This window comes from Ochotona curzoniae, unplaced genomic scaffold (assembly GCF_017591425.1).
Source record: "Ochotona curzoniae isolate NIBS_2020 unplaced genomic scaffold, NIBS_Ocur_1.0 scaffold_4701, whole genome shotgun sequence".
Lineage (NCBI taxonomy): Eukaryota > Metazoa > Chordata > Mammalia > Lagomorpha > Ochotonidae > Ochotona > Ochotona curzoniae.
In genome coordinates, this window is record NW_024467122.1 from 17,584,276 (window position 1) to 17,656,364 (window position 72,089).

Consider the following 72,089-nt stretch of genomic DNA (forward strand, 5'->3'; position numbering starts at 1 on the left):
TTTTCTCACATGCACATTTAGGGATCTTTTCCTTATGTTTGATTGAAGAGAGCTTGATGATCATGTGTCTTGGTGAAGATCTCTTTTGATCAGGCCTATTGGGAGTTCTTTGCCCCTCCTGGATCTTGTTTCCCAATTCTTTCTCTAGATTAGGGAAATGTTCCTTTATTATTTCATTAAATATATTTGTAAATGCAGTTTCTCTTTCTGCACCTTCAGGGACTCCCATAACTCTTATATTAGGCCTCTTAATAGTGTCTTTCAACTCTTGAATACTTTTTTTGGCCTGCTCCAGCTCTGCTTCCAGCTTTTTGTTTGCTTCCCCCTGATGACAGGAAATATCTTCCAATTCTGAGATTCTTTCTTCTGCTTGCTTCTTTCTATTTTGGAGACTCTCCACTGTACTTGTAATTTGCTCTACTGTGTTCTTCATTTCTGATATATCACACTTGATTTGCTTTATTGCTGCTATTGCTTGTGTAAAATATTCCTTCAATTCTTTGAACTCTTGTATGTGCTTCTCCTTGGTGATCAGAAGCTTTAAAATGAGTTTTCTGAATTCTGTGTCCCCCATTTTCTCGATGTCTTCCTCAGTTAACTCTGAGGTTGGCATAGGGTTTTGGTCCTTTGCAGGGGAGTTTTCAGTAATATTCATTGTGCCTTTGTCTCTTCTTTTGCTCTTGATCATTGTACTTCTGGTTAGCAGAGTCTTCTCCTTGGGGCAGGGGTCTAAGCTGTGTCACCCACAGGTCTACAGTTTGATTTTACTTATTGCAGTGGTACACAACTCTTTGCTTGCAGCCAATTGTGCCACTCCCTGCCTCCCTGCAGCGAGCCCCAGGTCTGGGTTCTTATATTAGATTTCCACAAAGAACTCTGTAGCCCCAGGTCCTGTCTCACCACTCTCCACCTCCTGTGAGACCATGCTGAGGATGCACTGTTGTCTGTGCAACATTTCTTCCACTTTTGGTTGGAGCAGGTCCCAGGATTAGGGAGACACCAGGTGTCCTATATAATTAGGTTGTTGGTGGCTCTGCTCTTGCTAGAACCTCTTGGACATTAGGTCTGGATGACACACGGACCTATTTTGACTGATACGATGCCACAGTCAGTATTATTTCCTGCACTTCCAGTGCAATCCACAGAACTCAGTGAGTTTTCACAAGCTCAGCACATGCACAGTTCACTGTTGTCCCTTGCAGTCCAAAGCTTTTGCCTCAGTGTACAAAATGGAGCCTGACTTACCACTACTAGAGTTCTTGATCTGCTGGCTGTCAGGTTTGAGGGCTACCCAGACCTGTTTTGGGTGGAACCTGTAGAATGCCATGTTGATGCGGTTCACTGAGTCAGAAACGAGTTCACTCCAAGCTCAGGGTATGCTCAGTCTTTCCCTTGCCTTTGCCTCCTTACGCAAATGGCGTCTAATTTGGCTCTAGGGGGCTGACTGGGCTGTGAAATCACCCTGTTCTGGCACTGCCCATCTGGGATCTGCTGCTCTGTCTCTGCTCCTGGTCAAATCAGACCAGCAGGACGGACAGTTTTTTTGTCTGGGTTCACCTCCCAATCTCGCAGTGAAAGTCCCTTCCCATCTGGTTGCTGGTGGAGTTCTGGCTGCTGGTGGAGTTCAGTCTGCTGTTAGCTGAATGCCACTGGAGTATCAATCACTGCAACACCACACCATTGCGTCCACTGCTCTCCTGTGTCTGTCAATCTCCAGGTACGCTCCTGCTGTTGTTCTCTCCTCTCCTATTTCCTGGAATGCATTCTCTCTGCTTCATCCTGATTAAATGTTTCTCTATCCGTTTAAACGTGTCCTTACTCTATTCCACCATCTTGATTCTCCCAAAGTACATTTTGTCTTTTTCTTTTCTTTCTACTAAATTTAGTTTTTTGTTAATCCTTTCTTTGGAAGACATGATACAAAATGAAAGTAATGCTAGAGGAAAGCAGTTCCTTAGGAATAAGTTGATTAGTTGCTGCACATTATCCTTGTGTTAGATGCAATGCTTGCCATTTGATGGTTACTCCAGTTTTGATTGATTGGCTGGTTGATCATCAAATGCTTTAGTTTGAAATTTCAAGCTTTCATTTGAAAGCAACAGCTAATGTTGCCAAGATTGACATTGTATTTTCCTTTGAAGTGTATTTTCTTATATGATCAGGTGCTATGATTTATTGCAGTGAATATAATTAGGGGTAAGCTTACTTTCCCAGGGAAGGTGATTTCAGATCAATTTGAAACACTGTACTATAATTAGAATTGCTTATTTTTATGCTGGAAATTCCTGTGAGGTATGTTATAAGATGACATTTTTTCAAATATGTTCCTTTCCTCTTAAATGTCTCCCTATTTATATCATGTCCTATATTGGTGCTGTTTTTCTAATGAATTAAGATCATAAAATTGTTTTTTTTTCTTTTCTCTGTGTGCCTGAACCAGGTAATGTTAATGAGCTTTGTCATTACATAAATGATGTTCTAGAGGGTCAAAATTGTGTTCCATCTGGACAGGTTTTGCAGTGGTCTGCTTTGTTCTGGTGTCCACACTTGAGAGAGGTGTGTTTATAAGACAGTAGGGATGTCTGCCACCCCTACTTGGGAATCAAGCCTAAAGAGATCAACAGGGAGCGTTTGAAACTTGGCTTCTCACATTATATAAACAAACAAACAAATGTCCAAAGAGAATAAAAGAGTAATATTTTGCTTGTTATTTCAAATGGAATTAGAATATGGCAGTTTTAATTTTTTATTTTCACTGATTTTGATATCTCCAAAGTTTTGTAGATTTTATGCTTTATCCTGGTCTGCAATGAATCATTACTGGCAGTAGGGAAAAACAGAGAGAGAAATCACAATAAAAATGTAATTTGTCAAAAAAAAAAAAAAAGATTGACTGCAAACCAAATCAGATAGTTCGGGTGAGAGAAAAAGTTTTCAAACAAGATTCTGTGCTGAGTGACCAGCAGGGCATCTGAAATTGGTGGCAAGTAAGGTCTCATTTTTTGACATCTCTTATTTGTCCATCAAATGGTCTTTCTAAACCCAGTGGACTCCTGTCTAAAGATGACCTTAAGACTATGGAATTAGATATAGTGCTAGAGAAGGCAGAGTTATATTTTTACAATCTTGCATCTGTGTTTAAAGCATGTTGAAAACAACTAATTCAGTATGGCTACTTGGAATAAAGAAGGAAATTAGGATTTCTAGTGAATTCTGAGAGTTGTCTATCTGGAACATGGGCTTAGGCCATGGAAATTTCCTCCTTTAAGAGCCCTGCTATGGAGATGTGGTATCATAGGTGTGGGACTACATCAACTCCAAATTATTCTGCAATTTGATAAATTTGTGGGGACTTTAAAGCTAAAGTTCAACAAATTCTGACTCTGAAGATGAGCATTCTAGTCTAGAAAATTTTGACTGTGACTCTGCTAATAGGACCTCTGCAGTCATTAACTGTTCGAAGCTTGATCTGGTTGCTGGCTGAAATATACAACATTTTAGTACTGCTAGTGTTACTTTAACAAATGGATTGATTTGAACTCTTAACTCTTGGTATAGTTTTTAGCAGCTCAGAAGGAAGCTATAGAAACACCTTGGATTTAATCATAGCAAATGATGTGTTTACCTCAGAACATTTTAACTTAATGAAAAACCTGGAAAATAATTTGCTCATAATGCAAAGTCCAGAAAGCAGTAAATAATTCTAGCACCTTCTGTGCTTGTGAAACAAAACTAGCTTTGTTTTATTTTTTCCTAGTTTAAGTCTATTTTCTGTTCTAAATCTCAGTGGGATATATTTCAGCTTTGAAAGGCTCATTAAATCACAGGTCCTTAAAAGAGAGTTTGGAAAACATACAAGTACCTGTAAGTTCTAATTCATGCTGTCTTGAGTTGTCTGGGTGGACATATTCAAATTTTAATAGAGTGACTTGGTCAGTCTATTAATCTCATACATGGCAAACCATTTTAACTTATCAGTGTGTATTTGAAAAACATGTATCCATGTACACACTGGTTTCTTAAGCATTTTTGTTTTATAGTCATCAATTTAGATTGCTAAATGCTTCTGTTGAATGCTTTCAATAGCCTATGGAGAATAGTCCATGCTAAAAAAGTTGTCTTTGCTTGGTGCCCATGTACTTCCTTGGATAGAAGGGTATATGGTGGATTATTATTGTGCAAACTTTGCCTCTGAGTTTAGGTGCAGAGTTGAAGTGGAGATAGGGTATGTGTTTATTCGAACAAGTCATACCGGGTACCTGTTCTCTGCCAGACTCTGTGTTGAACGCTGTGGAAACTACTCTCTACTCCAAGGAGCTTAACAGTTGGTGCATAGCTGCCAGCTGTTAGAGGCAGCTCAGTAGAGCTGTGTGAAGAAAAGTATGAAATCAAGTTATGGTACTGATTGGATTGAGCCTGTTCACAGCACAGTTCAAGGGTCTAGCCTAATCTTCTATTATGTGTGAGCTCATGCGGGTCAGATTCCCAGGAGGCGTGCTACAGATTTTGTGCTGAAGAAGCCTTTGGTGTATCTCGAGATTGGAGACCAACTTAAGGACAGCTTTTATGTATTATATCATAAATTCGTTGGCAGAAATGTAGTCATGCTAGTGAAATAACAAGGAAGTGGATTTTTCTTGTGTGTTTCTAGGAGAATGAGCAAAGAAACAGTTTTATCTCATTGCTACAAAGGAAAAGTAAAAAGCACTGTATCTAATAATTAAAACATAGGTGGCGTTACTGAGTGCTCACTATGTTCTCAGAGTTGTATAATCCTACTCATATTCCCTCCTTACATCTTCAGCATCAGCTGTGTGAGCAGCATACTAGTATTTCAGCTTACCATTAGAAAGACAGGCAGAGAGAAGGCAACCACTGTATTTAACATAGCTACCGTATTTAACATAACATAACATAACATAACATAACATAACATAACATAACATAACATAACATAACATAACAGGTGCGTTTGGATCCTAATCTCTGATTCCAAAGCTCAAAACTCATTCTCTGGGTCATTCACTATTGAGGCAGCTCCTGGCATTAGTCAGGACTTTCCATTGCTCTTCCTGAATTCTCTAACCTACTTCATGACCCTATTATCTTCCCCAGCCAGAAACCAGGAAGTGACCTTAACCTGGTTTCTTCCTCTTTGCCCACTTCCTTTCATCTGACAGCCCTAAAAAATGGATGATTTGGATTCCTAGTATTTCTCAACTCCGCCAACATTAATCAGTTGTTTGTGTTTGATTTTTTTTAACCTGCATAACTGCAGTCATTGCCTGCCTGGTGTCTCTTTGTCTCACCATTCAGTCTTTACAGTGTGGCCAGGGGATGATTCTAACAACACAGAAGGCAGTGCCCATCCCTGCGAAAACACTTTGACTTTCAGACCCTCTGCTCGCATCTTTGTCTCATTCTGTCTTCAGAGAACTTCGCATCCATGGCAGTGGTTTCTATGCCTCCACGCATCCTTTTCTCAGTGAGCTGAATGAACCCCTCCTTGGTTTTGGCCTGTTAAACTGCCTTTACCTCCTCATTCTCTGACAGAGGCAGGTCCTGCTCTCTCTGCATTTCTTCCTTGTCTCTGTGAATGGCATGCCTGCCTTCTTCCTGGCTGCTTCCTTCTGCTACACAATGAGCATTTCAAGGCAGAGGCATACAGTCTATGAGACTGTTAGGATATGAGTCTATGATGTGTTAGGAAAAACAGCCCATTCCCCAAAAGGAGCACCAGCCATAAGCCCCTTGTAGTTACCCTGCTTAGGGTCAGCAAGAGCCATGTTAGGGTCATCGGTAGGGAACATTTCCAAACAGGGACACATGAAGGATTGAACACCTTTCCTGTTTAGATCATGTACCAAATGCCTGCCCTGCCAGTACAGGTTCATTTGTTCATTCTCTCTCTCTCTTTCTTTCTTTTCAGCAAGAATATGCTAATCTGGGTTTTCCCATTCCTTATGATGCGGTTATCAAAGTTTATAACAAAGAAGGTGTGTTGTGCCATTTCACTCTGCTGCACTTGAACAGACTTCCCAGGAACTTGATGTGTTATCCTCTCTTTGCAAAACACACCCTTCTCTGCATTGCTTTGCATTTCAATTACTTTTGTATTAAACTTGACAGGAAGGTTTCATTACAGCTGCTTTTCCCCAAGTAGCTTGCTTTCCCAGCAGAAGTTACATGCTGTCACATTGACAGTGTGGTTTTTCTGAGGCCATTGCTTTTTCATGGTGGCAAATATTCACTTGTGTGTAGCCTTGCCACCACTCTCTGATGCCCCAGGAAGACCTCAGCCACTTACTTTCGCATTCTTCACCACTAAGTTTGGACACAGCCGTAGAGTCTTGCTTGACTCTGCATTTTGGGTAACTGATACCAATCCTTTGGGGTTGACACTCAGGAAGAAGATTTACATCTCTTCAGTCTACAAGGGTTAACTTGAATTGCCTTCCTATCTTAGCCATTTGATCACTCAACCTAGTACTTCTTGGAGAAGGTGGAAATGTGTCTCACTGAGGAGACCACACTAACCTTTATTGCTTTTTGCTTTGCTTCCCCAAAACTTTTAGGGCCTTATAGGTGAAAATGCAAAAATTTGCAACAACTCTCTTGGACATAATGTTAAAATTATCCCAAAGCCAGACTGATTGTATGCCCCAGGCAGGGGCTTCTCTTATCTATGTTTGAGTGGAGTATCTTTTGAAATATTCAGTATACCAGCTATTCACATTGAAATACTGGAAAATCAAGTGAGATCATGTGTAAATAATGTGAGAAATAAGGAAAAGAATTTGAAAAGCTATAAAAATAAGATAATTAGACTTACTTTAAAAGCAGAGGAAGAAAGACCATTCCAGAGGTGAATATTGCTGACATATGAAAATACACAGAACAACCGGTCACTAGAGGAAAATAAAAAGCTAGGTTTCAGTGAAAACTTTGTAGGATTATTAATGAGGTTAAATATACTTGTCTTAATTTAGTTTATTATATATTTTTGTTTCTGTCTTAAAGTAATACAGAAGAACCAGAAAGTCCTCACGTTTGTCTGAGGTGATCTTACAAATATTTAAGTTATGGAGGATGAAATGTAGCTTTTTACAAAATAAAGTTGTATTAGAATCTTGTAGAGAAATGGTAAGACTCCACAGGGCAATATTAAATAATCCTAAGGAAGTTTGTGGAGATTGTGTTTCCATGTGGTCTCTGTTGCTAGCTGTGTGAGCATAACTGTCTGCTTATGTAAAATGGAGATAGTCGCAGTACCCACAAGAACACAAAATGAGATAATGTGGTAAAGTGCTCCAAAAGCCCGGCAGTGTAATCAGCATTGCCTCAAAGGGGCCACCGTGTGCCAAGTGCAGTTACAATGAATGAAAATTCATGTAGCCCCACTCCAGCCCCTGCACTCACAAGTGGGAATCCTAACCCAGCTAGGGTGTCGTCCCCTGAGCTCCCCAACTGGGCCTGTTTCCAGCCTTAGATCGTGTGCATGCCAGTTGTTGTTCTGACTCAACTTGGCATAGCCCCTCACCTGTCTTGGCCTTTGCCTTCGATGCTGTGACCTAGTACCCCTGGCTCATGCAGATCAGTAGGAGTAAGAGCCTACCTTGGCATGAGCTGTGCTCCATCCTGATTTCTGTTCTTCCTTGTGAATTAAGGTTTGCTTGGCCCTGCCTTGTCCACCCCCTTTCAGTTGCAGCTTGGCCCATCCCACATCCTATTTTAGGATACACATTTGGGTGCTGCTACCTTGACCTGTCCAGACTGTAGTCAGTTCCTTTACCCGTAAGTGGTGGCAGGTTTTATGGTCACACCTAGTTGAGCCCATCACCAGCCCAACTCACGAGCTAACCCAGCGGGACTTGTATTTCCACAGGGTTGGGCCCACAATTCCCCCAGAGAACTACCTCCGGATCTGTTTCTCTTGCATGTTGGTTAGTGTCCTGACCCTGCCAAGTGTGACCCATCCCCTGTTCTGCCACTCGGTCAGGTATTGGTACCTAGCCCTGCCAGACAGGTCCACATCCATAGCTTTCGTGTGGACTGGTATGTGGCAGTCAGTGATGCTCTACATTAACAGCCTATCTTAGGATTCCCGTGTGGGTTGGTGAATCAGTCTGGCCCAAATAGAACTTATGGAACTTCCCCTCCAAACCCTCAAATATCTGTCCCCAGGCTTGTAAGCAAGTTCCATGACCCCATTGCTAGGAATCACACAGAATTTATCCCTCACCTACACTCACACTAGCCTTATCCCTGGATGTCTGTAGGCAGCAATTACCTACCCTAGAAACCCTAGAGCTTGCCGCTGGGTGGCCAGCAGGCAGAGCCTGGCACTGTAGGGGTGCTCTGACCACCCAAAGCCTAGGACTCTCACCGTGTGGTGACGGTACCCATGGGTCGAGACCCGGGCATCGAGTCCGACCTTGCTTGGGTACTCTTTGCAAGCAGGTTGCCACCACTGCAGGGAGCTGCTGTCACCCAAGCTGCCAAGGTCAAACTCCACAAGTAGAGTTCTGAATTTTATGATTCTCACTGTTAGTGCCAAGGGAAATCAGCATCACCATTCTTATTTTAAAGGCAAAGAATCCAAGGTACCAAGAGATTAAATAATTTGTGTTGGAATGAGATTTTACTAACTTCATAGAAAATTGAGTTAGAAGTTAAAAATGGATAAACCACATCCTTTATTTAAACAGTATTTTACAGTTTATGATGAAAGAATACTTAGAGATGGAATTTCCAGATTGGATCTTTATGAATTCACACGAAAATTATGCAATTTTCCACTCATTCAGCAATCATTATACATACCAAGTACTAGGCACAGTGATAAGCCCTGGAGAGAGAAGCTCCTATAAAATTATTGCTTGTCCTTGAGGAAATCCAAAGGTGACACATATGTAAAGAAATAAAAATGTTTTCCTTATTGTGACAGTGGCGAAAATCTGTGCAGTAGGGCTCAAAAAGGGGAAACAAGTCCTGAAAGATCGCCCTGTGTTTGTTTTGTCCTGGTAGGCTTGGCAACGGAAAGCATACTACCAAACAATGAAAGAGTTGCGGTCTTTGCCAAGTTTAAACCCACAGAGAGGCAAGCACGTCTTGGGGCTAGAAGTCATGAAAGCATGTGCACACAGAGGGTTATCTTCTGTGTTTAGTATCTGTAATGAGAATGCAATTATTTCCCAAATCCTCAAAACCTAGGCCTTGGAGTCTCCTACAATTTGACCTTTAAATAGTAATTCCCTGTTAATAGCTATCTTGGGAGGGTGGAGTGCCATACCTTGCCAAAATTAAATACAGCTTTCCACCCGCTTGCACTCTCTGCCTGAAACATTCTTCTGCATTGACTTTGGCAACTCCCAGGGTTCTTGGTTTCCTCCTAACCTACCAGTGCTCCAGCACAGTCTCCTTTGCTGACTCGTCATCTTTGATTCACAGAGGCATTTTTTTTTTCCAGAAAACTTTTTGTTTTCACTATACTCTTTTCTTAGGTAGTTTTATATTCTACCGTGACTTCCATTACAATGTAAATATCAGTCACTTTCACTTGTCTCTAATTTAGTTTTTTTTCCTATAACACCCATGTAAGTGAAGGCACTTCAAAATATTCACAAAAAAGCTTACTGGTGCAAAATGCTTTTTGAAATTGATGCATGGTCATTTCATAATACTTATTTTTCAAGAACTTTCTGAAGGAAGGCCCATGTATATCCAGCTGTGTACTCGATGTATTGCTTGAGGAGTCACAAGATCTTCTCACAAAACCCATGTAGGATAGAAATCAGGGACTTGCCTCCCAAACCTCTCCTGTCTCAAACTACCTTGGGAACGATTATCTATGTAATTCAGGGATTCTCTAACCTGAACACAACACATTCAAAACATTTGAAATGCTCTGAAAGCATAGCTGTGCCTGGGGTGAAAATTTCCCTGGGAGTTTAATATGAAGAAAAGCTGAACTCCTGACTCAGGGGACAAATCGTTGAGTTATTGTGTCTCTCCTTTGCCATTATTTTTATACACTCAGCTACCTGTTGATGTTTTACCTCCCGAATACCTCTTAACCTACTATTTTCCATCATCAAAGCCACTACCCTATACTAAGATAGCATCTTAGCTGGCCTGAAATAATCTCTAACTGTTCTCATTGTCTATTCCTATTTCACACCCATGACATTATCTGTAATACTGCCAACATAATTTAAAATAAATCTGATTCTATCATTCTTTTTTTTTTAAGATTTATTCATTTCTATTGCAAAGTCAGATACACAGAGAGGAGGAAAGACAGAGAGGAAGATCTTCCGTCCAATGATTCACTCCCCAAGTGAGTACAATGGCCGTTGCTGTGCCAGTCTGAAGCCAGGAGCCAGGAACCAGGAACCAGGAACTTCTTCCAAGTCTCCCACGCGGGTGCAGGGTCCCAAGGCTTTGGGCTATCTTCGAGTGCTTTCCCAGGCCACAAGCAGGGAGCTGGATGGGAAGTGGAGATGCTGGGATTAGAACCGGCACCTATTTGGGATCTTGGCATGTTCAAGGTGAGGACTTTAACCGCTAGGCCACCGTGCCGGGCCCTGATTCAATCATTCTTATGCTTAAAATATTTTCCTTCATATTCTAAGAATCATCCATAGAAATGGCTTGTAAAACTATGGCTATAGGTCTATAACTTATTTGTTTTTAGGTTGATTAGCAAAGTTAGCCATTTCTACTCTCCTGAAAACGTATCTTTTTTTTTAAAAAAAAAGATTTATTTATTTTTATTGAAAGGCGGATGTACAGAGAGGAGGAAAGACAGAGAGGAAGACCTTCCATCTGATGGTTCACTCCCTAAGTGACCGCAATGGCCGATGCTATGCCAATCCGAAGCCAGGAGCCAGGACTTCTTCCAGGTCTCCCATGCGGGTGCAGGGTCCCAAGGCTTTGTGCCATCCTCCACTGCTTTCCCAGGTCACAAGCAGGGAGTTGGTTGGGAAGCAGGGCCACATGGACCGGGATTAGAACAGGCAACTATATGGGATCCCCAGCGTGCAAGACGAGGACTTTAGCCACTATACTATCATGCCGGGCCCAAAACATATCTTCTTGAACCCACCATAGGATCCTGGGTACATGATTGGATTTCCCAGGGGTCGGCATGGTGATCCAAGTCTTCTAGGCCAGTAGGAATCCTCTTCTCTTCCGGTTTGGGAGGCTAGAAGAGAAGCAGTCTTCCTGCATGTTCGTGGTGAAAGAGGATGGATTTGCAGCTGCTAGAAACTGTCTTCTCTCTTCCTAGCTTACAGAGTCAGGTCAAGTACTCCAGGTAATGGAGGAAAGCTTAATATACTTAATAAATTATTCAATTGTTATTTTGTTTACTGTTTATCATTTTCACTAAATTGTTAGTTCCATGAAGGCAACAACGATGTTGATTTTGTTCACTGAGGTGTCTTCATTTCCTAGCACATAACAGGTCATCATTCTTTGATGGATGAAAGAATGAATGTCTTATCTTGGAACATATGCTATAAAAAAATAAGTTAAGGAGGTAGTGTCAGTGGAAGGTTGTATTTTCTGGTTCACCGAATTTCACTGTTCCGAGTCAGCAAAAGGCTGTGTGTTGGATACATGTAGTCCTGAGATGGGTGTATGTAGATCATGTAAATGCCCAACACTCCACCTTGGTACAGAAAGGGATTTCTAAATGGCCCCTTCCCCCAGGAGATCCTGCCTTGGTATTTTTAGGTCCCCTTTCCTAATAAGGTAAAATTTCTGTCCCAAAGCACTGTAGATAGTTACTGTGGGTTGCTTTTATTTTATAAGCTGACATCAGAGTGGAAGGGGTGGGTATGCTTTTTAAGTGGCTTAAAATGAAGTTCTATTGAAAATAGCTGTTGGGACACATTCATAAAATGAGCTGCTAAGGATAAAAGAGATGGTAGAGTTATGGAAATGCTTCTTTATATTCTACCCAGAAGGTATTGTGCAATATGGGGCTAAATCCATTCCTTAAGAATTCAGCCAAAATTAATGTAGCTTTGCATGATTTTTGCTCTGTAATGTAATTACCTCATTAGATTCCTCAGTGTTTGGATATAACCATTGATTCAGTAGTTTTGCAGAGGAATATTTTGATACAGTCTACAAAGCAAACTCTCATTGTACATCTATTTGAATTATGACTAATATATAGGTTGGGTTTATCCCACTTTTAAACTTTATCACCAACTTGTTACTCCCTAGGATAAAGATTAGAGATGAGATGAAAATATGGATGGGTTAACGTTAAGGTTGTGGAATGAATGGCATGGTAATGAGATACCAAAATGATTGGAAAACTGCATGTGAAAAAGAAGTCCTGTTCTTACTGTGCTTGCTAATATTGGAGGGAGCACTCATAGGTCTAAGATAGGAGGTTGTTCATATTCTGAGTTCATTTGCATCATTGTACCTCAATGTGTTGGCTTAGTCTCTGAAATAATTGATAACTGCATTTGTAATTTGCTTTTTTTGTTTAAAGATTTGTTTAATTTACAAGAATGAGTTACACAGAGAGAGTGAGAGAAGAGAAAGAGAGAAAGAGAGGAAGGAAAGAGAGAGAGCTTCCTTTTGCTGGTTCACTTCCCAAATGGTCTCAGTGGCTAAAGCTGGGTTGGTCAGAGCTGGGAGCCACGAGCTTCTTCTGGCCTCCCATGTGGCTGCTGGTTTCCCAGATCATTAACAGTGGATTGGATTGGAAGTGGAGCAGCCGGGACTTGAACTGGTGCCCACATGGGATGTCAGCACTACAGTCAGAGGATTAGCTTGCATGCCACTGTGGCAGCCCCTATAACTTGAACTGACACATATGTTTGTTTAAATAATTTTTTACTTATATAAGGGGAACAAATTTTATGTATTTTATAGACACAGTTTTAAGATCATAATGATATTTCCCATCTTTCTTGCCCTCCCTCCCTTCCTTTCTTTTAATTTTTACAATAATATAGTTTTAGTTTGCTTTATTATCACAAAATTAGTCCTCCAATCCCCACTAAATAAAGAACTCAACATTTAACTGTGATTTTCATTCTGTTTTTTCACTTGAAACATTTTTAGGATGAAAACTTCTGTTTTATATTATTTCCTTGATTCTGTAATCTTGTGATTTGATGGCAGATACGCATTAATTTTAATTTCATTTGTCCATGGACATTTGAAGTCCCCTCATATTATATGCTATGGAAGGTGGAGCTGGAACTAGGAAGAGATTTTCTGTAGTACAGGAGAATATGCTCCATTTTTCATTGAAAGCAGTTAAATTTCTACTGGTTATCTCAGTAGTTCATTTAACACAGTTAATTTGTTGTTATGGTCCTTTGAAGTTAAGGTTGGGGGAACGGCTGATTAGTCTTTCAGTCCAACCTCACTGATCCTGACTTTAAAGTATTCAAGTATTCTGTATTCAAGTTAAGAGAGGTGAAATCTTGAAAGAGGAAAATACTCCGTGATTAAGGTTGAGGTTAGAGATGGAATAACAGTAACCAACGGAGATTAATTGTAAATGGTTTGAAGCATAAATTTCAAGGCCTCTTCATTTGCATGGATCCCTTTAAAAGTGATGGGAGACTCCTAGCCATGTGTTCACATAGTTGGTTGTTCTTTATAAAATGTGTAAAACTATTTCTGAAATATTTTCAAATTTGAATTAATGGCTTCTCTTTTGACTCTCACCTCCCCTTGCTTCGTTTTCCTTTGTGATGAGTGGCACTGGGGTTGCCACAGGAATTTTGGAATTCTGTCTACTGGGAAATCGAATTGGGGACCCATTACCCATTTATTTAGGTTTAGGTCAGAGGTCATGTTTACACCGTTGGCAATCATATCTGTATAGAGCCACTTAGCTAGCTGTTTTTGTTATAGAAATTACTTCCAGGCCCACTGCTCTCATCTAATGCTTTATGCCACTAACATTATACCACAGAAGTGCAGAGCCAGAACTTGCATGGGAACATATGCATGAACTGTAACTTCTACAACTTCTAGCATTGAAAGTCCGTGGGTGGCGAAGGGGAAACACCGTCTGTGGGAAACTTTTCCAGTCATCAGGCATGTAATATTGTAAGAGAATTGTATTGGTCAGCTTTTCATTACTGTAGTGAAACAGTTGAGGCCAACTAGTTATGAAGAAAAAGAAGTTTACTGGTCTGAAAGTTTAGGAGTTTCAAGGACATGGTGCTGGCATCAGCTCGGTTCTGGGGAAGGTCCTCTTGGCTCTGTGATGGCAAGAGGGGTGGCGATGGTGAGAGCACATGTGGAAATAAATGGTCACGTTCCGGAAGCCAGGGAGAGGCTGGGTGGGGCCAGACGCTGGCGTTTATAACTGTGCACTCTCACAGCAACTCATCAAGGTTCCACGAGCAACATACCAGTTCCTTTTGAGGTGATGTCCCACTTGACCCAAGGACCTCTCACTAAGCTGGTCTGTAAATATGCCACACCATCTCTTAATTCTCTGTGGGAACCCCCTCCCAAACCACCAGGACCCTTGAGGGACAAACCACATCCAAACTGTAGCAAGAGTCATTCAATTCTCATTGATGTCTTGTCAAAACAGATTCCTCCTGCCAGGAGTCCACTTGAGAATGTATTGGAAATGTGTATGAAACTTTCAAGAGGGAATTTATCAGAATTCCTCTTTTTGTAGGATATAGACATATATTGATACTACATTGTATCAGAATTTTTGCGAAGTCACATTTTTTTTTTTTTTTTTTTACAGTTTTACTGGAAAGGGATAGCTACAGTGGTAGAAGGAGAGACAGAGAGAGGGATTGAAAAGTCTCCTGTTCTTGGGTACACTCCTCAAAATGACCACAATGGTTGGCACTTAGTCTGAAAACAGAGGCCAGGAACTTCCTCTGGGTCTATCATGTGGGTATTGGTGCCCAAGGACTTGGGCCTGTTTCTGGTATTTTCCTAGGCTGTAAATAGGGAGCTGGATTGGAAGTGGAGCAGCAGTTGAACCAGAGGTCATGCGGGATGCTGGCACTGCAGGTGCCACTGAAAGTGTGTCCCCTAAAGTCACACTTTATGTTTTTGTTTGTTTCTTTTTCTTTCTTTCTTTTTTTTTGGGGGGGGGGGTGTCTGACACAGTATAGGTACCTTCTTTTGTGCCTGACACAAATATTAAGTTGTTGTTGTTATTATTATTTTGCCTCTCTCTTTCTTTTACTGTATTTCTTGGTCCTTATATAAACTTTCTTTTTCTTGTCAGGTAGGAGGAAATTAAAAAAGAAAAAATCTTACCTAACACATTCCAATTGTATTACCAAATGAGTGTCTTTGTTAAGCTGGCTAGTCCAGGCAGTGATCTGTGTACCCTAGCACCCAGGAACTGTCTTTAGGCTGGGGCTAAATTTTCATTGTTTCAAGTGGCACTATTGCTAACCCAAAGAGCAACAAACTAGACTGAAGTCAATCTGCTCAAGATGAAGACTTAGCTTAAGTGAAAGAAATGCGCTTAAATTCTAGCCTTGATTCTGTGGTCAGAGTAACAGTAAATAATAATGCTACATCGTAAACTCTGGAGGGAGTGCATTTACCACTTGGTGGAATTTCTTTGAACCACTTGAAGTCTGTATAAACTTCATCCCAATTTTAAAGAGAATAGTGCTGTGCAGGGATCCAGTGACAGACTGAGGGGAGTGAAGATAGAGCTAGGTCCTAGAACTGCATGACTGCTGTTTCCCTGAACTCTTACAACATTGGTGGTATAGCTCTTCAAGGCTGGCAACAGCTTTGTTTGGAAACCCTTAAATTCTGTGTAGATGGATGCCATTGTAGAAAAAAGGAAAACTTGACTGTATGATAATAAGAGGTCATTTATGTTCTAGAAGACTTTATATACCAGAATATACCTGACCATGTAAACAACTGGTCATCATAAACTTGTGTAGGACTGTGAGAGGCACAAGCAAAATAACGTGGAATCAATGTTGAAAAGGTGTGACAGAAGGATCCCAGTTATTAAATTACAAACTGTGTAGTTAGTTAGGTGGTTTAAATTTGTTTTATGTTAACTTCTGTCTCTTTGAGTCACGCCTCAATTTATAAAGCAAATATATCTGAAGATTAAGGATTTGAAAGGGATATATTGAAATTATAGTAACATTCCACTACAGTGAAGATTTTCATCCTGGTGAACTGATTTCTTTAATTAATTAATTAAAAGCAGTAGCCATGTTACTATAGTTTCATGTCAGTAAATAAATAGTATTGAGTCATATGGAATTATGACATCTGCTTCCATGGACAGAGAACTTTTTTTGTCTGAGATGATATTTAGGAGAAATTATATAACTAACATTATTTTTACCTCAGTCTGTTAGGATGGTGCCTTGATTATGAATGCTTCTAACATGTGGATGTTGTGCTGGCTGCTTTCCCAACCCTCCTTTTATACAGAAAAAAATAGGATGTTTGCTAGTAATAATAATTTCAGTTAGGTTTTCTGTGTTCACTCATGAGCAGGTTAAATGATCTGTTTAAATGGTGAAGCAACATGCATGGACTTTAATGCATGTTCTCTGACAAATATTGTCCCAAATACCTCCTCCAACTCTAGTCTCTCTGCTTTATTAAAAAGTTACTTCCTTCGGGGGGGTCAACACAATAGCTCAATTGGCTAATTCTCTGCCTGCAGGTGCTGGCATCCCATATGGGCACCAGTTCATGTCCTGGCTGCTCCACTTCCCATCCAGCTCTCTGCTAATGGCCTAGGAAAGTAGCAGAGGATAACCCAAATCTTTGGGACCCTACGCTCATGTGGGAGACCTGGAAGAAGCTCTTAGTTCCTAGCTTCTGGTTCCTGACTTCAGATCAGCTCACCTCTGGCTATTGTGGACTTTTAGGAAGTGAACCAGCAGATAGAAGATCTTCGTCTATGTAAATCTGCCTTTGCAATAATTAAAAAAAAAAAGCATAATTTTTTTCTCCCTTTCTCTCCTTAGCACATTAGATGTTTTTCATTTATTTGCAAAGATTCCAAGCTCATATTTATTGTTTTCTATTTTTAGAGAGTGGAAAAGAGTTTTATTTTCTCTGATGAATCCTACACATATTGCTTCTAGCTTCATTTAGGACAGTAGTATGTGTGTATGTGTGTTAGCTGTGGTCTCTCTAATATTCTTGGACAAAAACTAGCCTTCTTTTGCCCCACTCATGCTTCTGTTGATGGTTTTGGAGGTATACGTGTGTATGTGACGCTCACTTAAATGACAAGAACCCTAATTTAAAGATGTTTAAGCAAAAACAAATTGGGTCATGTAGCTGAAATTTCTTGGTGTGGAACTTTTGACATGAAAATACCCAGAGAAGCAAGCAACGCAGCCAGCTTTTCTCCATGAGGTGGGCCTTGACAACTTCCATCTTAGCAAAAAGATGTCTGGCATTCCCCTGTCCCCCTGCCCTAATATTTCAGGACCGTCTTTCAGATGAGACCATCCTAATCTAAGGAGCTTTGGAATTCATGTGAAGATGGCTTGGCACATCAACCGTGTGGTAGGCAAATGGTAGAATTTTCTCCTTTCATTTCCTCCTTATGTTGTTTTACGTGTTCACATTTGATGAGTTTTTCATGAGGGTATTAAACCTCTATTGTATTTATTGTGTATATACAGCATCTTAAATTGTTAATCATTTGATTCTCACAGCCATGTACAGGCAGATGGTATTTGTTGGACAGGGCAGTCCTGAGGCTTAAAAAGTGAGTGCAGAAGGAGTGGAGCAACTTATCACAAAGTCATGAAATAGGCCTGGCACTCATGTTAGAATCAGTCCAACGCCCTTGTGCTTAGGGAATCCGAGAGCTTTGAACACTTCAGACTCACCTGCTGTGTATTCCGAGGGCAGATTTATGGAGTACACCTTCAAGGGTGCTTGAGGAATTTGGAGATATCCTGACTTGGAGCAAGAGATGTTAGTGATTGTTCCAGGTTGTTCACAAGTGGCCTTTAGGTACCTGAAGTTCCTCCTCCTTGTTTCCTTGCTGTCTCAGTTTGTCTAGTGCAAGAATAGAATGCAACTGAACATCCAGGAATCCATCTGCCCTGCTGCCAGGTGCATGGTCACCACCTCCTGGCTTTCTGATCTTTCAAGCCACTCCTTAAGCCTTTGAGTACCATGTGGGGATCTAATATGATTCCCCCTTTGAGCCATTAGCCTTTAAACATGTATTGAAAGTGCTTGTTCTCAGTGTAGTTCATACTAGTATTTTTTGTGTACCTAGCAATAAGAATGATTCAATAAATGTGCATTGATTTCCTTTTTACTGTATAATATCCATTTAGTCCTCTTCAGTTTGTTTGGTTTTCCTCAATGAAGTTCTAATAGGCTTGGGAAGAGGGACTAGTCTTCTATTTTTTTCTGAATTACCTAAGAGTTTTCCACACTTTGTAGATAGCTGCTCAACAAAGATTCAGTCATAATAGAAGGCATGTACTACATGTTTGTTGAATGAATTAGCCACTGAAAGGTTACTACTTTTCCCTTATAAAGAATGGGATTTTTGTGACTGCAGATCTTTTGAATGTTTGCATTGGTTTTCTACCTCAAGCAATTATCAGGAAGGAAACAAGAAAATAAATAATAAATTTTAGCCTAAGAGGTAAAATATTTAACTACCCAACATTCTTTGTTTTGTATTGAGAAATGTTTAACCAAGATTCCTCAGGTTGCAGTTAGATGGTCAAACTTTTAAAAACAAATGCGTGCACATAAATAGGCATGTTTGCCTCCAAATGCAACTGCGTTGTAGATTATATCTTTACTACTCTTAATAGGGTCCCTCTTTCTTCCAACGGTTGTATCAGCTTGAACAAATGCGTTGTCCTTTGCCACAGACGTGATTTTCAAAGACCATGTTGAGATCCCAGAAGTTGAGTCAAAGCACAAATAGTTAAAGGTGGAATCATAACATACATAAACACCTGCCTTCCAAGAATTTGCCAACTAATTAGAGTCAATATACATTAAAGATAATTCGGAATAAAAAATCTTTGTCTTAGGGATTTCCAGCATCTTAAAGATGATCTTGTTTAGATTTTTTTTTGTTAAGATAAAGTGGTTGAAAGAAGAGGTCCTGAGAGACCAAGTCTAAAGGCTAAGAGCAGAGCATATTGAAGATTAAAAGCATCAGGTAAATTAGAATCTTGATCCCTTGTCCCCTATTGATGGATCCTTTGCAAACCACAATAAAATCTGCACTCAGGTTTACATTTCATCAGACTGTTAGCAACCTGCTGCAGATGGCCAGGACTACAATACTCTTCAAAGAGGGTTATTAGTGGTGTCAAGGAGTGAACGTGATGGGTTGCAACCAAGGGACTCTGTAGCTTGGGAATGGATGTGTGAGTCCTACAGTTTTAGAAGGGAGGGGCAGAGATCAAGAAGAGAACTGACCAAGAAAAGCATATTTCAAGCTACATATGTAATCTTAAAATTGCTAGTAACCATGTTGAAAAGAAAAATGACATTACATTTAGTAATGTATTTTATTTAATCCAATTATTTTATTATTTAATTCAAGCTCTAGAGTATTATTTCCACATGTGGCTAATATGAAAAATAAGATATTTAACAGTGGCTTTTGTGTGTTGAGACACTTAGAGTCCCATATGTGTTTTACACTGACAGCCCATCTCACAGGTCTAATAGTCACAAGTCCCTAGTGGCTTCCATAGTGGACGGCAGAAATCTAGAAGAGTCTGACTAATGAGACACAGTGGGAGACTGATGTGATTGCCAGTGGATTAACTTGGTCTGAGAATCTCTTAGAGAATGCCCGTCAATCCTGCCTGCACATCCGGCTCACCTGGGAATCTGAGCAGAATGCAGCTCTGCCTCACTAGACCCGTGGTCATCTAGGTGTCTGCTTTTCTTATCAGCTTTTAGGCAACACTGCTGCTGCTGCTCTGACGTCCACATCTTGAATAGCCAGGTTAATGTCGGCCATCAGTCACAGAGGAGAGAAAGAAGGAAGTTTTAAGTGGGTCAGTCAGAATTTTCTTAGCAGAGGGAAGTGTTTCTCGCTGAATTCCTTGGCCCATGAGATAGGACCTTTAGCCAATTTCCCTGCCTTCTCAAAAAAAAAACACCCCCAAACCTTAAAGGTTCTTTCTTTTTCTCCATCCCTCACCTGTCGCTTTCCAGAGGACAAAATGGCACATGATCTGTTTCAAGAGCTTCAACAATGGACTATATCCTGGGATGGCCTCCCCTCCCCTCCGCAGCCACCTGTGCTCACCTGAACATGATCCTTTTGCTTCCTGCCCCGCCAGAAGTGTACTTCAGTCATACCCATGGGCCCTTCTAGATATAGTCTGTGGGACGCATTGCTTGCTGGTTTCATAGACTCAATCTTGAGACTTTGACAGTGAAGCTCCTTTTGTGAACTTGGAACCAAGTCATGTTCTTGAATGCTGTTTTACCAGATATAAATCACCATGCTTTATTTTAATTTGCTTTTGGCTTGTGTGTCTACTATTCATTAACCCAGGGGAAAAAGAGAATGTGATGAAGTAACCTCAAATCCCAACACTGTAGCTCAAAACAGAGCAGGATTCCTCTGGACACACAGGGGGACTACTCTGCAGGCCCGCCAGGGGCACAGTTTGTGTTGGGGCACAGGACTGAGGTGAACTCATGAAACCAGGCAGAAATCAGGTCAGCCTCTTAGAGGCCTGAGCCGAGTGCTGAAGTGCCATGCCATGGCAATTAGGAGAGGATACACGTTTCCCGACATCATCTGCAGTATTTTTATTTTTCTCCCCACTGTGTGTGGGAGTACAGCTGGGAGCAGCAGCAACAGAAAGTGTGATAAAAAAAAGTAAACTCCGGCTGTCACAGAGCTGGAGAGGCAGAAGTGCTCTGATCAGATCCCTGGCTGAGTCTTCCCAGCGTACACATTTGAGAGGAGTGTCTCGGGATACCGTTGCCATGCAAGTCCTGGGTTTCTGTCTGGTCTGTGTATCTTATTCCATTGGTCTGCTTCTCTACAACAATTTTCATAAATGTCTACCACAATGCCTTGCGTCTGGCAAAGTTTATAATAAGTCTTGATATCTTGCTAGAGAAAACCTCCTGACAGGGTTCCAGGGTTCAAGAACTCTACCCTTAGAATATTTTAAGCTGAAGGAATTTGAGAAAACAACAGTAGCAGAAAGGTCACTCTCACCTTCCCCCTCTTCTCCTCCCCTGTAGGAAGTCATAAAATCTAGGAAGGCTTTTCTGACCTTCCCCTGAAGTCGGGCATATGAGCCTCCTGAGAAATAGCCCCTGCCTCTACTTAGAGGAAAGGAGCATCCTTATCTCTGAAGACTCAGGACCACAGAGAAGAGGCTGAACAAACAAGCCTGGCTGCACTTCCTGCGCTTTGTTCACACTGGTTCATGCCCTTTCAGTGCTACCATCATTCCTGCAATCATCCACTCTTTGTTAAACTGCCATAAAATTGTACAGATTTCATCATTTCTTCAGTTCTTCATTTCCTTCTGGAAGCTCCTGTGTTAGGCAACATTACATCAATCTGTTTGTGTGCTCTTCTCTGGCAAATTTGTCTTTCGTTGTCAGAGCCCCAGCCATGAACTTAATGCGGTCACGAAGATCTTTTCCTCCTGTGTACCAGTCACATTGCTTTGCATCTTGCCTGGTGCTTAGCACTGGAGATGGGTTTCTGCAGTGTGCTCTAAGTTTTGCAGTAAATCTATACAGTTGCATGAAAATCTCTGAGAGAGTTTTGATTGAATTGTCCCAGATTTATAGCGGACAAATGTCTTATCAATTGTAAGAGTGGGTATGTTTATGATGCTGTTTTGTCCACAGTATGTCTCTAATGTGTTTTTTATAGTTCTGCTGGAGTATGTCATGTTCGACTTTTTGTTGGTGTTTTTTAAAAATACGCTTTGTTTTTACTTATTTGAAAGGTAAAGTGTCACACACACACACACACACACACACACACACACACACACACACACACGAGATGACCAGGGAAAAGGAAAGGGAGAGGAGAGGAAAGATGTTCCATCTGCTAGTTCATTCCCCATGTTAAAAATATTAATTGAAAATTGCGTAGCTGGGACTTAAGAGAACTCTGACATGGGATATGAACATTCCCAGTGCTGGCCTAACCCACTGCACCATAGTACCTTCCCGTGCATCATGTGTGATTTGAGTACAACTAGAAAAAATACTGTTTCCATGTGCTTAAGGATACATATACATTATGGTCCCTATGTAACTCAGATGGTTTCATATGGATGTTTTTCATGTGTTAAAGAATCGTACAATGCTATGAGTGGCACTGGGGACAGGGAGAAATTTGAACTATGGGAAAGGAAAAGACAATACAGTGAGGTGCTTTTTTTTTCTCCCTTTGATCCACAGGTTATTTAGAAATGTGTTGCTTAATATCTAAAATTTGGGGAATTTTTCACATTTTAGTTGTTGACTTCTTATGTAGTTATCTGGTGATAATTAGAGAAGATTCTCACAATTTCATCTTTCAAATTAGTCAATTAGTTTTATTGTTCAAGTTTTGGTTTATCTTGGTGAATATCCTTTATGCACTTGAAAAGAATGGATAGTCCACTTAGTGTCCTATCAATATCAGTTAGGTCTAATTGCTTAGTAGTATTATTCATGTTTTTCATATCATTACTGACGTTGTTGTATCAAAAGATTTCCAACCTGTAATTGTGGATTTCTCTGTCTTTCTTTGTAAGTCTGTTAGATTTTGCTTAATGCATTTAGAAATTATATTTTTTTTTTAGATTTATTTTTATTATTTTTTATTGGAAAGGTGGATATACAGAGAGGAGATACAGAGAGGAAGATCTTCCATCCGATGATTCACTCCCCAAGTGAGCCGCAACGGGTCGATACTATGCCGATCCGAAGCCAGGAGCCTCTTCCGGGTCTCCCATGCGGGTGCAGGTTCCCAAGGCTTTGGGCCGTCCTCTGTTGCTTTCCCAGGCCACAGGCAGGGAGCTGGAAGGGAAGCGGGGCTGCCGGGATTAGAACCGGCGCCCATATGGGATCCCGGGCGTGCAAGGCGAGGACTTAACCACTTGCGCCACCGCGCCGGGCCCTAGAAATTATATTTTTAAGAGCATGAATATTGAATTGTTAGACCTTGATGAAATGAACTTATTAGAGCTGAATATCCCTCTTTGTCCTGGTAGTATTACCTGTTATGAATAATATTTTATGTGATTTTAAGTATTGCAACTTTAGCTTTCTTATGAATAATGTTTTAAGAATATGTGGGGAAGTTCAAAACATTCACGGAAAGTGGAATTAAAAGGTAGAATTAAAAATATGAAATGTATTTCTCAACATAAGTGCCACTGAGCTCAAGATACTTTGTGAGTAGTATTACTAGCTATTTAGCCCATTTCTAAAAACTTGAGTGTTCTGGAAATTTTTCAGAAATTTTTTAAAGATTTATTTATTTTATTTTTCATTTGAAAGGAAGATTTTATATAGCGAGGAGAGACAGAGAGAAAATCTTTGGTGGCTCAGTCTCCAATGGTCACCATGACCAGAACTGAACTGATCTAAAGCCAAGAGCCAGGAGCTTCCTCCAGGTTTCCAAGGACTTGGGCCATCCTCTGCTGCCTTCCTACGCCAGGAGCTAGATGGGAATGAGCAGGTGGGACACAACCCAGTGCCAGCACGGCAAGACAAAGGATTAGCGTGCTGCACCACTGTGCTGGCTTCAGTGAAATCTCTGTTGTATCATGAACTGAAGAAAAATGGGCAACCTATGAACATTTTAAAAAAGAGTAGGGATCAAAACCAAGCCAGAAGCCAAATCACAGCTATGTCATGAATGCCTAATGCTTTTTCATTTCTCCTGCAGCACTGCTGTTTGATGAGATGAGGGAGCACTGTGGCGGTGGAGGATTCTAGTGACACTCCCAGGAGTGTTTCTCTCTTCAGACACTGCTGTGATAAGCACATGTCATTGTCCTTCTTTCCTTCAGAAAGTCAAGTAAAAAACATTGATAATCCCTCTAAATTGTTGCCCTCACTCTTCCTCTCAATCTCTGCTCTTTTGTTTTGTCTAAGCCACTCCCACCACCCTTGCTTTGATTTTTCTTCATTGTCAGGATCTTACTAGTTGCATCCCACCTGCTGTTACAACCTTTCAGGAGCTCCTTCATGATCTTGATGCTGCCGCTTGTTTAAGATTTCCTTTGGGGGTTCTGCCCTTGTCTATTGCTGCTCTCCCGCACAACAGCTTTGGCATCCAAAGCTGCTGCAGTTTAACTTTTCAGTCAGATTTGTGTGATTTCAGCAAATTGAGGTCTCTGTGGTTTTGGCTATTGTTTCTGCTGTTAATCAAAAGTACTTTTCAATTGGAGCATGAACAGCAGTATTTTTTTCCCCTCTCGAATTGACGTGGTTTGTGACTGTGAGATTCATCTTCAGCATCATCCTGCTGCCTTTTAAAACAAGGTATTCATTTGTAAGCTGCTGATTTGTTTTCAGGGCATTGTTGCCATCAAGTTTTTCTAAGGCATCCATGGTTTCATCACTCTTTCATCCAAGGTTGATCCTAAATTTCATGTTTGCTCTTGCTTTAGTTTTAGTAGAACACACGTTGCTCTGATAGGAACTCTTCAAACTGATGTCTTCTTTTCTTAGTGTCGCAGAGAAAATCTTTTTCAAGGATATACTGCAGGCTACTATGCTTTGATTTTGGTGCAAATAGGTTTTCAAATTTTTGTATAGGTTTTTATAATATGTGTCTTCCGTAGACTTTTTGAAATATTTTGTGTCTTTTTCCATCTTGTTACTTTTATCCTATCATTAGTTTTATTTTTCAATTAGTACTAATCATGCCTCAGTTGAACCTCATTGGCTACGATACGGCCTTTACATGAAGCTCGTGAGCTTTATTTTTAAAGTGACTTTCTTGTAAGCTTATGCTTTTAAAAATTGAGCTGTATGGGGCAAGCTTCTGTCCTGGTGGTTGAAACACACTTGGGATGACCTCATCTACATCAGAGTGTCTAGGTTCCAGTTCTGATTCTGCTCCCAGGTCCAGCTTCCAGCTAATGCATCGTGGGTGCCAATAGCTAATGGCTCAGGTCGTTGTATCACTCACCCACTGATCCTGGCCTCCGCTTGGCCTAACCCAGGCTATTGTGCCATCTGGGGAGTGAGACAGCACATAGGACATGTCTTTCTGTCTGACCTTCTCTATTTCTGTCTTTTAATCTCTCTTTCAAATAAATAAAACTTTGAAAAAACCAGAGTTAATGCTGGGGTGGGCCTAGAATTCAAGAGAGCAGTCCAGAAAGGCCTTCCTGAGCAGATGGGCACTCAGAGAAATACCTGGAGTGAAAGGATGCTAACTGTACAGATGCCGTTGCTTTGTTTTGTTGGATGCATCCATCAGAGTTCAGTCTGGAAAGGAGAACAGCAGCATGAGTTACTGGATAGAGGACCTGTTATGGCAATTAAATGTCACAGGAGTACGGGAGGACTCAGGAAGTCAAGGTCTTGGGGCAGGGCATGGTGGGTGGTTGTTGAATGAAGTGAGATGAAGCCATTGTCGGGCCTGTAGCACTGCATGAGGCATGAGACAACCTTGCAGGGCAGTGGAACTGGTGAGTTCATCCTGCTAAAGGGTAAGAATGCAGGGAAGAACTTCGTGGAGAAGTGTGCAGGAAGCTGTTAACCTCTCTTGGGACTGCTTTGGTGGGTCTGTGGCCACATCTGGTCAGGGGGATATGGGAACACAGTTCATTGGCGGAGAGAGAGAGAGAGAGAGAGAGAGAGAGAGAGAGAAAGAGAGAAAGAGAGAAAGAGAGAAAGAGAGAAAGAGAGAAAGAGAGAAGAGAAGAGAAGAGAAGAGAAGAGAAGAGAAGAGAAGAGAAGAGAAGAGAGACAGAGAGAGAAGAGAGAGAAATTACTTCCATTGACCGATTCATTCTGCAAATGAGCTGGTCCAGGCTGAAGTCAGCAGGCAGGAAGTACATGTCGGTCTCTTGGGATGGGTGTCAGGGACCGAAGTCCTTGAGCTAGCACTTGAACACAGCCCTCAGCATGTGCATTAGTGGGCAGGTGGAGTCTGGAGTGGAGGTGGGACTTGATCCCAGTAAATGGCGTGGCATGCAGGTGTGCCTAGCAGTGGCATGATCTGCTCCCCTCTGTGACTCGCCCCTGCCTCTCCTCTGATTAACACTGTGTTACCATTGCTTTTGTTAGAATTCTATAATACATTTTGATGTCAGCTAGAAAAATCTCTTTAGCTTGTGTTTCTTTAGATGTATTTTGATGGCTTATCTCTTCACGTCTCCATCTTGATTAATTTCACAAAAATCCTTGGGATATTGCTTGAAATAATAGAAAATATCTAAGTCAAATGGAGGAAATTACATGTTTTTCATGATTGAATCTCCTATGAATGTGATAGCTTACGCAGGTCTCATTTAATATTTTTCCATCTTATATATGTTTTTGATAGTCTTATTCCTAGATATTTGCTTGTTTGTGTTGTTGTGGTAACAATTTACTTTATAAAATATTATTTACTACATTCTTATAGCTGGTTGCTTGCAAGTAGAAATATGATTATTTTTATTTTATAGGAAAAAAGTTATCAGGTTTTCTTATTAATTCAAGTTCTCCAAAAACTATTTATTCATTGTTATTGGAAAGGTAGATTTACACAGGCAGAAAGTGGTACAGAGAGAAAGATCTTCCATCAGCTGGGGACCGGAACTGTGACCTAGTGGCTAAAGTCCTCGCCTTGAACATGCCCGAAATCCCATATGGGCACTGGTTCTAATCCCAGCAGCTCTACTTCCCATCTAGCTTCCTGCTTGTGGCCTGGGAAAGCAGTCGAGGACAGCCCAAAGCCTTGGGACCCTGCACCCATGTGGGAGACCTGGAAGGAAGTTCCAGGCTCCTGGCTACGGATTGGCGCAGCGCCGGTCGTTGCAGACACTTGGGGAGTGAATCATTGGACGGAAGATCTTCCTCTCTATCTCTTCTCCTTTCTGTATATCTGACTTTGTAAAGAAAAATAAAATAAATCTTAAAAAAAAAAAAAAGAATGATAGACTCAACTGGTTCACTCCCCAAATGGCTGAAGCTGAGCCTATCTAAAGCCAGGATCCAAGAGCTTCTTTCAGGTCTCCCATATGGGTGCAGGGTCCCAATGCTCTGAGTCATCCTCCTGTGCTTTCTCAGGCCACAAGCAGGGAGCTGGATGGGAAGTGGAGCAGCCAGGATACAAACTGGCACTTATATGTGATGCTGGCACTTGTTGAGTGTTGAGTCACTGTGCTGGGCTTGAGTTCTTGTAATTTATATGGAAATTATTTTCTATTTTTCTGATAGACATTTTATCTAGCAATAATAGCAGCTAGTTTCTTTCTAATCTTTGACCCTTTATTTGCTTTCCTTGCCCCAATACATTCTTTTTTTTTTTTAAAGATTTATTTTTATTATTTTTTCATTGGAAAGGCAGATATACAGAGAGGAGAGACAGAGAGGAAGATCTTCCGTCCGATGATTCACTCCCCAAGTGAGCGCAACGGGCCGATACTATGCCGATCCGAAGCCAGGAGCCTCTTCCGGGTCTCCCACGCGGGTGCAGGTTCCCAAAGCTTTGGGCCGTCCTCGACTGCTTTCCCAGGCCACAAGCAGGGAGCTGGAAGGGAAGCGGGGCTGCCGGGATTAGAACCGGCACCCATATGGGATCCCGGGGGTGCAAGGCGAGGACCTTTAACCACTTGCGCCACCACGCCGGGCCCCCTAATACATTCTTAAGACTTTTTCAGTGTGTCTGTGAATTGTTGAGGTTAGAGGAGGTATGTTTGCTTTGTTTTGAAACTTAATTTTTAAAAAATTTATTTATGTTTATTGGAAGTCAAATTTTACAGAGAGGAGAGGCAAAGATCTTATTTGAAGTTGAATGTGTGTGCTAAATTTAAGCTTTATATTCCTCTACTAAATTATTAATGTGGTAAATTACATTAGTAGATTTTCTAATATTGAACCCAAATATGCATGTTGGTCATGAACCCTGCTTAGTCCTGATGTCCTGTATTTTTCATACATTGCTAGACTGGTATGCTAATGTTTTGTTTGAAAACTTCGTATTTTTGGTTTTGACTGACAATAAGCTCAGATTTTTTCCTGCTGTTGCTTTCTTGATGGCACAGCTAGATTGGTTTCACATGATGAGTTGAGGGACAGTCTCCTTTTTTGCCATTCTTGACAACATTTTTCTTAAAAGATTTGTTTGTTTTTATTGCAAAAGCAGATTTACAGAGAGAAGGAGAGACAGAGAGAAAGATTTCTGTCTACTGCTTCACTCCCCCAATGGCTGCAATGGCCAGAGCTGAGCTGATCTGAAGCCAGGAGCCTGGAGCCCCTCTAGGTCTCCCATGTTGGTGCAGGGTCCCAAGGCTTTACTACTTTCTCAGGCCACAATCAGGGAGCTGGATGGGAAGTGGAGCAGCTGGGCTGTGAACCAGCATATGCAAAGTTAAGATTTAGCCACTGAGCCATAGTGCTGGGCCTGACAAAATTTCATAATTTAATATTTTCTTTGGATATGACAGAAATTTTCCTGTAAAGTTTACCTGTGCCTGATGCTGTCATTTTGGAATGATATTTATTTATTAATTCAGCTTATTCATTTTATATGATGTTTTTCTTTTTCTTTTTCTTCCTTTTTCAAAGATTTTTAAAGTTTTACTTGAAAGAGTAAGAGAGGGAAATATGGAGAGATATCTTCTATGCTCTGGTTCATTGTGCAAATGGCCAGAGTGACCAGAGCTGAGCTGATCCAAAGCCAGGAGCCAGGAGCTTCTTTCGAGTCTCCCACATGGATGCAGGGGCACAAGGATTTAATGCTTTCCCAGGCCATGAGCAGAGAGCCGGCTTGGAAGTAGAGTAGCTGGGACTAGACCTGGCCCCTGTCTGGGATGCTGGCACTGATGAAGGGGAATCAGCTGGTTAGGCTGCTGCACCAGCTCCTCTCTTTTTTCATGTGTTGGATTTGGTGATTTGCTATTTTCAGTGTTTATTTACATAAGTTTGTTCATTTCCCATTTGTTATCAACTCTTTCTAATATTAGTAGTATGTCCCTGTTTTCAGTTCTAAATTTGCTCGTTTAGGCTTTCTTCTTTTTTGTTGTTTTTAAAAAAACGATTGTTTTGATTGTACATAATTTTGAGATACAGTTTGGTAATCTGACGCATGCACATCTGTAATGGTCAGATCATAGTAGTGTTTTTCTTCAGCACCTTTTATGTTTTTGCTTAGTCTCCTGAAACATATTTTAAAAGCATTTTGCAGCTGGCACTGTGGTTCAGTGGGTAGAGCTTCTGAATGATGCTGGCATCTTATGTGTGTGCTGGTTCGTGTCTTGGCTGTATCACGGTGCTACTCCCTGCTTATGGCCTGGGTAAAAAGCAGCAGAGTATGACCCAAGTGTTTGGACACCTGTTACCCAGGTGCCAGTCTCTGATGAAGTTTCTGACTCCTACCTTTTTTCCCCGCAGGCCTGACTGTTGTGGTCATCTGGAGAGTGAACTAGCAGGTGGAAAACCAATCTCTCTCTGTCTCTCTCTAGCTCTGCCTTTAAAATAAATAAATGAGTCTTAAAAATGTACACATAATTGTGTACATACATACTTAAGGAATACAGTATGATATTTCAATTTATATATAAAATACATACTTAACAAGTCAGGATAATTGACATTTCTGTCTTTAGTAATAGTTTTTGCATTGTCTGTTTTGTCTGTCAGTGTAGCTACATTGGTCTTTTTGTGGAAGATAGTATTTGATTTGTATATATCTTCTACTGTTTATCTTTTTTAAAGAAATATTTTATTTTTGTTTGAATGGCAGAGTTAGAGAGAGAAGGAGCAATAGACACACAAAGAAAGAGAGAGTTCTTCCCTCTGTTGGTTTACTATACAAATGATCACAACAGCTAGAGCTTAGCTGATCTGAATCCAGGAGTCTGAAGCTTCTTCTGGGTCTCCCACTTGGGTGCAGGGTTGCAAGGCTTTGGGTCATCCTCTGCTGGTTTCCCAAGCCATTTTCTAGGAGCTGGATTGGAAGTGGTACAGCCAGGATACAAACTGGCACCCATATGGAATGCTGGCACTGCAGACAGAGGGTTAGCATGCAAACTACAGAACTGACTGTTATCTTTTATATGTCCTAATGTTTGATAAGTATCTCTTATCCACAGTATTTACCCAGATTTCTTATCTTATCTAGCCTGCCAATGTTTTGTTTGAGCTGGAGTGTTTCAGTCTCTGGCTATTTTCATTCCTGGTCTACTTGTGTGGATTTTTGCCAGAGCGCTCGCAATTTCTCCCAGCTTGTTCATGTTGTTTTCCTTCCTACTTCTCATTTAGCACACCTTTGGGAAGTGAACTAGAAAATGTATGGTTTCTCTCTCTTTCTCTCTCTCCTTCCCTCTCTCCCTCTTTTGTACCTGTGCCTTTTAAATAAGTAAACAAATATTTTTATTTTTATTCTTAGTCTATATCCTCCTTATGAGATCGCAGAATATCCTTTTCTTTTCTTTTTTTAAAGATTTGTTATATGAAACAGCAAAAATGAGAGAGATATCTTTCTTCCACCAGCCAACTTTCTAAAGCAACATATGGTCCAGTTCTGAGAAACGCTGAAACCAGGGACCTGGGACATCTTCTGGATCTCCCACATGGTTGTCAGGGGCCCAAATACTTGAGCCCTTTTCTGTTTGCCTTCTTAGGTACATTAGCAGGAAGCTGAATGGGAAGCAGACCAGCCAGAGCTGCAACACACAGTCTGATAAGGGATGCCAGCATGGCAAGCTGCAGCTTAAACCATTGTGCCAGAATGCTGGCCCATAAATATAACTACTAACCTGTTTTCATTTAGTAATCATTTTTAATTATAGTCATTTAACGTGTTAAAGCCTACTTTTAATAAGTGTCTTTTCTCTCATTCTAATTTTTGCAAAGACCCAAGAACATTTTAACTCATGTTCCCTAGTTTTGCTATTATATTTTGATTTTAACCCTGCAAGAAAATTGCTAACACCACTACACACAGTGTTGATTTAGATGGATATTTCTCCATGTCCATAGGTACCACTAGCATTTTGAGCCAGAGAATTTGTATGTGTTCATTTATTGTTTCACCCTGCAGTTGGCTCAATGGCTGGGGCTGGGCTGTATGAAATCCAGGAACCTGGAATTCTGTCCGGATCTCCGACATGGGTGGCAGGGGTCCAAACACTTGGGCCATTTTGCCCTGCTATCCTAGGTGCTTTAACAGGGAGCTGGGTTGTAAGTGGATTCAAACTGGTACCCGCCGTGTCACAATGCCGGCGTCTGTTTGTACTTTGAGATACTTCACTGAAGGGATTCTCAGAGTGGTTAATTTGCTGACAAACCTTGTCTTTCTCCACAAAAAGGCATCTATGAATGCTTCCAGGATTTAGTTGAACATGGAGCCTCCCCCTTTTTTTTTCTCACAAACACCTATTGGCATCTTGGGAATTTCTTTGCTTTGTGGCTCCCAGAGCAAGAACATGTGCACTAGACCAAAGTGCTTATAAAGATGAGACAAACCCAAAGCCTGGTCTAAGTGTGTCATCCAGTTCCCAAAGTGCTTTGAACTCAGCAGGAGGCAAAGGAGTTGTGATGCTTGCGGTTTTTACCTTAGTGTCTGTTTTCAAGTTCCTGGGCATCCCTTTGGCTTTTATTTGTTGAGTATCTCCTCTTTCTATTCTCAGTGGAAGTTGGGAAGTTTTAAATAGAGAAAGCAACAGGACAGAATTTCTGTGTGGTTACAGTAAAGCTGTGACATGGCCTTTTTATCCGCCAAGTATAATGTATGGAACACACAGTATAAAGAATATCTGTGACAGAAGGAGAATCTCCCCAAAGCATTGGTTGATAAGTTGCTTGTCACAGCTCACTTATTACCCTATTAACATCTTTTACAGTGTATAGATAATATCTTCTTTGTAGTGGAAATCATTGTAATGAGACTTTGTTTCAATTAGTTACTTTTAATTTATAAGAATGAAGCAGATTATTTCCTTTTATTTTGGTAATAGAAATGCTTTATCTGAAAGACTTTCTATTAAAAAAAAGAATGTATAAATAAAGCACTGATATGAGCTGGCAAGCTTCGATTCCGATTCAGCATAATTTCCCTAGTAAGTGCAGTAAAAATGTTGGCCTTTAGAAGCTGATATTCCCTGGGTGTGCAAGTGTGGTAAGGCTTTGTTGTTGTTGTTATTTCTTCTCTTAAGAAATCTGCAGAGATATCCTAATGGAAAAACTCCAAAGTAAGAGTAGGAAGAACATCTATACTTTTATCAAAAAAGGGGACAGTTTATTGTAAGATGGCGTTCTAAAGGTCGGAGCCCCAAATGGTGTCTGTAGGCCTTGTTGCAGTCTGCAGTATGTGCTACTACAGTCTTGCCCGAGGCTCATAAATCTTGCATTATTTGGAGTAAGTGTAGACACTCAAATGAACTTAGAGGCAAATGTGACTGTGTTTCTGGGCACAGGCTGGGTGGAGGGAATGCTCTGATCATGTGTCAAAAAATTCTAATCATCTGGTCTTATAATGAATGGATTAGTTCCTCCATTCTGCCAGTAGAACACGAGTGTATGAAAACTTTGAAGTGCGGGAGGCAACAGCAAAGAAAACAATAAACCGTGCATGTGAGACTGGCTTGATGCTTGGTGATTAGGGATGAGGGCCCCGCGGGTCAGCTCCCCATAGGTACAAACAGATGTTTGCACTGTTTCACAGCTGCTAAATATGATATAAATCCAAAGAATTTTTCTTGTTTTTATAAAGGAAAAAAATACCCAGACAGCAAATTTTTGGTCATTCAGATACTCTTACCAAATGACATCTGGTTTCTGTACTGCTTATTTAAGCAATCCTTAAAAAAAATGTTTGCCAAGGGGAGTAACTCTAAACTCTCAGTCCTTCACCATACATAACAGTACAGTTTAAATTACAGTGTAGCATACAGAGTTTATTATAAGCAAGGACATTCTTTATTTCTTAACTAGCAAGTTTTACTTTTTAAGAAAATGAGTTAGGTAGTATGTAATTAGTTAAGGGCAATGTACGATGGAGTTACATGTAGAGTACTCTAGGATTCCTATCCTAATGATAGCAAAAGAAAATGAATTAATTGCTTCCATATGTTAAGGATGGTGGTGAGCAAAGTTCAGCTATACAGTTACCTAAAGTAAAATGTCAGCAGGACAGCAAGACAGTATTTTGACTTACATCAAGGTGAGATAACATGAAAGGCAGAAGGGAAGCACTGACGGGTTGGAGGTCAAGACAGAATGCATCTTGCCTAAACTTTTAGAGAAGAACCAGATTCGTACCTTCCCTCTATCCAGTGTGTCTTCAGATTTACAGAGCGACTCCTGCCTAAGGGCCAGCACGCCCATTTTGATTGCTGCCTTTATAGGTGTCTGTTTTGACGGCTCCAAGGCTCAAGCTTATGGGCTTGCCCTCAGAAGTTTTCCACCTTAGTTTTTGTGACTGCTGCTGATCTACAGTTCCTTGAGCACTTTTAGCCAGTGCATCTCCCAGTGCTTAGCACTGAAACAGAAAATGTGATAATTCCATAACAAATTTGGCAATTAGCGGCATTCCTCCTTTTGGGTTTTACATCATTATTTGGCCTGATACTGTAACTCCAGTCTGATATTAATAAAGAGAAATAAACAGTCTGACAAGTTCAGCTTTATTACAGAGTCCTCACCCAACAATATCTGCTAGGTCTGTACACTATTAAAAAAAAACAATCCAATGGGAGTTACCCAGCATGTTGATACGTCAGCTGCATAGATCTCTTGAGTACCTTTTCAACTTGATTTGTTTGTTTTGCGGGGTTAGTAAGTTCTCGCCATTATGTGATGTAGGGTCCACCAGAGCTTCATCTGCAAGGGAAGAGTAAGAACTTTTCTTGTTGTGTTTTACTTTGTAAAATGGGCATTAGATACAGGCTTAGTTTTTGTAAGGATCTTTCATTTCAGCATTGTTTTTAATTCACTGGTCGGCTTATCCTTTCTCTCTTCCTCTGGACTCCATGATGTGGTTTGCCTCCTTCCTGTCTAGGACCCATCACTTCCAAGTGGAGATTTTGTCTCATCCACCCTCTGCATTGTGAAGTCCTATGTGGGGTCTGATAAAAAGGCTTTAAGGGATGGTGGCTGAAGAGTTCCCTGGACAGGTTAGTCCCTAACTGTGAACAGCTGATCTTCTCAACTCTCAGGCTCCCATGCCAAGTTTTCCTTATCACTAACAGCTTCCTATTGATGTCAGTAAGACTAAATATGCAAAGGAAATATGAAGTTCTTTTCCCTGAGAACCAGGATATTTAGGTTGTGTAAATCCTTGAACCCTAAAATGGATTTAATCAGTTCCATTCAGTTTATAAATATTGTGTTTCAAGGACCCACATGTGCTGGAACAGATAGGAAGATTTCATTTTAACTTTGAAATTTGCAAGAGTTACAGCATGTGGGCCATCACTGTTTCTTGGACACTCTAGGGACTCGGTGCCAAGAGCAGTTCTTGGAGGTTCATGTTAAGTAAGCTCATGCTGTTTGCTGAGAAGGGAATGGCTGCCTCTCCATTAGCAAATTTGTTGGACATCACCTCCTAGCACTGCCTAACTGATGGTTGTTGTCTAAGCTTCTGTTTTGCTCTGACTCTTCCTTGGAGTGGTCAGCAGCCTTTTGCAGGATAGATTTTGGGTTTTTTCCTTCAAGTCCCTCTTCTCTCCCTCTGTGCTTTCTTTCCTTTGCCTTTCCTTTTCTTCCCAATACCTTATTAACAGGTGATGTTTCCCTCAGAATGGTATCTAAACACAGAAGATTGAAGCTGGAAGTTTTTTTTTTTTTAAATTGAACTTTTTAATTCTGAAATAATTGCCAATCCACCTGCAGCTGTAAAAGCTAAAGCAGCGATCTTAGCTACACTTTCTCCAGGGTTCTTGGTGGAATCATTCAAATCACAACCACAATCTTGACATTGATACAGTTTAAAAAGATCATTTCCATCATTGTTAGAATTCTTCATTTTGTTCTTTCTACCATTATACTCACCACTTCACACCCAGCTCTTTCTATAACCATTGGCAATCACTTCTTGATTTCTGTCATTTTAAACTTCTTTCAAGAATGTTATGTTAATGAAATAATAATGTCTGTACCCTTGGGAGATTGGATTGTTTTTCACTCATCCTAGTTTTCTGAAAACTCACCTAAGTTATTCAAACATTAACATTGTGTATCTTTTATTGTGAAGTAATAGCTCATGGTGTGGATATGCTAGAGTCTGTTTAGTCTGTTGAAAGACTTTTGGGTTGTTTTCAGTTTGGGACTTCTATGAATAAAGCTGCTCTGAACAGTTACGTATACAGATTTGAGTGTGCCACTTAAGTGTTCATTTTTCTCAAAGAAAGGCCCAGAATATAGATGCCAGGTTAAGTGGTAGTTGCTAGAATGAATATGCCAGCGTGTAGCTGCCAGGTTAGGTGATAGTTGCTTAGTTAGCTTCCTAAGGAGCTGCTGCCAAGCTACTTTTCCAGGGTGCTGTACCATTGTCCTGGCCTATAGTAACAATATATAAATTAAGCAGTTTGCCTGCTTTTGGTGTTGTCATTCTTTCTTTTTTGGTATTCTGATATGATGTTTCATTGTGATTTTACTTTACATTTCCCTAATGGCTAATTAAGTTTCATATTTTCATGTGCTTGTTTACCATATGTATATTCTCTCTAATGAAATGTCTTGCTATGTCTCTTATGTAGTTGGTAATTGGATATTTATTTATTTTACTATTGCTTTATATAATTACCTCATATAATTCTCCAAAAAATTCCTGGGGTTGCTATGGTGGTGCTTCAGATAAGCCTCTGCTTGCAATGCTGGCATTCCTCATTGGAGCTCTAGTTTTAATCCCAACTGCTCTTCTTCTGATACAGCTCTATGCTAATGTGCCTGGGAAGGCAGAAGAAGTTGGCCCAAGTACCTGGGCACCTGCTACCTACGTTGTGCCCAGATTTTGAGATCCCCAGAAAATCATCAGGAATCTGAAATTAATACAAACCCATAAAGGTGATTTATTCAGACTAGGCTCCCAACCGTCACCTCAGCCCTATTGGGCTGGGACAGCAGCAGCCGAAGCTGCAGCACAAGGAGCAAAAGAAGAAGAGCGAGGTTGATCAGCATAAGATTTTTACACATTTCAGGCAGTTCCACACAATAATACAGTTATGATTGGTCAGTTTAACTGTTAACTTTTAAAAAGAGCAAGTTGGTAGACTTCTATTAGTGGGTTTGAAGCAAGCAACTTTCAAAAATACAAACTGGTGGGTGGGCTACAGGGCAATGAGGAGTCTTATCTAACATCAGGGTCTTCCTTTCTGAGTAGTGCTCTCTGCCTACGTGACCTGCCAGGTGTCACATAGTCAGGCCTGAAGTTCACACAGCCCCCAGCCAAGCAAATAAGGCAGAAATCACAAAAGCAGAAAACACTTAGGTTCTTCACTACATGGAAGATCGGATTGGTTGGAGGTCCTGTTTTTGGACTTTGACCTGGACCAGCCCCAGTCAATGTGGACACCTAAGGAATGAACCAGCTAATGGAATATCTCTGTCTCTTTCTCTCTTGGCCTTTCTTGCCTGTCTTTCTCTTACTCTGCCTCTTTCTGTTTCTCTTTTGTTATTCTGCCTTTCAAATATATAAGTGGATAAATCTTTTTAAAAAATTGCTGTTGAAAGCTATACTACTCTTAAGAACTGGAATCCAGCTCTGAATGCAGGTCTTCATGATGGCACATCTTCTTCCTTCTCTCTCCTCTGTTACCACCCCCCAGCATTGGACCCTTCACTGCCAGAAGGGTCTCTTTCTCACCCACTCACTGTCTCATAGTGAGTGACTAGCTTTCATGGCGTTTATTGCTACTACTGGATTTGAGAATCCAAAACTGATATCTCAGTTGCCAAATTCTAGGCCCAAAGTGCCCGTGCATGCTCCTAAGTCCTGTAAACTCACTGTGTCATGTCAGACTCTGACTCTTCATTTAAGGAACACTCCATCACCTCCTGATTTTTTTTTTTTAGATTTATTTATTTTTATTGCAAAGTCAGATATACAGAGAGGAGAGACAGAGAGGAAGATCTTCCATTTGATGATTCACTCCCCAAGTGAGCGCAACAGCTGGTGTTGTGCCGATCCGGAGCCAGGAGCCAGGAACTTCTTCCAGGTCTCCCACGCGGGTACAGGGTCCCAAGGTGTTAGGCTGTCCTTGACTGCTTTCCTAGGCCACAAGCAGAGAGCTGGATGGGAAGTGGAGCTGCCGGGATTAGAACTGGCACCCATATGGGATTTTGGCCGTGTTCAAGGCGAGGACTTTAGCCACTAGGCCACCGCACTGCGCCCCTGACTGACTTCTAATAACAGTACTCCATCTTGTTACAGACTCAAAACCTGAGTCTGCTCCTGAGTTTCCTTAAATATAACTATGCACCCCACCACATAATTAGTTACCAAATTTCTGCACAGATTCTAATTCTGATTTCCCTTCTTTCAAGGTTCACTGAAGTTTATAATTTTTTAGGCCTTAAAATGTGTATGGTTTGCAATATCCTTGCACTCAAGGGTTCCTTAAAAAGTTTGTGGAAAATGGAATGAAAAGATAAGTTTATTTTGGTTTAAACTTTTAAAAATCCTTGCATAGTTTCAAAATAATATATAGTTTTTAGAAACTTTAAAATGTTAATTTTATTTATTTGTAAATCAGAGAGAGAGAGAGAAAGAAAGGAGAGAATGAAAACTACCATTCACGGTTACTCTGCAATTGGCTACGTGGTGGGAGCTGGGCTGAGCTGCAGTTTGAAGCCAGGAACTCCGTCCAGATCCCCCTTACTGGAGGATTTCTCTTGTGGACATCTTGTGATTTTCTAGAGGGTGAAATATTTCTAAAAAGTATTTCATTGAGAAGCTGAATATTCTGGTAGTTTGTAAAAAAATGGGGCTTGTTAAAGTAAGTAGGTAATACTCCGGTCAGCTTTCAGCTGCATGTGGCTTGTTTTAGACTTGGAAACATAATCTGAATTAGCAGTGCAAAGTTGGCTTCTGACATTCTTCTCGGAGTTCTCCATGGGTTCTGTGTAGGAGCACCATGAATGTGGGAGCATCCTGAGGCCAGTGGGTTTTGGGTTCTAGTATATAATTTTCAACTCACAGGGCTATTTTTTTCTTGGTGAATACAAGAATGGAGGATTTATGGCCTGTATAATTTAGAAATTATATTCAATAAATGAAAATGACATCATGTCACTTGGACTTGAGAGTCTAAAATTACAGAAAGTTGCTAGGGCAATGTTCATGGTAAAAATTAGGACCACTAGTCATTCATTGTTGAGCCTGATGACTAGATGACAGTACTAAGAATATAAATAATTCCCAGCCATCGAAACAAGCAACCCTTTTTATGCCTATATTAAATAGCAATATCTCATTAATGAATTTCACAGTGTAGATTTAACCTTCACTCATTTTCTTTAATCTCCATTTTCTTTTCTTCCAAATATACCCTCAAGTATCTTAACAGTTTGCTAACAGTTCCATGTTAGAAGAGAAGGTTGTAAGATAATCAGTAGAGGACGGGTTTAGAGTCAGGTAGATTTATGCTATACCCAGTTCTACTCTTTTCTGCTTTTATCCTGTTGAACAAATAAGAAGTCTAGATCCCAATTTTCTCATATGTAAAATGAGGATGAGAATCACATCTACTTCAAGAGGCAGTTGCAAGATTATGTGAAATAATGTATAGAACTTAACCTGGGTCAGAGAAGTACTCAGTAAGTGATAGCTGCTGTTATTATTAATTATCCCTTTATAACAATAAATATTTTGGTAGTAAAGTCATTGGTGTGCTTTTTCAGATGTAAGGATTTATCTATCAGATGTAGTGGGACTGCTACAGAAGCCAGCAAGAATAAAAACATCCACCAAAATATCCCCAAATTTAGCACACACTGTGAATGATGGAGACTATAAATAAGGTCCTTAAATAATAGTTTATGGATATTCTGAGTTAGCAGTATAACATTCCTTTAATCAACATTGCCTGGGCGTCTGCTATGTGCTTGAAATATGCTGGCACCAGTATCTGTGCCCTAGTATTGTTCACAGTCCATTCTGCAAATGAAATCCACCCATTTGAATGTTTCCCAGTTTGTTTTGCTCAGGTAACTATGGATAATGATGTTGTGCTGCTTGAACTTGGAGACTGAATTTAGAGTTCTTCACTAAACTTGTGTCTTTGTGAGAGACACTGAGAATTCCACCCAGTGAGTATGGTGACTGCTATGTGCAAGTCTGGTCGTTTTCCAGCCAGAGGCCTGGGCGTCCCCACTGTGACCCCTGAGGAAGTCAGTGTTCACATTTCTCACACCACAGTTCCTTTTATTGCACATTATGGGGATATAAAGGCATGGTTATAGTTGGGGGAGTGGCTTTGCTTTATACATAGGCAAAGGATTTCCTATTTCAGAGGGATAGGAGCTGGTGAAGTGTTCATTAGCCTGTTTAAAAATGAGCAGTTGACTCTTGCTTCATTGCAATAAAGTGTTACAATTAAGCATCTTCATCTGTTTTTTTTAAGATCTATTTATTTATTTATTTATATTACAAAGTCAGATATACAGAAAGGAGGAGAGATAGAGAGGAAGATCTTTCTGATGATTCACTCCCCAAGTGAGCACAACAGCCAGCGCTGTGCCGATCCGGAGCCAGGAACCAGGAACTTCTTCCAGGTCTCCCACATGGGTGCAGGATCCCAAAGCATTGGGCTGTCTTGACTGCTTTCCCAGGCCACAGCAGGGAGCTGGATGGGAAGTGGAGCTGCCGGGATTAGAACCGGTGCCCATATGGGATCGCGGCGCGTTCACGGTGAAGACTTTTAGCTGCTAGGCCATGGCGCAGGGCCCTTCATCTGTTTTCATTTTGCTAAACTGCTACACCAGGCACCACAAAAGAAATATATTAATTAAATGTCTCACTCTAAAGGGAGGTACTTGGAAAATGGAAAAATACTCATTTGTAGTGGAGGGGAATAAGCCAGGGAGTAATTAGAATCTTGAAATTTCTGCAGTTGGAATCACAATAAAAAGAGCAGAGATGACCATAAAGTAGCCTGTTCTTGGCATTGCTTAATTGTCCTATTTATTTTTCTGTCTCTGAAACTGTCTTTAGTGACACCTACTGATAAGTGCCAATCGGAACCATGGCTGAATTCCTTTGGGCTGGACCTGCCAACAAACTGCTCAGGCTTCCAGATGTTGCTACTTTGTGAGAAATGAGAACTCAATAAAGCAGTCTCACCCTTCCTCCTGGGGTGAACAGCGTAAAGACAGTCAGATATGGAAAATCACTGCTCAGCACCATGAACAATGTACTCAGATGAGGGGTTGGGCCAGTTCTTGTTTGTCTTGGTAGAACGGCTGTGGAGCCTAATGCAAGAATTCCAGCTGGCTGCAGTTCAAAATATGACTATACGTTGAGATTGCTCAACCACAGGAGGCCTTTTAGCTTGGGAAAAGCCCAATAGTGGGTTTTGACAAACAACTAGCTAGAGAATATTGTAAAAATGGTTAAATATGAATCTCACGTGATTTTGTTATGCTAACCGTTTCTCCTCCATTTATGTTTTTCTGATTCTATCCTTTTGTGTTATGTAACAAATTAGAAAGATGCTCCAGTAAACAGCCTCATGGCACATCCTAAGCATCAATGAATAATACTCAGTGAGCACTCACTGTTCTGAGAATAGAACAAAATGAACTGAAGTGAATTAGGTTTGTCCTCTAGACCAGAGTGTCCCAGCCTTACTTAGTGCAGGGCAGTCTTGTGACCTTGCTGTGAAAGAAGAAGAAAATATGTCACTATTCTTTTTCCCTGAGCCAGTCCCTCATCTAGCTGTGTGCCCACCCAGCTGCCACCCACATTGTTGTGCAGTCCTGCTGCCCTTGAATGCCTGAATGGAAGGCCAACCTCAGCGTAGGCTGCGACATTATTTCTCTTTAAATATAATCCCCAAATAAGCCATTTGCTAGCTCAACTTGTGGTGATGTAATGGATATTGATAAGTTAAATGTTTACTTGTAATATTTCATTCACTTAGTCTAACATATATGTTTAAGATCATGTCTTATTAATAGTGATATATTATTTTAGAGCTGTTTTTCTAAGTATCACAGCTAACAGGATTATTTTCATCTAGACTCTTCTCATGTGTGCTAGAGACAGCCAAGAAGGATCAGAGCTGTGTTGTCACCAGAGTGGCGTTTTGAGTTGCTTAATACCATTTTCTAAAAACTGTTGCCTTCACTTCCACTTGATTTTTTTTGGGGGGGGAGGGATCTGGATGTGTAAAACTATTACTGCAAATTTTACCCTACTCATGGTTCTCATTTTCATAGTGTTATGATTATGATGATTGCATTATACATATGTAAATATACATGTAAATATATATGTAAAACTGTGGGATGCAGGCATACCTAGTGGTAGTCTAGCTTGCTGTGCCAAATGCCACCTTATATCTCTTGTTTTGAGCACCTAGTTTAAGTGCTTTTCCCATGTTAGAATTTATGGATACTTCACATTTTTGCAAAGTAAATATTGTTATTACCGATCAGAAAAGCAAAGGAGCTGTTGGGCAGTTTGTCAACAACTATACCAATGATTATACCACTAGTGTGTGAACTGGTAGTGGGACACAGGGCAGTTCCACACACTGCACCATTGATTTTCTCCAACCTCACTTTAAGTTGTTTTAGTAATTTGTATATGTGTCAACAGTTGACATTTTAAAATAAGGACTGTAATGAATTTGTAATTAATGAAATGACCTTTTACAAAGTAAGAAAGATTATATAAATGGAAACATTTCTGATTGTGTATAGTTTGACATTATTCTATGTAACAGTGCTGTGCATTTAAAAAATTTTTTTTTTATTTTGAATTTTGAATTGTGTGGTACAATTTTGTGTAGGCTGGGATTCCCCCCAACTCTCACCCCCGTCAATTTTTCCCATTTTGTTACAATAGTGTAGTCCTTTAAAGAAATGATTTGTTTGAAAGTCAAAGACAGAATGAGCTCTTTCATTCACTGATTCATTTCACGAATGACACACCTAGGGCTGCATCATCCAAACCAGGAGCCTCAATCCAAGCACACCATGAGTGGCAGGACCCATGTACTTGACCCATTACCTACTGCTTCCTAGGGTACACAGTAGTAGGAAGCTGGAATAAGAGAAGCTGGGACCAGAACCCACGTGGTTCTTTCCTGTCTCAACTTCAGTGCCAAACACCCGTTCATAATATTATCTATTTTTAGAAAAACAGTTTAATGAGAGGAAATGCCCAGGTTCTGGTCTAAGACTAACTTGGATTTTAATCCTGTCCCTGTCAATTGTTTGATTTGTGACAGTGGCAAAATTATTTAATCTATAAACTTTTACCTGTAAAATGGAGTGGAATAATGCTCTTCACCCTTAGGGACATGAATGAAAAGAAAGGCCAGTTGAAAGATGGTTTGCTACTCTCCGTTCTATAGTTCATATGTGAGAATATATGTATGTATGTGTTTACCTATATCTATTTGTTTTATATTTTGCATGAAGGCTGCCTATAAATCTTAATGATAATTCAACATCTTTGACTAGAACTAAATACTGGAGCTGCTATAATATTACAAGAATGAAAGCAAGGCATCTGGCTTATATGGATTTCCAAGGGGATGAATAAGGAGAAAGAGTGAAATAATTTCAGGATTTACATGGATAAGAGTATATAAGTTTGTGGGTGGGGTGGGTTGAGGGTCAGGCAGCAATCAATTTAGGTTAACACATTTTGTGAATAATTGTATTTATTAAGATTTTATTTATTTATTTGAAAGAGTCTCAGAGAAAGAGAGAGAAATCATCTACCCACTGCAAATTAGGTTGCAAGGACTACAACATTTAACTTCCAACATCATTCTATGGATTAAATCAAAGGGTGCATATGCTGTTTAGCGGTGTCTGACACAGACTATAGATGATGAAATAAAATGATGATAAAGTTATATCCTCTAAGGAACAGACATTAGTATGCATACTAGGTCTATGGAGAAAGAGCCAGAAAAGTTACTGCCAAGAAGTTGTTGGATTGAGGCAGACTCTTATCTTAAGTAGTTACGGAGTTTAGTGCTTCTGGAGACAAAGGCATTATCCCATTGGAGAACTTCAGAGAATAAGACAAAATATTTGGGATAAAGAATATATTCAAATGGAAGGCCAACATTGGAATTCACCACTTGCAGTGCAGTCATATGAACACCATTCAAGTTGTAGCTGCCCCACTTCTGACCCAACTGCTTGCTTATCCATTTGGGAAGATGGTCCAAGTGCTTGAGCCCCTGATACCCATGTGGAAAACCAAGATAAAGCTCCTGGCTCTGGCTATTGGGTCCATTTTGGGAGTGAGTCACTGGCTGGATGGGTTGTATGTCTCTTCCTCTTTTTCTGTAATTCTACCTTTGAAATAAATAAATAAAAGCTTTCCAGAAACAGTAATAGGAACAGATTGGGAAGATGGTGTCTGACACCATCTTCTCTGAGGCACCTTGTATTTGTATCAGAGAAGGGTTCAAAGAGGAAATAATGGAAATTGGGTTCTCCACACATCCCAGCTATCTTCTTTAGGGCATAGTGCTCAGGAAGTGTCTTAAAATTCAGTACTTGGTTTTGAGGCCAACAGTGTGTGTTACCTAAGACACTGGGAAACCAAGAATCAACATTGTTAACCATTGGGCCAACTGGAACAGCCTTCACACACCCCCACCCATGAATTGTTGACAGCAGGTATGTATTTCTGCATAATTATGAAGTTTATGGGTTTAATATTGAAAAATGCATGACAATAGCCGTGATGTATTCTGGCTCCATTTCCATCTGTGTCTATTTACTGACATTGGAAATTTGGGCTGTGTGCTCCAGAGTGGACTGAACTTCTGAATTGTGACTTCATTGTTCAAAACAGAGAATTCTCTGCATCATGAGACAGCTAGAAGTAAGGAGAGGCCCCAGGGGCTGAGTCGGGTTTCCTGGAGCTTCCTGGGAATCACATGGTGGGGATGGGTTCCTTCAAGGTCAGTCCAGTCACCGTGTTTTCATTCCAGAGATGTTCTGGTTCTTGAAAATGACCAGACAAGGGGAGGGACCTCTCATCTGGAGCATCTCTTCCTTTGGCCCAGGCCCCGTCAGCCTATCAGTTTGATTTTTGCTCTGTAACCACAAAGACATGGATGATGGATCTCTTTTTGGAACACAGTGCTGTTTGCTTGGGAAAACATCCATTTTAGACAAACAATAAAAGCAACCCAAGTGGGCGTTGGCTGTTCTCCTGGTGTTACGCTCATGTGTGTGCCTCTGGTGCTTGGCAGCAGAAGGTTTCTGGTTGACCCTAACAGGAGACCACCCTCTGGGATTACCCATCCCCTGGCCATATTGGTCAGAATACAACTTGGAATTGAAGTTATTAGCCCAAAACAAGATACAGATTTGACTTGTCAAATTCTAATTTCTATGTGTGTTGAGGAGTATTTTTTTTTTCTTTAAGGAATCTACTAATCTCTGGGAGGGAAAATTTTGAGGGAGGTATCAGAGCAGATGCTGTGACTGTATAAACACAGTTGTGTTGTGTTGAAAGATGTTATTTCAGTCACTAAGCCATTGCAGATCCAAGTTGGATGGCTGTACACTGCTGTCCTCTGACTTGTGCGACATGCTGATTTTCCTTATGGTGTATTGATCAGTCTGTCTAGTGTTTTCTTTACCTGTGCATGTGTCTTACTTCCCCATGTAGCTTGTAACTTTCTTTTTTTAAAAAAAGATTTATTATTTATTTTTATTGCAAAGTCAGATATACAGAGAGGAGAGACAGAGAGGAAAATCTTCCATCTGTTGATTCACTCCCCAAGTGACCACAATGGCCGGAGCTGAGCTGATCCGAAGCCAGGAGCTTCTTCCAGGTTTTCCAAATGAGTACAGGATCCCAAGGCTTTGGGCCGTCCTTGACCACCTTCCCAGACCACAAGCAGGGAGCTAGACAGGAAGCAGGGCTGCTGGGATTAGAACCAGTGTGTTCAAGGCAAGGACTTTAGCTACTAGGGTACCGTACCAGCCCCCAGCTTGTAATTTTCATATTGTCAGGGTCTGTGTTAATCAGCTTTGCTTTCCCCACACATTGTATATATGAGACTTCAAAAAGTTTATGTAAAACGGACATTATTTTCAAATTCTAGTTTACCACAAGCTCTTTGAAGTCCCCTTGTGTAGGTGTGTATAAGTGATTATGATCCATCTATATCCATGTAACTGTAACCTTTGATTTTGACGTATTTATTCAGGTATTCAGGTATTTGCTGAGCACCTAGTGTCTGCCATTTACTGAAAATAAGCTCGTGTTTTCTCTCATTGCTTCATGTGCTCCCTGCTTTTTTAATGGCATCACTAATTAGTATTATTTTTATCCTTTTTCTATGAGTGGGGGAAAAGAGACATAGAGAACATAAGCAAATTTGCAGAGACCCTATAAGCTTGTAAGTGGCTGGACCAACATTACAACCTGCTCTAGGACCACAGGCGTCTTCTTGTCCACTAAGCCATACTCAGTCTGGATATTGCCTCTTGAAATAGGGCTGGGTTAAAGCACCCTAAGAAAATGACGGATAGTGTGTAATGATGGCGATTTCCAGAAGGCTCCAGTGCCCCCTTGGAGAGGTGAGATGTGTATCAGTCACCTCTCTTGTTCACAGAGGTATTGTCATGTGTCATCAGTGACTCTCCTAGTGGAAAGGATCAGCTGACTTGGAGATCATCTTCCGGCTCGCCTCCTTTATTGTTAAAGGCAAAGCCAAAATAAGGACTATTTCGTACACACAGCTAATGAATTATGCATCCATGGCTGGACAGTCAAGGCTTTCAGACTACTGTTGTGGACCTGAGTTTTCCTGAAGTTTCATTTGGAAGAAAAAATAATTCACAATAAATGGCAAGTAGGAGAATACCATGCCCTTAAAAGAGCATTGTGAGGTACAGGAAAATCAGCGGACACATCCAGAACTACATATGTTGTGCTAGCATCTCTTTGAAAAAAGGGATAAAAAAGTAAGATGTTCCTTCTTCTTATCCATCTTCTCCTCCAGTCTCCCACCAAGTTTCTACAGATGCTTTCCCCAAAAGAACTATGAAACTATTAGAGTTGGTGGTCTGGGCTTTGAACTCTAGACACAGGTTAACTGGTGGATTGACTGGCTAATCCTCTACCTTCATGCACCAGGATCCCATACGGGTGCTGGTTTGTGTCCTGGCTGCTGCACTTTCCATCCAGCTCCCTTTTTGTGGCCTGAGAAAGCAGTGGAGGATAGCTCAAAGCCTTGGGATCCTACAACAACATGCGAGACCCAAAACAAGTCCTGGCTCCTGGCTTCGGATTGGCTTAGCTCCCGGCCATTGTGGCCACTTGGGGAGTGAACCAGTGGGCAGAAGATATCTGTCTGTGTCTCTCCTTCTCTTCCTAAATTAGCCTTTCCAGTAAAAACTAAATTAGTATTTTTAAAAATTAACTCAGCAGATAGCAAATAGAAAAAGAACACTGTGGCTCAACAATATAGACAAAGGCTCTAAACAATGATCAACTCTTAAAATGTCAGTCTTCCTCATATAAATTGCATTTTTTGTACTCTGTGTTAGTTAACACAGATCAGGGGAAACATAATATTTGTCTTTTTGGAACTGGCTCATTTGACTAAGCCTAATGGTTTCCAGTTCCATCTGTTTTCTTGCAAGACAGGATTTCATTCTTTTTTATGGCTCAGTAGTATTCCTTAGTGTTTGTATATTTCCTTTTCCTGGATTGATTCCATATCCTAGCTATTTTGAATAGAGATGCTATAAACATGGGGATACAGGTAGCTTTCTTAGGTTAATTTCATTTCCTTTGGGTAAATTCCCAGGAGTTGGATGACTGGGTCATATGGTAGATCATTTTTCAGGTTGTTGAATCTGCATATGGTCTTATGTAATGTTGAGTAGTAGTAAGGGTTGTACTAGTTTATATCCCTACCAGGAGTACACTAGGTTACCATTCTGCCACATCCTTGACAGCTTATGCATATGTATTTATTTGCACACACACACACACACACACACACACATACTTGATGATAACCATTGTAACTGGGATGAAGTGAAGCTTTAATTGTCATTTTATTTACATTTCTCTAATGGCTAGCAATTCTTAGTATTTTTTTCATTTTGTTTGTTGGGCATTTGTATTTGATCCTCTGAAAAGTGGCTGTTCATTTCCCTTGCCTGCTTCTTAACTGGATGGTTTATTTTGTCATTGTTGAGTTTCCTGAGATCTTTATGTGCTTTAGATATTCAGATTCTTTCCCTCCTCTGTCTCTTGCCTTTTCACTCTGTTCAGTGTTTGTTTGCAATGCAGAAGAAGCTTCTTAACTTGATGGAATCCATTTGTCCATTCTGTATTTCTATGCTTCTGGCTTCTTATCCAAGAAGTCTCTGCCTATGCAAGTATCTTGGAGTGTTTTCCCTAATTTCTTGGTTTTAGATGCTAGGTTTAGATCCTGATCCACTGTGAGCTGATTTCTCTTAAGATGTAAGGTAAGGGTGTTGTCTCACTCATCCTGCATATGCATAGCTCTCATTTCCCCTGTACCATTTGTTGAGGAGATCGTTCTTTCTCCATTAAATTATTATTTTAGTTCATTTGTCAGAGATTTGTTGGTTGTCAATGGGTGGATTTATTTCTGTGGTTTCTAATCTGTTCCATTAATTGACATGTCCATTTTTGTTCCAGTACCAGGCTTTTTGATTATGACTGCCCTGTAATGTGTCTTGAAAAATCTGGTATTGTGATACCTCTGGCTTTGTTTTCACTGTTCAAGACAGCCTTAACTACTTAAGAACTTTTATTTCCATATGAATTTTACGATAGTTTTTCTAGCCAAGAACAAAGTCCTTGATATTTTAAGATTGAAACCTCTTTGTATCTGTAAATTGTTTTGGGATAGTGTGGATGTTTTTATTATTTCATTCTTCCAATCCGTGAACATGAAAGATTTTTCCAGTTTTTGTGCTTTTTTTTCTATTTCTTTCATTAATGTTTTGTAATTGTAGAGATCTTACATATCCTTGGTTAAATTTATCTGGGGACATTTACATTTTTTGCCACTATTGTGAATGAATCTGATCTCACAAATTTGTTCTCAGCTATACATTTTAGTTTTGTAACTCGAAATTTAATAGTCAGGGTCAGCAGTGTGACACAGTGGGTTATGCTCCTGTGAAAATTGCATCCCATATGTATACTGGTTCATGTTCTGGCTGTTCCACTTCTGATTTAACTTCTTACTAATGTCCCTCAAAAAGCAGAAGACGGCCTAACTACTTGGGGCCTTTCCACCCATATGAGACACCTGGATGAAGATCCTAGCTCCAGTCCGATCCAGCCCTGTCCATTTGGGGAGTGAATCAGCAGATGGAAGATCTCTTTCTTTGTCTCTTCCTCTCTGTCTGTAACTTTACCTTTCAAGTAGATACTAGGTTGTAAAACAAAATTAACAGTCATTTACTGTGTATAGTAATGATTAAATACCTACCACAGAGCAAGCACTAACAGTGCTGTACACTGGAGTTATAATTATTTCCTCATTCTCGTTATGTCTTGTATTCTTATCCAAATTTATACTTCTGGAAAGTAAGGACAGGTCTAATTATAGTGTTTTACAGTTATTAATAGAGTATGGTGCTACTGAGATACCAGAGCTTGATGAATGATTTTTGATTGGTTTGTTGTTGACTAAGTAAATGTTAAGTTAGCTTTTAACAATGAAAATTGCTTTTGTCTTATTTTTGAAAACTGCTTTTCAAGAAAACATAGTTTTGACCATAACTTGTGGTATTTCTAACAGCAAAACTCTAGGGAGAAAGTCTGGAATGCATCTACATTGTGACTGATTCATATGACAATAACCAACATAAGGAAAGTGCCAGTTTGTCTGAGTTTGCAATGCTTACCAGAGTAAGCAGGAGGCAGCAGGGGAAAACACCCAATTTATTTTCATTTCACTCTCTGCTACTGAAATCCATCCCTTGCACTTGATGTGATTTCTGGACCAAATTGCATGTGGCCAAGTTGAGTTCAATGAACTAAATTTGGGTTGATCTAATTAAATTCCTAAATATACAAAAGTATTTTTTTTTTAGTTCATCTGACAGTGTTTTTTTAAAAACACATAGTAGCAAAAAATGAAAACGAAGCATTCCATTATACTAGCACTAAGTCAGCTATCTAAAAATCAGATTTGTCCAATACATTTCTTATTGTAGGGCTGGGTGTCAGGAAACAAAAATGTATTGATTCATAAGACATCCCTGAATAAATGCCAGGGTTGGATGTGGCACAGACATATTTTAAAGCATTTGCTGAGAGTACCCAGATCATTTTTGAAGTCGAGGCTTTGTGATTTTTCTCTCCTTTCTTAAGTGGAATGTCAGAGTTATCTTACTGGAGTTAAGACTACCAATTTGAATGCTTGAGTGCAGCTCTATCTCTAAGTGTTGAAGAGGAAAAAAAGCTAGTTGAGGTTTGGCAGGAACTTCATATACAAGTTACGAGAGAACGAACTCTTCCCAGTTGCACAACAGAGAAGCTGGAAGGATCTGTGCAAAACCTTCCATTCTGTTATCAGAAACAGAAATTCAAACCGTTACAGAATTTCCAACATCTTCAGAGTACTCTTACATTTAGCATTTCTTTTACCACAATCTACCTGAATATAACACCATGTTAATAGTTCGGTATTCCTTAAGCATGGTGCCTGATGCTATCTGGTGCTAATACATGCAGAATCAAAGGCAAAATGGCTCCAAATTGTGAGTGTGCAATACATTGGAGAGTTGGGAGGAAAAGCTTTATTTCAGAGGTGTGTAAGTACTGCTAATAAGGGTACTTTCTCTGCTTTCCCAGGCCGTTAGCTGATGAGGGCACTGGTGGCAGCCTCAAGCAGGCTTGGGTTGGAATGTCCTTCCAGGCTGTCCCTCTTTCTGAAAATGCTTTGGTTTTCCCTCAGTCATACTGTGTCCAAGATAGTTTTCATCCTCAATGAAAACTTACAGTCTTCCAATCCTTAGGTGGAAGAAATGAAGCAATGAAGGGGAGTAAGTGTGTTCACAGTGTGTTGGTCTTCACCTTGATAAACCCGTTGAACACACATCTGCAGTCCAGCATGAGTAATTTTCTCAAAGTGTGTGTCTTGAGCCATTCATGTTATTATTGTTAGCAACTTTAAAAATGCCTGTTTCTGCGCCCTGTGCCAAACCTTTAACATTAGAATGCCTGGAAGCCAGACCAGGAATATGCATTTTTAACAAATTTCCCCAAGGAGTTTTGAAATGTCTTAAACTTTTGACTTAGGAGTGTGGGTCACCAGTTCCTCTTGTAGTTGGCAATTGTTGAGGCCAGTGCTTCTTGAAGACAGGCTTGGGGAGGAGGGAAATGGCAGAAGAAGGACTGGAGTCTGCTGGATGCTGGGTTCATCAGGATGATGCTCTTTTATTTATTTATTTATTTATTTATTTATTTATTTATTTATTTATTTATTTATTTCAAAGACAGAGTAACAGAGAAAGAGGGAGATGTGCCGTCTTATATTTCACTTCCCAAGTTGTTATGGAGGTCAGAGCTGGGCTGCTCTGAAGCCAGGAAACAGGGGCTTCTTGCAGGTCTCTCCCATGGATGGCAATTGTCCAAGGATTTGGATCATCTTTCTCTGCTTTCCCAGGCCGTTAGCATAGAGCTGATTCAGAAGTGGAGTAGCCAGGACTTGAACTGGTACCCAAATGGGATGCTGGTGCTGCAGGCAGTGAATTAAACTGCTAGGCCACAATACTAGCTTTAGGATGATGCCTTTGTGGTCCCTAGATATGGATTTAGAGAGAAACTAGAGGGAAGAGATTACAGACTGGTGATATTTAACATATGGTTTTATAAAACATGTAAGTTAGATTTTATTTGGATTTTGCAGCATTTAACAATATTAAAAATCTAAATGTCTCTGTACTGATCATGTGTTTTTTAGTCACTGCCGGCTCAATTCCCTTCCTGTCCTGTGATGACACTTGATTGTCAACTCTAATTCAACAACTGGCATTTCTACTTTTCACTTTTAAAAAAGTCTTATAATATATATTCACTCTCCAGATGCCCACACTGGCTAGCACTGGGCCAGGTAGAAGTCAGCTGCATGGAACTCAATTTGTGTCTCCCAGGGTCTGCACTAACAAGAAGCTAGATCGAAGTAGTCAAGACTCAAACAAGGCACGCTGAAGTGGGGTGTTAGTCTCCCGTGGTGACTTAGCCACTGGCTAACCACTCACCTCCTCTTTCCTTGTTTTTAAGTCATGAAATATGAGCATGTTCATAAAAGTCCTCAAGAGGATGAACAGGCTTTTTTTTTCCTTTGGCTTGTACTTAAACCAAAGTTAGTTTTTATTTTCTGACTAGCTGGAAGACACCAATGATGTAGTACCTTGCAAAGTGTTTTAATGCATTGCATGCCTTAATAAATAATTTTTGCATGAACAAAAAAGTAATGTGATACAGCTGATGATTTATTCGAGGGCTGTTTCCTCTTATTCCTTCCATCTGCTGAGCCCTTCTAAAACAGCTTTCCCCACCCCCAAATGCAGAGGAGGATTCCTGCCGTCTGGGTTCCACATTCACCTGTTGGGTGGGACAGGTGCAACCTTGATTTTTTTTCCTCCATTTTTGTTGCAAATTATCGATGAAATAAAAGCACAACTCTTAGGTCTGCCGGGCTTTGCTGTGCTGTACATTCCTGACTATTTTCATGTAAATGTTGTAATTGAGGGCAAATCTGTTTGTTTGTTGTGTTTGTCAAGCTAATGTAAACTGTAGTCTATTAGGCCTGGAGATGAATCTACCAAATTTTTCAGATGTTTTTTATTTCCTCAGCTAAAAGCTGGATTTGAACCAGAGCTTTGGGGTGAAAGGGCAATATGTAATATACAGAGACATGGAGTTCAACATATGAAATAAAATAATGTAATGTTTCTAATATTCAAGATGAAAAAAAGCTGCAATAAAACATTGTGGAAGGAGGAAAATATGAATACCTGTATATTTTAATTTTAAATGCCTGCAGATGTTGAATTTTAATCAGACCACGTCAGATTCTGAGTCTGACAAAGGCAAAAATGTGAGATGTGTTTTCTTGAATTGCTTCCACATTTCATGCTTCAGGTTTTTATTGCATATAGCACTGCATCATCATATATTTATGTAAAATGCCAGCATCCATTGACTTAGAATGTGCATGATGGCTAACATATAAAGCAATATGCTGTGAAGGAAAGATATTCTCGTTCTCTCCCTCTGCCTAGATTTCCTCTGTGACCTGGTGGTAAAGAAGGTATTTAACCCCTCTCTGCTTCAGTTTGTCTAATAACAAAATAAGATCCAGCATTCTGGTTTCTTTTTGAGCTCTATGGGTGTTATGAGGCTTATCTGAAATAGTAACTGTAGGCTTAGGCTATATAACAAAGTCAGGTGTAAATTTAGGTTGTATACTGATCTTGTATCCTGAAATATTGTTGAATTAATATACATGTTCATTATTTGTTTGTGTATATATGCCTCAGGATTTCCTATATCCAAGAAAATGTCATCTGACAACAGATTTATACTTTGTGCTTTCTATGTCAATTATTTAAATAAGATTTAAATAATAAATGGCATTTATGTTAATCCATATCATAATGATTTTTGACGCACTTCCATATTTGTATAGGTGCATATTTCCATCAATTGTTTCCTTCAGCCAGGACCTGCTTTGATATTTCTTCAAGTCCAGATGTTGGTAGTGATATATTCTTTTAGCTTTCAAACATCTTATGTTGTCTCTTTAGTTTTTTAAGATATTCACTTATTTTCTTTGAAACAGAGTAACAGAGAGGGAGAGACAGAAAGAAGAGAATATGGGGAGACAGAGCAAGCAATAGGGGGATATCAACTGATGTTTTCATTTTCTGGGTAACTTCCCAAATGCCCACAAAATCCAGGAGCTAGGAACTGTGTCCTGGTCTCCTACGTGAATGCCAGTAATACAAATACTTGAACTGTCATCTTCTGCTTCCCAGGCACATTAGCAGAAAGCCGGATTGGAAGTGCAGGTTGCCAGGGACTCCAGTATGGGATGCAGCCATTTCCAGCAGCTGCTTAACTTGCAGCACCAGGACACCTGGGCGTACTTTCATTTATGAAAGATGCAGAATTCTAACAGCTTTCTTCCTTCAGTATCATGAAGACATTACTCAACTATCTTCCTGACAGCTTTGTTAAAGGAACTCGATAGCACCCTTACCTGAGTTCCTGTATATGTGGGATGCCCACTGGCTGCCCTCTCAGCTGTGATTCTGTTTTTCTTTTTTGTCATCACTGTGGTTGAACACTTTATTTATAATGTGCCTTGGTTTGTTTTCTTCGTGTTGTTTTGTGTTTGGCTTTCACTGAACTTGAATCTGAAAGTTGTTCGTTTTCATCATATTTCGGGGGAAAAAAAATCCTGCCATCATTTCTTCAGATATTTCTGCTGGCTTTTCTAAAGTAGGACACAGTTATTTGATTGCAGCTGTCTAACAGAAAATTGCCTAGAATCTACATCTGATTCTACTCCTGAACATGCCCTTGGTCAAAAGCCTTGTAACTCCCTCCTTCTCCAGCCCTGCTTTGTCACACACTGCCTCCCAGGCACACATGGCAGCCTTCCTCTCCCTCCACACAGTCCCTCTGGAAGCCTCCACTCTCTACCGTGTCCCTGCCCCATCTTGCCACCAACAAGGGAAGCCCACAGGGCTCTCAGGGGAGTGTGCTTTATTTCTTATTCTGACCATTTTTCTCTGATATATTATTGAGAAGATTTTCTTTCTACTGCAAAACAGTAAAATTCCTGATGAGCCAAATAAGTACAGTTGCTTAAAAATAAAAGTTAGGAGTATATAAAATGATATGTAGTGTGTCTCTGATGGTAGAGCGGATAAGCTGCACCAAGTCCTAAAATTTTCCCCTAAACTGCCAGCTGTGTTGGACTGGCTTTGTGTTCTCAATACACTGTGCATGTGCTGCACCACATTGTCCCAAGGAAGTACTTGCTCTTTCTTTCTCCCTAAACATCCATGTGTGTACCAGACTACTCTAAAATACTTACAATGGGCTATATCATGGATAAATCAACATTTAGTATTCATCTGGACTATTGAAAAATATTGCTTGGTCCTTTCTACTTTTTAAAAGTTCTATTTTTATTGGAAAGGTAAATTTACAGAGAGAGGAAAATCAGAAAGATCTTTCATCCACTGGTTCACTTTCCAAGCCAGCAGCCAAGAGATTCTTCCAGGTCTTCTGCATAGGTCCAGAGTCCTAAGACTTTGGACCATCTTCTACTGCTTCCCCAGGGCAAGGGGTTGAATGGGAAGTGGAGCAACTAGGACTTGAACCTGCACCCATATCTGATCCCAGTGCTTGAAGGGGGAGGATTAACCAGTTGAGCCATTGCACCAGGCCCCTTAGGTATTTCTGACAACTCTTTGCAGAAAGCCCCTGAGAAGGTAGAAGTAAACATTTCAAAGTGAAGGCACTGGAAGAATAAAGATTTTAAAGGGCCAAGAATATACAGTCATTTAGCTTATGAGAAATTGCCACAGGTTTGAATGTTCATCCCCACCCAAACTAATGTTGAAATATAATTGCCATTGTAACAGTATTACAAGATGACATATCTTAGTGATTAGGTCACGAGGGCTCTGGCTTCCTGAATAAATGAATGCACTTGTTCTGAGAGTGAGTTTGTGACTGTGGGAGTGAGTTCACTTCTACCTCCTCTCACCCTCCCACCATGGTATCACATACCAAGAAGATACTCTACAGTTGTAGACCCATCGATCTTAGACATCTCAGAATTGCATCAGTACACCCTGAATGATGCAGTATTTGGTGGACCATTGCAGCAATACCTAATGCACTCAGACTGACCCTCAGATCTCTGAGTCTTCTAAGAAAGGTGGAGTAAGAAGTAATATGAATATTGGACTTGCATTGAAGATCCTCAATAAAATAAACTGTCTATCCTTTGTTTATCCTATAATATTTAAAATGTTCATAGAAAAATGGGAGAATTCCAGATATTTTATCGATAGTATGCATATATGAAATATTCAGTAATAGATTTAACAAAAGAACCACAACACTGGCATACAGAAAATTTGATATTATAGAAAGAGGTAAAATATCAGCTAACTAAGTGAAAACAACCCACATTCATGGTCTGAATGACTAACATTGTTATAAAGTCATTTGATCTGCTGATCCAATGTAAAATCAGCTATTTTTGCTCCTTGAAAATGACAAGCTGCGTCTACGATGAAAGTGTAGAATAGCTTAAACATCCTTGGAACAGTAGCTCGAAGGCCCGTGTGCCCTGATTTCAAATGGTGCTTGGCATTGTCCAATAATTGTAGGACACGGAAAGGAAGCAATAACAAAAATAACCATAGTAGTGTCCTCCTGTGTAGTCTGAGTGCTAGTGTAAGGAATCTGGACTTGACTGTAAAATACTCATTATAGAATAGAGGACTTAAGGGGACCTGGATCATCTTTTTTTAGAAGAAACCTCTGATTGTGAGAAATTGGAGGGAATGAAGGTGAAAATACTGGTTTGATCTGTAACTATTTTCACAGGTCCTCTAAAACAGCAGTAGCTAAACCTAGTCTTCCCCAAGTCGTATGTGAGCAGGGCAAGCTTCTAACGAAGCAGGGCAGGCTGTTGACTGGAATGCTAAGAAAGAACTAAGGTGATTTGGTGGAGGTCATGACCATGCTGCTCCCCTCCTTGGTCTTTGCATTTCACCTTGCTGCCCGGTCTGCCTGCCCGCTTTCGTTCTGCACGAGCCTGCGGAACCAAACCTTTGATTCTGAGTGGTGTCCACACAGAGGGGTCATTGCACGCTCCTCCTCCACAGTGCTTTTGTAATCCTGTCACTTTTTTTTTTTTTTTTTAAAGATTTATTTTTATTATTTTTTTTCATTGGAAAGGCGGATATACAGAGAGAGGAGAGAGAGAGAGAGGAAGATCTTCCGTCCGATGATTCACTCCCCAAGTGAGCGCAACGGGCCGATACTATGCCGATCCGAAGCCAGGAGCCTCTTCCGGGTCTCCCGCACGCGTGCAGGTTCCCAAAGCTTTGGGCCGTCCTCGACTGCTTTCCCAGGCCACAGGCAGGGAGCTGGAAGGGAAGCGGGGCTGCCGGGATTAGAACCGGCGCCCATATGGGATCCCGGGGTTGCAAGGCGAGGACTTAACCACTTGCGCCACCGCGCCGGGCCCAATCCTGTCACTTTCAACGTGTGACATTCAAAGGGAGGGACAGTTGCCCTGCTTGAATGTAGCTTGGAAAGTTGGAAGTGTCCACCTTTCTTTTTAAAAATTCCTGTGCCATATTTAAGATTTGTACAGTATATAAAGATTAACAAAATGAACATGTTTGACACTCAGTTTTAAAAGTCCTGTAAGATCACAGTACAGTTGAATTTCATTGTTTCCCCTGGCTTCATCCTGTTTCCACCCTCCATTCTTACTTCTTTAATAACCACTGTCACAAATTTGGAATTTGGTGAGATTTTCTTTTCTTTTTTTGATGTTCTTGGGTATTTTTCTTTGATGCTCAAACATTTTATGTTTGAAAGAATTATGCAAGCTTGTATCATCCTGCTTATGTCCACCTAGAAGTTAAGTTTTCCCTCAAGACTTTGTTGTTGAGACTAAAAAGAATTGAAATATATAGTTCCTGCTCATGGTTTTCATAACTGGATAGTGATCAATGGTATAAATCTTTCACAGCTTATTTATCAATTCTTCTGTTGATGAACTCTTGTCAGTGTTTTCTTGACCAAAATGGTTCAGTGAATATTCTGATCCACACTTTCTTATGTACATATATGAGGGTGGCTCTGGCATACATATTCACAAGTGCAGTTCCTGGATTCATTTCCACATTTCTTTCTAAAAAAGATTTATTTGTTTGTTTGTTTGTATTTTACAGAGAAATGGAGAGGTGGAGGGAGGAGACATTTTCATGCTGATTCATTCCCCAGATGTCCACAGCAGGCCTGTCTGGGCCATGTGGAAGTCAATAGGCAGAAACTCCAATCTGAATCTCAAACCTGAATACCAGGGGCCCAAGCATTTTGCCATCTCTTGCTGTCTTGGTGCATTATCATGGAGCTGGGTCACCAGTGGAGCAGTTAAGACTCAAAGTGGTGCTCTGATATGGGATTCCACCCTCACAAGTGGTGACCAAACCACCACACTACAATATCAGCTTGATTTTATATTTCTTGATTCAAAATGAAAAAGAAGTCTAATTTGAAGGGGTGGCACACCTTATTTTAAATTAAAATGTTATGTTCAGTTCCAACTTTACCTTTACTGCTCTGCTGCATTTTTATTTCCAGGAGTATCAACGTATAAGGGAAGAAAGTGGTGGGGTCATTCTCATTTGTATGTGTTTTATGATAGATGCAGTGTGGCAGATGGCACTTCTGCATGGCTGCCTTATACTTTGTACATGAATAATTGGTGCAGTTCTCCATGTCTCCATTTTGTCTCACTTCAATCCATCTTCATAGTCTTTGCTTTGCTGTCAAGCAACTAGAAGATAGGAGAACTTTATCTGTCTTAGAACAGTCATATGGAGACCACTCTTCATCTTGTGTTAAGACTTCCATGGTGGAGTTAAGAATTAAAATAAGCTTAAGAAAAAGCTTAGGCTGGGTGTTTTGAAGTGCAGTAAAGTGGATGAGAATGGCTAAGTAAAAGCCTTCCCTGGGGTCAGCACAGTGGCTCAACAGGCTAATCCTTTACCTGCAAGTAACAGCATCCCACATGGGTACAAATTTGTATCCCAGCTTCCCCACTTTTGATCCATCTCCCTACTTATTGCCTGGTAAAACAGTAAAGGATGGCCCATGTCCTTGGACCTTTGTGCCCGTGTGAGAGACATGGAAAGGGCTTCTGACTACTGGCTTCAAATCAGCTCAGGTCTAGAGATTACAGTCATCTGGGGAGTGAACCAGCAGATGGAAGATCTTTCTGTTTCCCCTTGTCTCTATAAATCTGACTTTCAAATAAAAATGAATAAATCTTTTTTACAAATGCCTTTCTTACAATACTCTTTGTAAGAATGTGTTTATGGCCAGCCACTTTAGCAGACATCGTTGTGCAAATGGTGGCTGACTTACAATTTCTATAAACCAGGACACAAGTAGCATGTGAGGAGTTCATGAACAACATGAATTTTAACATGTGTGATGGTATATTTTTAAAAGATGGCCACCATAATTTCTTCCATCCACACATTTTATTAGAGCTTACCTTTTACCCCAAAAGGAAAAATCTATTGCTCTCTTTGGAATTGGGTGGGGTTTTGTGACTTCCATCAGTAGAATATAATGGAAGTAAAGCCATATGAATTGCAAGTGTCACATCTCAGAACTCTGGTGCTTGAAACATAGCCATCCACCATGCTGTGAGGAAGCCCAAATCAGCCCAAGTGGAGAGGAATCTAGAGGGAGGCCATTGATGCCTTAACAGCAGAGAGGCTAGGTGAAGTCCAGGTGACATTGAATGTATGCTGCCGGCTGTGTCAACTGAAGACACCTCCAGATGCTTCCAGCTCCCAGCTGCCGGGTTCATTCCTTTGGATCTTTCCAGTTGGGCTCCATACTGTGGAATGACGATAACCCATTGCTTTAATTCCAGAACCTCAAGATCTGTGACCATTATATAATGATTGCTTGGCATTACTGCCTTGTGTGTTGGTTTGTTACACAGCAATAAACAATGAAATCTCATGCCATTGTTACTTCACAAAATCACTTTGCAAACTTCAGTTTAAGCCTCAGATTTAGATCTGGCAATACTTGGCTTTGAATGGCTTGCAACATGGTGAAGAAACATCTGAGCTTCCATCTGTGACTCAGTCTTTGCTGCACACCTACTTATTCTGCTTTTCTTTGTAGAATTATAGGAATGTCTTGTTGTCCCAAGGAATTTCAATTTATTTACTGCTCCAGCCAGTTTCAGCAAACAAAATCCTTCACAGGAAAACTTGGTTGAAGGGCAGTACTTCTGTGTTACAACTATCATATGCAAATGACTCAAGATCTTTTGCTTTTGATAAAGCAAGTATTAGCTGGTGTTTCCTCTGGCTTGAGTGTCTTGTGAAAGTAGATGCCAAGGTCTTTCTGAAGTCTCTTGCATGTCATGAAGTTTGTGTTCAGCTGCAGAGAACACTGGAGGGTGAGACATGTCACCGTGTGCTTGGGATTCCTTCCCAAATCACTCATAGCTTTCACCACGTTTGTTCTATTGTCACTGGTAATTACATGATCCTTCTCTCAACTGATTGTTGCATTGTATAAATATTTCTTTAATCAGATTCATCAAGCTAGCTTTGTAACACCCAAAAATCTCTTTGCAGTCAAGTAAATCAGAAGCAGAGTTTTTATAGTTATTCTCTTGGTCTGTGAATCTTTTTAAAATTTTTTTAAAGATTTATTTTTATTTTGAAAGACAGATTTACAGAGAGAAGGAGAGACAGAAAGATTTTGCATCCACTGGTTCACTCTCCAAATGGCTACAGTGGCCAAAGCTGAGTCAATCCAAAGTAAGAGCCAGCAGCTTTTTCTGGGTCTCCCACATGAGTGCAGGGGCCCAAGGACTTGAGCCACCCTCCAACTGCTTTCTCAGGCCATAAAGAGAGCTGGATTGGAAGTGGAACAGCCAGTGTACAAACTGGTGCCTGTTTGGGATGCCAGTGCCTAGAGGTGGAGGATTAAGCTGTTGATGCACAATGCTGGCCTCTATAATGATTTTAATGTGGCTTTTTCTTTTTTTTTTTGGCATCAATATAAACTTACCTTCTACATCGCTTTTTCTGTAAATTTTGGTTTTCTCACATTACTAGCCATTTTTTTGTACAGGAGATACCATTTCTCTTTCTCATCCACTTCTTCAAACTGCTTAAAAAAAACTTGATCATTGGAATAATTCTTTTTTTTTTCCAGCACTTTATTCTCTTCTTCATATCTTGCATATTCTTCATTAAATCTGGGATCAAGATTGATATGTGGCTTGTAGGGTTGTTACTTCAGAGTCTGTCATTCTCATGATTTAAAAAAAAAAACTTTCAATTTTGAAATAACTGTAGAGTTACTAAAAATTATAACGACAACACAGAGAAGGCCCGTGAAGCCCTCAGGGTTTCCCCCATGATCATACTGAATATAGAGTATAATGTCAAAATTGCCTTTAGTGTTAACAGTGTGTGTAACTGTTATCATACCAGTTATGTAGATTTGTGCAAGCCATACTGGCAAACTAGACAATAGCTCACTGTGGTCAACGTCGCCTTATACTTGTGGTACTCTCATTACCCTCCTGCATCCACTGCCTTGAACTTTGGCCGTTGTTATTTATTTATTTTTAAAATTGCTGTAGTTTGGTCATCTTGAGAGTTTTATCAGTGTATTCACAAAATATGCCCTCCTGCCCGTAAAAGTGTCTTCTGTCATTGCAGTGGCCTCAAGGTCCCCCCCTTCTTTATTGCTGAGAAGCATTTTTGGATGTACCACTGTTTCGTTAACCATTCACCTATTAAAGGACATGTCACTGCTGCAAATAACCAAGCTATTAACAGTGGGTGTTTAGCTTGTCAGTTAAGATGCTGGAATGGATGCCCGCATCTCATATTGGTGTGTGCTGGATTCAAGCCCCAGATTCCAGCTTCCTGCTAACATACACCCTCGGAGGCAGCAGGTGGTTCAGTTCCTGGACCAAGTTTCCAGCACCCAGCTTTGACCTGACCCAGACTCAGCCACTGTGTGAATTTGGGGAATAAAGCAGTAGATGGGAACTTTCTGTCTATCCATTGTCTCTCTCACTTCTCTCTCTCTCTCTCTCAAAAAAATACTGTTAACAGTATTTTTTGTGTATGTACTTTTGTGCCAGAAAAATATAATCTCTCAGATAAATGACTAGGAGTGCAGGTAGAAATGTTACATGTAAGTTTTTTTTTTTTAAGATTTATTTTTATTATTTTTTCATTGGAAAGGCAGATATACAGAGAGGAGAGACAGAGAGGAAGATCTTCCCTCCGATGATTCACTCCCCAAGTGAGCGCAACGGGCCGATACTATGCTGGTCCGAAGCCAGGAGCCTCTTCCGGGTCTCCCATGCGGGTGCAGGGTCCCAAGGCTTCGGGTCGTCCTCTGCTGCCTTCCCGGGCCACAGGCAGGGAGCTGGAAGGGAAGCGGGGCTGCCGGGATAGAACTGGCGCCCATATGGGATCCCGGGCGTACAAGGTGAGGACCTTAACCACTTGCGCCACTGCGCCGGGCCCGTAAGTTTTAAATAAACTTCTAAGTTAGTTCCTGACAAAATGTATAGGGTCTCCACTTTTCTCTGTATGTTTCCTAGAATTTGGCATTGTCACTATTTTTTATTTTAAAGATTTGTTTTCTTTTTAATTGTTATTGGAAAGGCAGATTTACTGAGAAAAGAAGAGACAGAAAGATCTTCTGTTTGCTGGCTCACTCCCCAGTGGCCACAATGGCCAAAGCTGAGCCAAAATGAAGCCAGGAGCCAGGAGATTCTTCATGTCTCCCATGCACGTGCAGAGTCCCAAGGCTTTGGACCAACCTTAGCTGCTTTCCCAAACCACAAACAGGGAGCTGGATGGAAAGTGTTGCACCTGAAACGAACTGCTACTCATATGGGATCCGGGCATGCAAGGCAAGGATTTAGCCACCAGGCCATTGCTCCAGACTCTACTTTTTACTTTAACTTTTCTTTTATTATTATTATTTTAATTCTTGAAATTTATCATACAATTCTGTATAGTCTGGGATTCCCCTCCTCCCACTTTCAGCCCTCCAGTTAATTTTCCCCATAAGGTTACATTCTTCATAAGGAGTTAACAATTCTATCAGTCTGCAACTTAAGTGTGCCCCGACAATACTGGTACAGACAATGTCAGGCAGTCCATCATCCCATTGTCTAGATGTATCCAACACTTTCACTGGGAGTCCATCTTTTGTTTGGAAGCAGAGATGCAAGTTGCATTGTGTCTTCACTTCTGGATATGTTAGTCTTCATTACTCCACCACTCTACATTCAAATTTGCATGATAGATTCCTTATATTAAAGAATACATATGATATTTTTCTTTTTGTAAATGACTTATTTAATTGAGCATGATGGTTTCTAGTTGGGACCATCTAGTTGCAAATGGTATAATTTCATTCTTTTTAATGGCTGAATAATATTCCATGAGGTAGATGTACCACAGTTTCTTTAGCCATTCCTCTTTGGATGGGCACATGGGTTGTTTCCATGTCTTTGCTATTGTAGATTGTGCTGCTGTAAATATAGGATTACAGATCCCCTTCTCACGTGTAGTTTTAATTTCTTTTGGGTATATTCCTAGGAGTGGGGTAGCTGGGTCATATGACAGGTTTATTTGCAATTCTCTAAGCACTCTCCATACTGATTTCCACAGTGGTTGTACTAGCTTGCACTCCCACCAGCAGTGAAGGAGGGTACCTTTCACCCCACATCCACACCAGTAGGTGTTGTTAGTAGAGTTCTGAATGTAGGCCAGTCTCACTGGAGTTAGGTGGTACCTCAATGAGGTTTTCTTTTGTATCTTCCTGATGGCTAGGGAGCCTGAGCATATTTTCATATGTCTGTTAGCTATTTGGATCTGTTCTTTTAAAAAATATCTGTTCATTTCCGTTGCCCAGTTTTTCACAAGGTTGTGGTTTTTTTTTTAAACTTTCCCTGGGTTTCTGAAACTCTTTGTAAATACTGGATATTAGTCCCCTATCACTTGTATTGTGTGCAAAAATTTTCTCCCATTTTGTGGTTGCTTTTTCACTTTGTTAATTGTTTCCTTTATTGTACAGACCTTTTTAGTAGTTCCATTTGTTCATTTTAGCTTTGACTGCTTGTGCTTTTGGCGTCTTTTTAAAAGTCCCTGTTCCTATTTCTTGGAGAGTGCTTCCTATGTTTTCCTTTAATAGTTTGATGACTTCTGGGTGTAGATTTAGGTCCTTGATTCATTTAGAGCTGAATTTTGTATACTGTGACAGGTGTGGGTCTTGCTTTTTTATCCTGCAAGCCGCGATCCAGTTGTCCCAACAGCCTTTGTTGAATAGACCAGGCTTTTTACCTGGATTGTTTTCAGTTTTCTTATCAAAGACTAGTTGACTCTTCATGTGTGGGCTCCTTTCTGATGTTTCTGTTCTGTTCCATTGATATTCTTCTCTGTTTCTGTACCAGTACTGGACTGTTTTGATGACCACTGCTCTGTATTATTTTCTGAGGTCTAGAATTGTGATTCCTGCAGCTTGATTTTTTATTTTTCAGGATAGCTTTTGCAATTTGTGGTCTCTTGTGTTTCCAGATGAACTTTTGTATCATCTTTTCTATTTCTGAAAAGAATGTTGTTGGGATTTTAATTGAGATTGCTTTGAACCTATATATTACTTTTGGTAATAGGGACATTTTGATGATGTTGATCCTGCCAATACAGGAACATGGTAAGTTTCTCCATTGTTCAATATCTTCTGGGCCCGGCGGCATGGCCTAGCAGCTAAAAGTCCTTGCCTTGAATGCACTGGGATCCCATATGGGTGCCGGTTCTAATCCCGGCAGCTCCACTTTCCATCTAGCTCCCTGCTTGTGGCCTGGGAAAGCAGTTGAGGATGGCCCAAAGATTTGGGACCCTCACCCATGCGGGCTATCCAGAAGAAGTTCCTGGATCCTGGCTTCAGATCGGCATAGCACCGGCCAGTTGCACTCACTTAGGGAGTGAATCATCGGACGGAAGATCTTCCTCTCTGTCTCTCCTTCTCTCTGTATATCTGACTTTCCAATAAATAAATAAATCTTTAAAAAAATATATCTTCTTCTATTTTCTTTTAAAATGTTTTATAGTTTTCATCATAGAGGACTTTTACATATTTAGTTAGCTTAATTCCTAGGTATTTAAGATTCTACTCCACTATTTTAAAAGGGACTGTACTTACAATTTCTTTATCATCCATGGAATTATTTGTGTACAATAGTGCCAACGATTTGTGTTCATTAATTTTGTATACTGCTACCCTGCCAAATTCTCTTATGAGTTCCAGTAGTGTCTACTTTGAATTTTTTGTTTCTTCTGTGTAGAGCATCATGTCATCTGCAAATCGAGATATTTTCAGTTCCTTGTTTCCAATTTGGACTCCTTGAATTCTTTTTCTTGTCTAATGGTTTTGGCAATGACTTTCAATACTATATTGAAGAGTAGTGGTGACAGTGGACATCCCTGTCTAGTTCCAGATTTTAGTGGAAAGGCTTCCAATCTTTCTCCATTTAGAATGATGCCGGCATTGGGTTTTTCATAAATTGCTTTGATTATATTGTAGAATGTTCCTTCTGTGCCTATCTTGCTTAGGGTTTTCAGCATGAAGTGGTGTTGGATTTTATCAAATGCTTTCTCTGCATCTATTGAGATGATCATATGGTTTTTATTTTTCATTTTATTGATGTGATGTATCACATTTATTGATTTGCAAATGTTGAACCATCCCTGCATGCCTGGGATGCATCTTAACCTGGTCCGGGTGAATGATCTGCCTGATGTACTGTTGGATCCTGTTGGCTAGTATTTTGTTGAGAATCTTTGTGTCTATGTTCATTAAGGATATCGGTCTGTAGTTCTCTTTTTCTGTTGTTTATCTGGCTTTGGTATTAAGGTGATATTGGCTTCATAAAAAGAGTTTGGAAGAATTGCCTATCTTTCTGTTGTTCGGAAAAGCTTGTGGAGGACTAGGGTATTTTCCTCTTGAAACATATGGTAGAATTCAGCAGTGAAGCCATGTGATCCGGGACTTTTCTTGGTTTGGAGGGCTTTAATTACTGATTTGATCTCATTACACGTTATAGGTCTATTTGGATTGTTAGTTGCTTCTTGATTCAATTTCGGTGGATTATATGTGTTCAAAAATCTGTCCATCTCTTCTAAATCTTCTGATTTGTTCATATATAGTTGCTTGTAATAGTTCTTAATAATTCTCATTATGTCTGAGGTTTCCTTTCTCATCTCTAATGCTATTGATGTGTATCTTCTCCCTCCTTTTTTTGATTAGTTGGGTCACTCTTCAGGTGTCCACAATGTCTGTGAATGGTCCAGACCAAATAGACTGAAATCAGGAGTAAGGAACTCCATCTGGGTTTTTCATGTAAGTGGCAGGGCACCAAGTATTTGGGACATCCTCTGCTATTTCCCAGGCATATTATCAGTGAGCCGATTGTAAGTGTAGCAGCTAGGACTCTACCTGGTGCTCATAGGAAGCTGGCAGCAAAACTGGCAACTTCACTGGATGTGTCACAGCACCAACTCCAACAGTCTTTACAAAGGATTTTAGTTCGGTGAATTTCACTGTAACTATTTTTTCTTTAGCAGTTCATCGTTTTAGTGTTAGTCTAAGAACTCTTCATTAAGCCTAAATCTAGAAGATTTTCTCTTTTCTTTGAAAAAGTGTTATTGCTTTGTGTTTTATATTTTAATCTGTCATATAAAGTTTGAGTGAATGTTCATGTAATATATTGGTTTTAAGTTGATTTCTGTGTTGGCTTGTAGGTGTACAATAACTCCATTGTTGTTTTTTGAAAGTATTTTCTTTCCCCAACTGAATTGCTTTTGTACTATTATAAATGTTTCAGTTGACCTTGTTTGTTCGTGTCTAGTAATGATCAACATACACATTCTGCATCTTGTTGTTAGACTTGTACTTAAGGATTTCTTTATTTTGAATATTTATAAGCGGTATTTTAAATTTTGTTATCCATTGCTCATATAGAGAGAATGTTAATTTTTACTTTTCTTGGTGTGTTAGTCTGTTTTCTGTTACATAACAAAATATCTGAATCTGGATAATTTTGTATAGCAAAGAGGTATATTTAGCTCAGTTTTGTATGTTGGCAGTCCAAGATTGGGCAGCTCCATCTCATTGACTCTTGGTGAAGGACCCCCTGGATGTATCATAACATTGTAGAGAACAGGAAAGGGAGCCAGTTGCAGTTGGAAGGGGCCAAGTACATGGGGTTGCCTCATTTTGTAAGCACCTGCTCTTTCAGGAGCTGACTCCCCTGGGAAATCAGCCTTAATCCCTACTGAGGGTAGTGCTCCTAAGACCTAATTATCTTGCACAAGTCCCTACCTCAGTAAGGTTCGAGCCCCTCCCAACATTGCCACACTGCGACCAGATTCCAGCACGCGAACTTTCGAAAAACGAACCACATTGAAACCACAGCATTTTGTGTCTTGCATTTAGATATTGCAGGTAGACAGAAAGGAATCCTTTCAGATTCCTTTTTACCTGTTTTTATTGCCTTACTTTCCGAATAGAACGTCTAACATTATGTTGAATAGGAATGCTGAGAGTATAAATCCTTCATTAGTTCCCAGACTTAAGGCAAAAGCATTCAGCCTATACCACTGAACGTATGTTAGTTGTAGGGTTTTGCTGTAGATTCTGTTTATTGATTAAAATGATGACATTCTCTTGATTCCTATATTTTCTGAAATTTTAAAAACCTTTTAAATGTTTGTTTAAATGCTTTTTTAAAAGATTTATTCATCTATTTTTAATTGCAAAGTCAGATATACAGAGAGGAAGATCTTCCATCTGATGATTCACTCCCAAGTGGCTGTAATGGCAGGAGCTGAGCTAATCTGAAGCCAGGAGCCAGGAGCCTCCTCGGGGTCTCCTAAGCGGATGCAGGGTCCCAAGGCTTTGGGCCATTCTCAGCTGCCACAAGCAGGAAGCTGGATGGGAAGCTGGGCTACCGGGATTATAACTGGCACCCATATGGGATCCTGGTGCTTTTAAGGTGAGGAATTTAGCCACTAGGCCATCGCACCAGGCACTCAAATGTCTTGTTTATACTGATTAATATTACTATATCATTTTTCTTTTTCATTATACATATGGTAGGTAACACTTACTGAATTTCAAATATTGGACATTCTTATATTCCTGGATAAATTCCATTTGGTCATATTCTGCCTGCTGATGATAATGTATTAAGAATTTGGGCATCTCTGTTCATGGTGGAACCTGATCAAGGCAATGCAGAGTTTATCAGCTGAGTTCAAAAAAGTTCTCCTTCCTGTTTTCTGGAAGAGATGATGTAAAATTTCTATTCATCCTGATATAAATGTTTGGCGGACTTATACAGGAAAATCATTTGAACCTGGGGACTTGTCTAGTCTATAACTATTTAAAATAGTTATAGTTCTGTTAGCATCATATTTCCTACTGACAAAATATGACATTTGATCATTTTCTGGGATTGTCACTTTCATCTAAGTTGCCAAGTTTGTTTATATATAGTTATTCACCATGTGTTATCATCAGGCGTCTTTAGGTAGAGAGAGATAAATCCTATTTTTTATAAAGAGTTTTTCTTACCATAAAGAGGATAGGTTTTGGTGTGGTTCTAGAAGGATGATCACAATTCTCTCAGTGCCTGGCTGCCCTGCAATATCCATCCCTCACTACTGCTTGCAGTAATTTTTGTGAAGGCATAATATTAATCCGCTCTGTAGTCACAAGCTTAATTTGCCACTAATCGTAATGCAGATAATCCCTATTTGTGTTTTCTTTCTTTGTTAGTCTTTCAGGTTGTTTATCAATTTTATCATTTTCAAAACATTGGCTCTTTGATCCATTCATATCATTTATAGTGTTTTGAAAATGTTTCATTGATTTTGACGGTCGTGTCTCTTCTTTTTTCCTAAATTTTGATGCATCTCTAACATGCGTCCTCTTGGTTTCCCTTTGTCTTCTAATTTTTCCTTCTCTCCTCTATTTACTTTTGGACAATTCAGTATTTTTCTTCCTTTACTAATTTGGAGGGGTTATATTTCATCTCTTATATTTACCGCAGACATTTTTAATCTTCCTTTCTAAAATATGAAAGAATGCAGTCACTATCTTTGTCATCTTAAATATTACAGGAACCTTCTGGCACTTCACTTCAATGTTAATGCTGTTAGTATCATGTAATTTAGCCTTACTGTTTTTGAAAGCTGAGTCGACATGAGATTGTTGCGGTTGTGTTTCACAGCGAAGGTTTGTTTCGGTTCCCATGTATGCTGAATCCGCTCTGTGCTGTTTATTCCCTTGTATCGGAAGCTCTCCATTCTCTCAAATTAAAGAATATTGTACCCAGAAATAGATGACAAGAGTCTGCAGATACACCTCATTGAATGTTCAGCATCCTCTGGGACTTTTCGTCTTTATATTGGCTTTTTTTTTCCCCATTAGTTCATTTGGCTTTTTAAAATGCAGAAATGGTGGGAGAATCAAGATGGTGGAATAGGGTAAGGACATGTTTAAACGGATGGAGAAACATTTAATCAGGATGAAGCAGAGAGGATGCATTCCAGGATATAGGAGAGGAGAGAACAACAGCAGGGGCGTACCAGGAGATTGACAGACACAGGAAGGCAGTGGACATAACAGTGTGGTGTTGCAGTGACTGACACTCCAGTGGCCTTCAGCCTACGGAGATCTGAACTCCACCAGCAGCCAGAACCCCACCAACAATCAGATGGGAAGGGACTTTCACTGCGAGCTTGGGAGGAGAACCCAGACAAAAAACTGTCCGTCCTGCTGGTCTGATTTTTTTTTTTTTGACCAGGAGCAGAGACAGAGCAGCAGATCCCAGATGGGCAGTGCGAGAACAGTGTGATTTCACAGCCCAGTCAGCCCCCTAGAGCCAAATTAGACGCCATTTGCGTAAGGAGGCAAAGGCAAGGGAAAGACTGAGCATATTCTGAGCTTGGAGTGAACTCGTTTCTGACTCAGTGAACCGCATCAACATGGCATTCTACAGGTTCCACCCAAAACAGGTCTGGGTAGCCCTCAAACCTGACAGCCAGCAGATCAAGAACTCTAGTAGTGGTAAGTCAGGCTCCATTTTGTAAACTGAGGCAAAAGCTTTGGACTGCAAGGGACAACAGTGAACTGTGCATGTGCTGAGCTTGTGAAAACTCACTGAGTTCTGTGGACTGCACTGGTCCCGCAGGAAAATAATACTGACTGTGGCATCGTACCAGTCAAAATAGATCCGTGTGTCATCCAGACCTAATGTCCAAGAGGTTCTAGCAAGAGCAGAGCCACCAACAACCTAATTATATAGGATACCTGGTGTCTCCCTAATCCTGGGACCTGCTCCAACCAAAAGTGGAAGAAAGGTTGTACAGACAACAGTGCATCCTCAGCATGGTCTCACAGGAGGTAGAGAGTGGTGAGACAGGACCTGGGGCTACAGAGTTCTTTGTGGAAATCTAATATAAGAACCCATACCTGGAGCTTGCTGCAGGGAGTGGCACAATTGGCTACAAGCACAGAGTTGTGCACCACTGCAATAAGTAAAATCAAACTGAGGACCTGTGGGTGACACAGCTTAGACCCCTGCCCCAAGGAGAAGACTCTGCTAACCACAAGTACAATGACCAAGAGCAAAAGAAGAGACAAAGGCACAATGAATATTACTGAAAACTCCCCTGCAAAGGACCAAAACCCTATGCCAACCTCAGAGTTAACTGAGAAAGACATTGAGAAAATGGGGGACACAGAATTCAGAAAACTTATTTTAAAGCTTCTGATCAACAAGGAGAAGCACATACAAGAGTTCAAAGAATTGAAGGAATATTTTACACAAGCAATAGCAGCAATAAAGCAAATCAAGTCTGATATATCAGAAATGAAGAACACAGTAGAGCAAATGAAAAGTACAGTGGAGAGTCTCCAAAATAGAAAGAAGCAAGCAGAAGAAAGAATCTCAGAATTGGAAGATATTTCCTGTCATCAGGGGGAAGCAAACAAAAAGCTGGAAGCAGAGCTGGAGCAGGCCAAAAAAAGTATTCAAGAGTTGAAAGACACTACTAAGAGGCCTAATATAAGAGTTATGGGAGTCCCTGAAGGTGCAGAAAGAGAAACTGCATTTACAAATATATTTAATGAAATAATAAAGGAACATTTCCTTAATCTGGAGAAAGAATTGGGAAACAAGATCCAGGAGGGGCACAGAACTCCCAATAGGCCTGATCAAAAGGCGATCTTCACCAAGACACATGATCATCAAGCTCTCTTCAATCAAACATAAGGAAAAGATCCCTAAATGTGCATGTGGAAAAAAATCAATTGACATAGAAAGGAATGCCAATGAAACTCACAGGAGATCTCTCACAGAAAACTCTATAGGCAAGAAAGGAATGGAGTGACATATTACAGATTCTACTAGAAAAAATTGTCGGCCTAGAATAACATACCCAGCAAAGCTTTCCTTTGTGTTTGAAAATGAAATAAAATTCTTCCACAGTCAAGAAAAGTTAAAAGAATTTGTCTCTTCCAAACCTGCCCTATAAATGATACTTCAAGATGTTCTCTTGACAGAACAGGGGAATAGCTCCCACCCAAACCAAAGGCAAATGTAAAGAACATCCCAGTAAAATGACAACAGAAGACTAAACCAATGAACAACCCATTCCTACAATGACAGGACCTAAGTACCACCCATACATATTAACCCTGAATGTAAATGGCTTACGCTCAATCAAACGTCATAGATTAGTAGACTGGATTAAAAACAAAAACCCATGCATTTGTTGTCTAGAAGAGACACATTTCACCAGCAAAAGCAGCAAAAACTATATCACATGGGTTTTGATGTTTTCTGTTAGTTTGACCTCTTCAAAACACTTTCTTCTGATTAAATTCTTCAAACACTCATAGATCATACAGTAGCATCATTTTCTGCAAGAAGGTTCTTGATTTTCATTTCTTCAGCTACACGTTAGTCATTTAGTAGCATGTTATTTAACTTCATGGTGTTGTTAATTTGTTTTTTGTTTTTGATTTCGTTTTGTGGCTTTTCATTTAAGGGGATGTATAGTAGTGTAATGGAGACTGTCCTATCTAGTAGCATGTTATTTAACTCTATGACATTGTAAATTTCTATTTTTCTTTCTATTGTTGATTTTTTATTATGACTTTTCTTTTAAGGGGATGTACACTAGGTGTGAAATGGAGACTAACATATTCAGATGTGAGGACACAATGTAGTATGCATTTCTATTTCCAGACAAAGTTGTACTTACAATGAAATTGTTTACTGTATCTTGACAATAGGATGCCGGACTCTGCCATTGTCCATGCCTACAATGATGGACATATGACCGTGTGTGAACAACTGTACTTTAGTAGTGATATAGAGGAACTAGGTGGGGGGTTGAGGAATTGGGGCTGGGATAAGGGAAATACTAGGAACCTATTTAACTGTATTGTAAAATGATTATGATAATAATAATAAAATAAAAAAGATTGTTAAACTATCTCCGTTTCATTGTAGGACCCTTACCTTCAGGGCTCCGAGTAATTCATTTGGGCAACACAATCCATTCAAAAGAAATCCAGCTTGTTTTTTCCTCCCTTCAGAAGGGTTCTTGGGAGACTAATGGGGCTCTCAGGGAGGAGTCGTGTGAATCCATACCTAAGGCTTCACCCCAAGGATGCCTCCAAAGCTGCACCCCAACCCCCGTCCTAAAGAGGGGTGCAGTGCTGCTGATTTGTCTTCATGCCCAGAGGAGCCAGCTGTTACGCCCTGATTCCCCCAGCTGTTGACTTAGGACTCAGCTCAGCTATTAAGGGGTGGGACCCAGGAGAGGCTGTGGGAAAGCAGGGCAGT

The 72,089-nt window shown here is 40.3% G+C and overlaps 1 pseudogene; it reads right to left on the bottom strand.

Annotated features, from left to right (window-relative positions):
- Positions 1 to 24,844: 24,844 nt before the first annotated feature.
- On the bottom strand, positions 24,845 to 24,927 carry LOC121149513 (annotated as a pseudogene).
- Positions 24,928 to 72,089: the final 47,162 nt, after the last annotated feature.